The sequence below is a fragment of the Apium graveolens genome, unplaced genomic scaffold, assembly GCF_009905375.1.
Source record: "Apium graveolens cultivar Ventura unplaced genomic scaffold, ASM990537v1 ctg3173, whole genome shotgun sequence".
Lineage (NCBI taxonomy): Eukaryota > Viridiplantae > Streptophyta > Magnoliopsida > Apiales > Apiaceae > Apium > Apium graveolens.
In genome coordinates this window covers 8,600-80,688 of record NW_027417973.1, presented here as the reverse complement: position 1 = coordinate 80,688, position 72,089 = coordinate 8,600, and the positions used below count along the sequence as shown (strand labels likewise).

At 32.2% G+C, this 72,089-nt stretch overlaps 1 long non-coding RNA gene across 1 annotated transcript; it reads left to right on the top strand.

Annotated features, from left to right (window-relative positions):
* Positions 1–63,426: 63,426 nt before the first annotated feature.
* LOC141701002 (uncharacterized) lies at positions 63,427–65,261 on the top strand. Its single transcript, XR_012566628.1, has 3 exons — positions 63,427–63,738; positions 64,134–64,221; positions 65,036–65,261. It is a non-coding gene; the product is annotated as an uncharacterized LOC141701002 (long non-coding RNA).
* The last annotated feature ends 6,828 nt before the right edge of the window (positions 65,262–72,089 follow it).

Genomic DNA, 72,089 nt, shown 5'->3' with positions numbered 1-72,089 from the left:
CTATCGCTTGCTCACACAACAACTACCTGATATGGCATATAAAATCCCTCAACACGATAGGTACGCTCTTGCGAGCGGTGCGCCTATGCCTGGCCATCTTCTTGCTTATCTTCCATGGTTAGATCAAAGTAAATAAATGAGCAAAGACGCACAACAAGTAACTATATAGCACAACCACCTAAGATTTCTTTCCCTTTACTAGCCTGAATGCCTTTGCTATCCAAATTTACAATCCAAACAAAACCCTAATTAGGGACTTGATCAATTCCGGACGTTTAGGCTAACGTCTAGCTTCTACCCCGAACGCGATAAACACTTATCTTATGTACACACGCATAACACATAATACATAATAAGATATAACTTTATACTTTTTATATCTCGATACTACAAATTTAGCAAATAATCACCGATTCGAATAACTCAATAACATAAACAACCTATTCACTAACTCGTCGAGAGTCGGACATGACGTACTTGTAATTACTCTTACCCTTCTAATATAATCAACCATATCAGTCAATTATAATCAAATATTATAATCATTTTTTAACACTTGACTTTTAACACAAGCCAAGAATCTCCATTCATACGATTAACAACTATTGACTTAATATTACAAATCAAACTACAATACAAGACTCCAATCCTTAGTTCTTTTAAAACCGAATAAAAATTCTTGTGATCATCTTAATGATAAACATATACCACTTTGCATGCAATTCGAATTTAGCATATTCAATCCAAATAACACATAATCTTCTTAACAAACTATGATGCATATTTTTTTAATGATCCAAATTATGAGTTAATCCTTATCATCCTTAAAACCATTCCTTTTCACCATTTTCATAAAAAAATCGAACTAAAAGTTTCCCTAATTCGACCCAACTCACAATTCTAACATGCAAAAATCCTTAGTTTTTATAAAATCTCAATCCGATTATTCTTATATCACTTGAACATCAATTACCCCTGATAAGCAACTGTTTCCCCCTTTAATTAATAAAAAATTCAAACCAAAACAATATGAAAAAATCAAACATAATCAATATGCAACCACTTAACACTTACATGCATACTTCTAAACATCAATTACCTTTAAAAATCATTCCCTTGCATTTTTATCAAAAAATCGAACAAAAACACCGAATGAAACTTAGGAAATCAACATGCATCCATTTTTGATAACATGCATCAAGATTTAGTGACATGCATTAACACTTTATTCAACTAATCAAATAACAACTACCAATAGTCATTATATCCAAACTTTTAGGCATAAAACTTGATTTAAAAACCAAGAACTCAAGCAACCTAAACAAGTAACATGCACTCCATATCTTATCCTATTTACACAAAATCAATTCAAAAATTAAATTTTTTACAAACCCACCGGCTCCCATTTGGTCATGGCTGGTGGTGGTCGAACTCGAGGGTGCCCATTCACGGGTCTCCCTTCGAGTTTTCAACCTCTAATTCACATCATCGATATTGACTAATATATTGCACACCCTTATGAACATACACCAAGAAATTGTATTTTTCTTGGATATAATCAAAAAGAGGGTTTTGAAAAACTTACTCAAGAACTTACATGCAAAGGTTGTAGTGATAGAGTATTAGAAATGGTTAAGATTGGTGGTAAATTTTTTGAAAACTAAGTAGGTTTCACTACAACATAAAATGCCTACTATAAAATTAAAAAAAACATTACATTAGGGGGTAAATATGTTGCTCTTGCCACACTTTTAAGCTAAGGTAACATTTTTTTAAAGATAGGTTTTTCAATGTTGCCTTAGGGGTCTAAGGTAACATATGATCCCGCTACTGTAACATGTATATTTATGTTACCCTAGACCCCTTAGGTAACATAAAACATGTCTATTGTAACTTAAAAATATGTTACCTTAGAATGGCATAAAGTTTTTTAAAAAATGGGACCCAATGTGGGCCCCATACTGTGATGACGTGGCATGATGACATGGCATTGACGCGGCATTTGTGGGTCCAAAAATGTTGACATGACTTGCAGCCTCTATACTGATATGACATGTGGGCCCACCCTGATGACGTGGCATGTGGGTCCCACTTTTTTCTTAAATCAATTATGTACCTAGAGTAACATTTTAGTAGATTTTGTAAAATATGTACCTTGGCTATTGAAACATTTTCACAAGCTATTGTAAGACTTTATGAACTACTGTAATATTTTACAAGAACAAAATGAAAAACTATTATTTAAAAGTATCTATCATTTCTTAACTAAACATCACAAGTATAAAATGACAACCACAATATTCTTCACTAAACAAACTAATTCACGTTCTTTACGTTACATTGACATAATATTATAAACTAAATAATATTAGAACCTACTGCTTGAAACTATAAGTGTTGAGCACATTTTTAACAGTCCCCTGCCACATGCCCAACCCCGAGTTGATGCCTCGGATAAGATTCCTGATGCAAGAGCTAGAACATTTGAATGCAACCTGTCCACATACCTCCAATGACCATGGAGGATTTTCAGACAATAATAAATTCGCCAACTGGTTAACAATTGAAACGAACTATAATATATAAAGGTAGCAACTTTTAATAGTTTTGAAAAAGAATATTACAGGAAACATATAAACACAAGGGTACAAGTTCTGGACTTCAACAAAACCATTAAAGACTACTCTAAATCTTAATACGTGTTACATGTTACATAGATGATGATTGATGAGTGAGGGGAAAATGAATGAGTGATAGAGATCTTCCAAGCTCTGATCTAATATTTTGTCATGATGTATTTGTGTCTTGTATATTGTTATGCACAATTCTATCAACATTCAAAATACTTCTTCTGTATTTTAGTACATTAAACTAGGAGCAAGTCAAATAGAGTAGACTATACTTATTCATGTGCTTAACTTTATTTTAAGAAAATTATTAAATTATTTTGGATTACACAGTTACTTGTTCTTGACAAAATTTAGTAGTTCCTATAGATTACAGCTATCTTATAAGTTAATAGAAAATCTTATTATATCCGAATCCTAACCACAACCTGACTAAACCTTCCCCGCAAAACTTATCGGATCTGTTACATGAACAATGCTACCATATCAAACATATAGATTCCTCTCTAGTCTGTACTACAGACCAAGTACATGCCTCTTACTCCTATTTAGTCCAGTAAGATGGTACACATGGTTGTTTTCCCGACATCAAATAAAAAAATCACTATATTCATATTAACACATCCTCCATGAAAGCATAATGGTTAAATAAATTATAGTATTTACCAACACCTACTTAATCAATCTTTTAACAAAAAAGAATAACATCTATTGCATATGCATGAGCCCAGTGTTATACACTACGAAGTACATTTATATTTAATTTCAAGACCAATAAAGACAGTACTTAATTCAACTTACAAGTGGCAAAGTTTCTTGGGAATATGTCAAAGTCTTACTAATGTGGAGGTCCAATCACTGTGTCCATTTCCATGCGTTCGTGCGCCATATTTTTCACTAACATGTTCACTGAGAATTACAAAATCTAGGCTTAATGTTGAACAAATAGAGCTAGTTAATGGAGATCAGGAGATTAGTCTTTCTTCCTAACCTTCTTATATGAGACTAACAGAGGAAAACTATGTAGGAAGCCATATTGCTAGAAGATAGAAGGCCTCTATTTACCTGCTTTAATCATCAGAATGTCAAAAAAACACAGCAGTTTCTTTCTCAATTTTTTTAAAAAAATATCTAATGAACTTGCGCATCATAAAAGTTGAAATAAGAAGAAGAAAAAGGAATGTGAAATGCACACCTTAGAATATAAGGACATAGACATCATTACTAATAACAAAATTGCAGTCTAGGTGATGAAAAATATGTTGAGACTGCACGAGGCACTCAGAGCATATAATGAATACATTACCCCTATTGCACACATAGAAGCTATATAGAACATAGTTGACATGAATATGCCAAGAAAGCGGCTGCAAATATATATCTCTGAGCTTAAACATGAAGCTTGTAGAAAAAGAGTAAGAGAAAGAACATAGATGCAGAAAGTTATTTTTAGTAGTATTGTTTCGAGGCTTCCAACAATAATACCTTTGCTTTTATCCCTTCTCAGGCCTCCAATAAGAATTCCACTAAGTGATGAACTCGATCACACATATGAGTTGGAGAATAAGAAAAACCCTGTACCAAGCGAAAGGCACACACATATATAGATATATGGTCTGTTTTGAATAAAACCAAAAAAAACAAGAAGCATGAGAACCATTAAGGTTCAACACATATGTAATATTAACCAAGGTTCAATACGATACATGTGATGAGCCTTAATTATATTTGTTAGTTGGATCAACACCATCTTGTTCTACTGTATCACTCTCTGCATCAGCCGCAAAGATGTTGCCCGTAATCTCCTTCAATTTATAACCAAAACAAGGCTTCCTAAAGCAAGAAAGGTCAGGTGTTTAAGAAAACATAAACTGTTTAGTATAATCTACACTAAGTTCCATAGACATGGCAAACCTTCTAAAACTGTGCATTTAAGGCAAATATCTGATCATTGGAAATTACAGTAAGAGGAAAAAAACCACAAAGTCATTTATGCAGACATGCTTACGGAACTAGGAAGCAGGTTCACTAAGACCGATGTTATGTTGTGTCCTATCTTAATATCACTTAGAAAGGGGATAAAACATGTCTATTTTACTTTGAAGGACGCAGCTTATGTTATCAACTATGTATACATTCTGCATGACCAAAAAAGTCTAATGGCTAAACATGACCACATTGAAAATTTCCACATATATAGTAAAATTAGTTCACCAACTTGTCACCAACTAATCAAATCATGTAGATCATATCAGTCAGAAATCAAATTCAAAATTAACTAAAACAAATATAAATAAGAAAAACTACTTCACCAAGCTGTAACCCACTAACTAAACCAAATTAGGTTAGATCATTAAATCATAAATCAATCTCTGAAAGGATAACATTCCAAACCATCAAACACATTATATGAATATTAAAATGACTTTACCAACTAGCAATCTAAAAACCAAACTGAGCAGATCAAACTAATCACATACCACTTTTGGAAAAATGATAATCGAAAACATTTAAATAAACAAACACATAACATGAATAATAAAAATAGATCAACTCAATCACAGATCACATTCAAATTCAAAAAATTAAACATTTTTAATTTTTGAAAATATAATTAAATTTTTCCGTTTAAACAATAAAAAATCAGTAATCCACTCCAATTAAAGAAACAATACAATTGAGAGAGAGAGAGAGATCTTAAACCTCTTCATCAAGCTCTCAACTTCCTCATTAGTGACTTGTCCTCCTAGCATGACCTTACTTATTCCATCAGATGGTTGCAATTGGCAAATACATATAATGTTAAATCAGCTTAAAAAATAAATCAATAAACATTACATAATTACGATGATTTGAGAGACAGAGAGAGGAGACCTGGTGAAAAGTGATTTGAAACCCCAGACAATGAGAGACAACAAAAATATGTTTATCTTATATCATGGTATAGAAAATCGAATACACAACATGAGAACAAAGGTAAACAAAGGCATTCAACTTTAAACGAAACCGAATTATAAACATCATGAATCACATCCACAAACAGATAAAGTACTCAAATCAAAGATAGTAAGATGAAAGATTGAATTTGATTTAGTATATCAATCTGCTAATGCAGTACATAGATAGAGAGACATATAGAGAAAGAAAGAGACAGAGAGAGACAAATTCAGAGAAAGATAGAGAGACATAGACAGAGAGAGACCGAGTGAGAGGCAGGGAGAGAGAGACATGGAGGGAGGGAGAGAGAGAGAAACTAAACACACAACTGCGCGCACACACAAGCACACAAAATTCAAATAAAACAAAGCCTAACTTAAAAGTACCTTAAAATAATGCCTTCAACTGTAAACCCAAACACGAGCACCTGAAATCGAAGAGATGGAGAGCGATTAGATAAATAAATAATGTTTAAAATCTCTAATTGAAGCACAAAGCCTCGATCCTAAATTCAAATGCACCCTAATTAAAAAAATATATCCCATTTACTTACCAGAAAATGATAATGGTGGCGAGTGACAGATAAAATTGATCGAGATTGATAATGATAGAGAGAGTTCAGCGAGAGAGAGTTTAACGAGAGAGAGAGAGAGAATTTGAGTGTGTGAATTGTTAGAAAGCGAGAGAGAGTGTCTTAGTTTATGGAAAAATTTCGAATGGGCTGAAATATTGGGCGGCTAGAGCCCAATAATTTTATCGCTTCCCAGCCCAAAACAACTTCCCGCTTTGTCCAAATATTCCTATATTTTAATATTTATATTTTATTATTTCATAGGGATAAATAAATCCTGATTGTATAATTAAATATTGCATTAATTGTACAAGGTATGGGCTCCTAGGCCCAATAAGAAGATGTATGACATTCAGACCAGAAAGGTTAACATGTCGATCAGGCCTGATGGAACAAAGAAGGCCCAAAAACCCTGATTATTTATTAATTTCGTAATTAATAGATAAGGGAGAAAAACAACTATTAAGATAAGTCCTAGTCAGGATATAAATCCTTGTAGATTGGCCTCCAAGGAACCTCATAGGATAAGGAATCAGCTTCCTACTCCCTAGGACTCCTAAGTCTATCCTAATTCAGAGACTTGACCACCAAGTCTCCTATACCAAGTCCAATTCAAGGACTCCCAACATCTATATAAGGGGTCTCACCCCACAGATCAGAACTACATTTTTTGACTTGATCCTTGGCAATCAGCAAGGTACGTAGGCATCTTGTTAAGGCAGATTGAGTTACGAAACACAAGAGCAGTCAAAATCGAGCCTTGAAGCTCACGTTCCTTAGTATTAAATACAACAATTAAATATATTAGTTTTAATCTATAACATTTGGCGCCGTCTGTGGAAAAGCACAACAACAACCATGGCGAGAACACGGAGAACAACTAGAGTTCTGGAGGAAGGAACACCATCGGGAACAACCCAGATGATTTCGTCCACCGTGGAGATACCTCCCCACTCAACTTATGCATCTACTCAAGCTGAAACCCAGATAGGGGCAACTCAACCTCATCTACAAGGGATGACTCCCCCGACTATTCAATGTACGAATCCTCAAGTTCAACAAGTACATATACCTGTGAATTCTCGACTCGTCGGGTATGAATATTCAACTGTTGTTAAACAAAATAATAAGAAAATTGTACAATTTCATCCTTATAACCAAACATGGTCTCCAAAAGTACAAACCTCTTCTAGAATTTTAGTTTGATGATGCTTTTCTTTATATGTCAAAGGCAAGCATTACTGAGGATGTGAAGTTTGTTTTAATTTTTTTTATAAGAATTATACCCATTGCTTTAATTCCGTTTATAAAAATTATTCTCACATACGCAGGAGATGTCCGACTGATAAAGCATAATGCAAATGCCAACGTAAGTTCCAAATCATTATTTTGCTATATAACTGTAGATTTTGACATTAACTAATGGAAACGTTGTTTTTTAAATTTCTCTGTATTGATAATTAGGAACAGTTCTTATTCTTAATCTTTTCTTTATTCTGTTAACTAGTAATCCCATTTGGTCATCAAGGCCGGATACTATTAATTTTCAATTATTTACTTGATCCTGCTATATATGTGGACATTCTCCTCCTCCTAAATTCTAATATATGTACGGTTCCAATAATCATTTTTACTTAGCTTATTTCTATGTAATATTGTAGGAGTGAGAGATCATCGCATTGGAGAAATGGAGAGCAATAGCTTTGTACCAAAGAATTTGGCAAGTTGGCCATGTCGCTGCTCAATCGGAGAAGTCATTTTAAGGGAGTTTCTTACCAGAGGACTAGCTAGTTGTAGCCAACAACCCAAGTTTTTATTTTTTTGTCATTAAAATTTATATTCAAGTACTATATATAAGGTGATTTAATTTTATAAGCCGAGTTTGTCTGGGATGTATTAATATTTGTTTTATTGGATTCGATATCAAACAAAATTTGGAATGTGAATGTTTTTTTGGTATAATTTTGTGATCGTATATGAAAAAAATATGATACCAAAATTTGGACTAATAAAAGTGTTGCACATATGCTAATAAAACATAAAAATATTAAAATAGAAAATAATGTGTTACAGATAAATATTGCTAAAAATTAAAAAGCATTACAATAGGCAAAAAAATGTTGCAGCTAATGTTATAATAAATTACCGTGCAACACTTTTACCTCAATAAATGTTATAAAAAAATGTTGCAGTAGTCTATTGTAACATCATAAATGTGTTACTAAAACATAGAAAAGTGTTGCAATAAAATGATTTTTGTAATACTTTGAAAATGTTGCAATAACTCCAAAAAACGTTGCTATAGGGGTCTATTGCAACGGCAGCAAATGCAACGCTGAATTTTAGCAAAAACATTACAAAAACTTCTATTGTAACATATTTGGGGTCTTATACTACAGTTTCTTAGAGTTGCAATAGCCCATATATGGTATAGTGTTTGATATTGCTGTTCTAGTTCTAACACGTGCTTCAGGATCTCCAATTATTAAGTCAGGTGTATATGATTTGGTCCACTTCCTTGCAGATGGAAGTTGATTTCTAGAACTGGATCCTCCCCCATGATCTATGCTATCTCCATATGGGATACTTAGATGGTGTCAGTATGGGAACCCTAATAGTCTCATATCGACTGTGGGTTTGGGTGTTTTGAGTTTCTTGAGTTTTGGTGGGCTTAGTTGGGGTTTGTGTTTCTTGAGACATGATTGTTTGGATCTTTACTGTATGTGTGTTAATAGAAAAGCTCTGATACCAATTGTTAGGTCACACAACACTGTAGAAGGGGGTTGAATACAGTGTTTATACAATCAAATCAATTTAAAACAAGTATGTAACAAAGATCAAGTATATTTAATAAACTCTGTTACAATATGAGCTGTTGTTCTCTCTTAGTGATGAACAAATATCACTAAGAGCTACTAGGTTACAATGTATAATCTACTCGATAATGATAACACATTAAGTGTAAACCCTAAGTCTGTGTTTATATAGTACATAGTTACAAGATATATTCTAATTGATTTGGAATACAATTATGTCTCCTAAAATATATCAATCAGATATCTTCTACAAGTCTTCTAGTCCTCTAACTCTTTCCATGCATATCTTCTATTGTTTTAGTCATGATCTTCTCCTGTAAATCAGCTTCATTACTTAACTAAAATTCGTCCCGCACTTAAGTTCTGATATGACCTTAGGTTCTGATATTAAGTTCTGAGTACAGTAATTCCTGATTTCACTAAGTCCTAATATGTCCTGTTGTTAAGTTCTGAAAACTAAACACAAATCATATTAGACATGACATCTCAAATATATCTAACATCCCCCAAATGAAGAACAAAAGTAAATCACACAAAGCATGATGCATATAATATCAAATATCCAGCCACATAATTAACCATAATCATGCAATGTATATCCAACACATAAAATTATAAGAAGTCGTAAGATTAGACTTACATTTCCGTACAATGTTGTTGTGATAGGTGAATTCAAGGATTGAAAGACATACCTCCAACTTTGCCTTTTGAGGAATCCATACTTGTTTATTTACCAGTAGCAATAAGTGAATGTCAGTGCGTACCCATCCAATTATAGGTAAAATACTAATGAATCTACAACCAAGAAGTAAATGCCAAAGAACCTGCATCTCGAAGGTATATTCCAAACTATCCCATAGCCTGCGGGTGAATGCCAAGAAATCCACATCCAACGGGTAAATGCCAAGAAACCCACAACGAACACGTAAATTCCAAAGAACCCACAACCATCAGGTAAATGCCATTGATACCCCTTGTTCGTAACTCCAATATTATGGGCATATGCTCTATACATTTCCCAAGAGTAACTAGTCGGGCTATCCCAAAAGAGGGGTTTACGGATAATGGCTAAAACCTCATTTGGCTATGGCTCTCAATCCTTAAGGCAGCTGAAGCCAAATTCCCAAAGTTCTGAATGTCTCTTCCTCTAATATATAGCTGAAAGGGTCAAATAGTTAAAGGCGGATATGAACTATAAAAGTGATAGGGTTACCTCTATACTCTTTGATTATCTTCCTTATCATGTATTCAATTCCAATTCCAAGGTTCACACTGGAACCTGAACTTACGTCATCCTTATAAGTTCTTATTCCCTATGCAAGGTCCTTACACTCCAATTCCAACCATATTTATGCAAGACTTTACAAGATCTACACTAGCTCAGTTTCCCTGAGATCGACATGCACCTGTGGAAAGGGATCCTACCCTATCCAGAGATTCATATTTTTTTATGAATCTATCCAATGAGGTTCAAATACCTACATGCACCTAAATAAGGAATTATGCATCCATACAAACTCATCCATAATATATATATATGTTCTCTTGCATAAGTTAAACCTTACCACCCAAAGGGAATTACATAGGTTAAATAATTGGGATCCTTCCCAAATTTATGTATAATCCATACATTTCCAATATCCTTTTTAAGTATAATCCACACTTGTTCCCAACCTAGGTTATCCATATACCTAGCTTCCATAGTGTCTTGAAATAACCATATACTTTAAGGTTTTCCACCTAATCTTTTGGGCTCTCGTGGTTCGGATGATTGATGTAAATCTACTTTATCCCGAGTTTTACATATTTTCGGCTTTCCCAAACCTTATGTAAACCTTAACCAAGTTAAAAATCCATATAGCCCTAGTATCCCTAGGGTTTTCCAAATACATTCCAATATAATCCATATATTATCCATTCTAATTCATATATAAACCATATATTTTCCATACCATGGCGTGAAAGTCAATTCATGAAAGTCAAATCCAATCTGTGGCGTGTAATCCAATTCCAAGAAATCAATGAAAGCCAGTTTCATCCACAAAAGCATATCCAGAGAAATCCATGAAAGCTAAATCCAATCTGTACATAATCCCTGACCAAGATTCCTTGAAATATATAAAAATCAATTTCCATTAGGGGTTCTCACCCCATGCGATTAGTCCCTATTAGGGGTTTTATGAAAATTCCATTACCCCGATCCATTACCTGTTTGAAAATTCCAATTTGCTTGAAAATCCATCACTTTCAAGACACCATCTTGGGCAGCATACAACATACCATCCACTAACCTCCGGTTCCTTGTAGCCATTTAAATGCAAGAGGAACCTTATATATTCCATAAAAGGGCTTGACTAGCTTTCACTTTGAACCTCTAAGCTTATGTGAGCATGCTCATTGTAAGAAATAATAGGTAGTGTAGGAGCACTACACCATTGTCTAAAAGATGAATTTTTCGTTGTCTATCCGGGGGTGGTGTGTTTGGCACTCATACAATGGTTACGCACCATTGTAACAAATACATCACACAACTGAATATAAAGCCCTTGTCTCATTTTATTCACACAACGCATATGACCCTTTCTAATATTATACAAACAACAGTTTTCTAGCCGTTGTAACAATTTAGAGGCACAATAGTTAAAAATAGTGTTATGTAAATTGACTCCTACGACAGTTTATGTATTTATTTCATCTAGTTGCATAATGGTTTTTTCAAAGAAAACAAATGTATGAGATACTTTAGGCAACGGTTTTTTGTTTTTTGGGTATTGTGTTTTAGCTATGCTCACAACAGCTTTTGTAATGACCAAGATATTGTTAGAAGCTAATCTAGTCATGGTATGTAGTGATCCCGGAGTGTTGTTAGGATTTGTACATACAATGGTGTTAATATTTGATCTATTGTGCAAATCATTAAGGCACAATGTTTAAATTCTGTTAATCACTTGTATAAGTTTGGTTCATACAAGTGTATGCCTTTTAAAACATTATTGTCGAATATCTTTAGCACAATGGTTTACTTTTGTACGAAATATTGTCTAATATAGCTTAGAACAATGGTTTACTTATGTACTAACTGTTTTCTAGTATAACTTAGCATAATAAGTTCTTTTATTTTACTAAACAATTGTCTGTCAACATAGCAATGGTTCTATACCTATTCTATTTATTTCGCATAACAGTAAGAAAAATAACAATGGTTCTATACCTATTCATTATAAAAAAATAAAACTTATCTTGGATGACTTTATAAGAAAAATCCGGTAAAAGTACTATTTCCTATAATAAGACTCGTTCCTGATGAACAAAATTATTTTTTAAATGATTTTTTGAAAGATCCAACCATACAGATGTTAAAATATATTGATTTTAGTCATCTGAAAAAATTATAAAAAAAATAAAATTTATCTTGCATGTCTTTATAAGGAAAATCCGGTAAAGGTACTATTTCCTACAATGTCACTCGTTCCCGATGAGCAATTTTTTTTTCTAAATGATTTTTTGAAAGATCCAACCGCTCGGATGTTAAATTATATTAATTTTATTCATGTGAAAAAATTATAAAGGAATAAAACTTATCTTGGATGACTTTATAAGAAAAATATGGTAAAAGTACTATTTTTCTATGACGAGACTGGTTCATGATCAACAAAATTATTTTTTAAATGATTTTTTGAAAGATTCAACCATAGAGATGTTAAAGTATATATATTTTAGTCATGTAAAAAAATTACAAAAAAAATTAAACTTATCTTGAATGACTCTATAAGAAAAATTCGGTAAAGGTACTAATTACCTAAACGAGATTCTTTCCAGAATAACAAAATAAATTTTTAAAATTATTTTTAGACAATACAATCGTAGAGATGTTAAATTATATTGATTTTAGTCATGTGAAAAAATTATTAAAAAATCAAACTTATATTGCATGACTTTGTAAGTAAAATCCAGTACAAGTACTATTCCCTATGTTGAGATTCGTTCCCGTTCAAAAAAATATTTTTTAAATAATTTTTTGAATGATCCAAACTTAGCTTGAATGACTTTAAAAGAAAAATAGGTAAAACTACAGTACCCTAAACGAGATTCTTTCCCGGATAACAAAGCTATTTTTTTAATTAAAATATCCAACCGTACTGATGGTAAATATCTTGAGTTTAGAAATGTGAAAAAATTATAAAAAAAATTCAAATTTATATTGCATGACTTTATAAAAAAATCATGTAAAAGTATTACTCCCTACACGAGATTTATTCACAATCATCAATATTATTTTTTTAACTAATTTTTTTGACAATCTAACCTTACACATGTTAAAGTATAATGATTTTAGTCATGTTAAAAAAATATAAAAAAATTGTAAACTTACCTTGCATAATTTTATAAGGAAAATAAGATAATATGACTAATATTTAGTAAAATTATCAATAATATTTTTAAAAAATAATTATATATATTTTAGTAAATGTTATAATTTTATTTCACTAATATATATTTTAATTTAATAAAAATACTATTTTAAATATACATAATGATTTTAGCTAATATAAAAGTGCTTAGAGGTTCACTAAAATTTTGGCCGACCATATTTTAGCTGGAGATGCTCTTATATGGTAAATTTAATGAATTTTCTTTATAAAATCGTGTAAGATTACCTTGATTTTTTTATTTTTTATAGGATACTAAAATCACATGAACTCATCTTCTTTATTTTTTTTAATTCACAAATAATTTTTTTATTTACTTTTTCACATCATTGTTTTATTAATATTATTTTATTTTCCGATTAAAGAACAAAAATAATATGCACTGCTTTGTTCCCCGCATAATACTACTAAAAGAAACCCTCCCTTGATATTTTCAATTCCCGGCCTCCCCCAAATATTCCCCCCACCCCTTAAGATCTCTCTTACTCGCCTTTTTTGAGTGTCATTCAACCACTACGATTCAAGCATCTCTCCCTACTTCTTCCACCACTTCAAACTCTCACTCTGAATCACTTAAATCACATCTCTAAATCAAAATCCTTAAATCAAAACCCTAGACTTTGTGAATCAAACCCGTGAAATCAAATCCCTAAATAAAAACCCCTAGATTGAACCCTATCTTTGCAAGATGTCAGCCGCTCTTTACCCCTTTGTCGCCACTTTCGATTTGGTAATTTTCATCTATATTTCACATATTATGTATATATATGTTTGTGTAATAACATATAACTCTGTTTGGTTGTTTTTGTATTTGTTACTTTTCTAATTTTTAATTTTTAAACGATGATTGAAAAATTTAGACTCATTACATGTGCCCTGTGATTTGGATAAATTTGTAATTGTCATATGATTAATTTTTCCTTGTAATGGTACTATTGTCTTGTGCGTTGGTTAAGTACACTTGTCAGAAATTAATATTTTTGTTGGTAGTTGTCATTGTAAGTTCATCTTTGGTCTCTTTGTGTCTATGAATACCTCTTGTTTAAGTTGTTTCCCCTGCGCAAATGGTTACTTAATTTGATAAACTACTAACACTTGTTTAACTTGTTGCCTTTTTTGTTTTCCAGGAAATGGAAGCAACTGTTTTAAATGGCAATGGGATAGGGATGGGTCATATTATTGTCACAACTATTTTTTTAGGGTCAACCAAAGCAGGTATAATTTTTTATTCACAGTTTATATTTGGTGTATATGTTTATATGACAGTATAATACATTGTAATGTGTCATTTGGTATGAGTTTATACTTATACATGCTCTTGGAGTAGTAGCAAACTGACGAGGGTGTAAGCCGCCATAAATTTTAGCACCAGTAATTGTGCCGCTGCTATACATTCCAAACTCACTTGTGTCCACACTCCTACTACTTGTTTTCATCTCGTCACTACTAGTACTAGTAGGTACCTACTCAGATACTAATGATAATTGCTTAATTATCAACTATGGTCTTTCAGCTAATAAACTCACTTGCTTAATTTTTGTTATATTACATAGTAATGCATTATAATGTGTCATTACACGTGTCTATGGAGAGCCACGATGAGTTTATACAGTTAGTGGATCCCAATGTTCTACAAAATTGCTCACAAGAATCCTTATCAGTTGTGATTTCAATTACCTGCAAATGCCTTGGCTTACATTCATGGTCGTATTCGTGTATAGCCATATAAGTATTGTGAGCCATTAATATGAATCCTTTTATACACTTTATACTCTGATAATGATTGTATTTACTACTACCGTATTATTTTATTTGCTTCATAAAGTTTCAAATATATTATATACTTTTAAGAGTTTTTATGCTTATATTCCTCATGGATTGCTAGATAAAAACCATTTAAGCTCTAAGTAGGTACCCTCTGTTATGAAACTATCTTTGGCATTTTTCATTCAGTTATTGATTTTGTTTTTTTAGAAAAAAATATGGAGTCATTGAATATGTTGTTCTTTTTTTCCTTCTATTTTTTCAGCATATGCTAGGCTACCCAGTTATTTTCAAGTGGGACGACTAATGCAACATATAGGAGTTGTCGGAAAATAATTGGATCAAGAGCAGGGCTAGAGTAGTTGACATAGCATGAAGAAATTGCTTTAAGCAGTTGAAAATAAAAATGTTGTATGTTGCTATTCCTACAAATAAAACTGTTGTATGTTGCTATTTCTACAAATGTTACAAATGAATAAAGATTTGTCTATATAGAATACACAAAATATGAGTTTTACTAGAGCGTTGCAACATAAATTTCAAACAATACTTTCTCTTTTAGCACACCATTGACTCTATTAATATAAGACAACACATCATTTTACAGAAAATGTTGTGAGAATGGAGAAAGGACAACACTTTGTCTCACGGGAATTATTGACTAACACATCATATTACAATATTATTTTATAACTACACCGTTGTATGGAGTCATTTCAGACAATATATTTTGTTTTTAAAACTGTTGACTATAGGAAAGAAGGACAATATTTCGTCTAAGCGGACCCATTGTGTTAAACATATCAGACATGTGGTGTGCATCTAAGAAATACATGAATACCACAATCTCTCACAACACTATGTTATAACAGAACTGTTGTGTATACCAACCTTCTAACAACGTTTTCTTGTATCTGCGCTGTTGTCTTGCAGTGAGACAGACAACGATTGGGTACCGTTGCATCAGACGGTGCCTCAATACTCAACGGTATTGAGGGGTATCAGACAATGGTTAAGAACCGTTGTGTCACCCTATTTTCCTTGTAGTGTGCCAATGAGACAAAGTTCGCATCTTCTGTATGATTCAAAATCAAACTTATCCAAGTATTCATGTATATGTAACCCATAAATGTGTTTCTCATTATTATGGCTTAACGGCAATGCTAGAGGTAATGTTTGATTTGAGTCAACTTAGAACATGTAAATTGTTAACTAATTGTGCAACATTATAAGTCTTACCATTAAAATAGAATAAACAACTATTATTTATTTAATTAAAATGAAAACCTTTCTTGTCATGGCAAGAAATTGACTTAATGTATCCGCTAAAGGCAGGCACGTAATAACAATTTATCAAGTTCTCAATCTCGCCTTATGGGCAACATTAGGTATCGAGTTCTTTCAACTAGAGCAACAACTTTTTCTCCAATTCTAACCCTATACCTGAAGCTTGACCATTGGTAGTTTCCTTCTTTAGATCTTCCAGTAAGCTCGACAATTTAACTTCCATTCATCCAGTTATTTCCACAGAAATGACAATCTTCTTTAGCAACTTAGGCTTCAAAATCCCTTTGGAATTGTACTTTGGTTTGGCACCGAATAAGATCAAATCTTCACCTCACCTATCCACTTTCCTTTCCCATTTGCATTCCATTTGTACAACATCAATATGGACGTAACTCAGTGAGTGTTCTGTCTATCTCATTCCTTTTGTTCTTAACAAACTGAGAAAAGAAATTGTTCAAAGTTCGTTTGATCAAATCAAGCTGAGTCTCTAGACCATTCTTGAAACTGAAAATATCAAGGCACATATGCCTATCACCTTTAGAACATGTGGTCCAACCGGATATGATTCTCCCATTAATATAAAAGTATGGTGTCATATTATTGTCAAATCTTTCTGACGAGCCTATCCTTCAAACATTTTTTGAAGGTGCTCAATCATATCATAAGCATCATTATGCTCTTGTTGCTTCTAAAGCTCAGCACTCATAATTACAAGCATGAGATATGAAATATCAGTTGCATAGTTACTTTGCTTTCGGTAAGCATTTTGTTCTGCACATGTTTCATTCTCAGCTAGAAAAAATAAGGGAGGGGTTTGAGTGACATCCTTGAACCCGAGGACAACCCTCAAGTTCTCATGTCAATCGAGGAAATTATTTCATGTCAGCTTGTCCTTCTCAAGGAATATTACATAGAGAAGTTATTTGTGTTATTTGTCATTTGATATCTACAATATTAAAGTGCATAAAATGACTTAGTCTACAAAAGATCATTAAATTATGTTCAAGTGATTATTCATATATATATTCACAATATATATCTCCCACTATTTTTATCAAATCCATATCCCTAACTATTAATTCGGATAAAATATGTTCTATATCCTTTCTAGTGAGCCAAGATCCATATTTCACCACCCGTTAGGTCAGCTCTGGCTTTTCTCCTAAAACATGATTATTTAGGTAGACAATATTTGTCAATTATATCAACTATATAACTCTTGGATAGCTTGGTGGAACAACATTTGTTCATATTTATCTAATAAATCTCGCCAAACTTTATGCCTCTAAGTTCACAATCCTATTGTGATAACATAGTTAAGTCAAACCCAATAGTCAAAAAGTATCAATATACTTCAATACATCTCCCACGATAGATAGGAGTTCTTCGCTTTGGCGAACCCATTCTTGGTTGATCTAGGGGTTATCGCATTGGACTCATTAGAAGGCATCTGATCAACTTAATATTAACTTTAGGGTTTTGTTAATTTTAAAATAATCATGATCACATCATAAAGAGATTCCCAATTTTTCCTTGAATAAGATACTTCAGATCAGTATTCATCAATGGTTTGATTTTCAGGTAGTGAGGGAGTCACAACAGTCTCGCTTAAAACCCACAACCTTACAAGTTCAATAAACTTGCTTTTAACAAAATTGCCCTATGTCAGAAACAAAGAAAATTTCTATTTTATTCCTTGTTTCATAAACACGAGAATCTCATAATCGTTTTTTTCATTTTAAAATCTTGAATCGTGACATGGGTGTCATATCTAATACATACATCCTTAATCTAATTAAGCATGCATCTTTATAAACTACTCTACACATACATTCATCATACACGCATATATATGTAAAGTGCAATAAATAAACATGGTTGGTTATTGCTTCATCCTATGTGATCTTTATCTAATCATAAAAACCAAATATTGAAAAAAATCAAAAAATTCGAAATTAAATCTGATAACATTCAATCGCAAATTACAGGGCCTAAACGACGTCAAACGCCTTACAGATTTCAACAATTCTGAGGCTCGATTACATATTAAAGAGCATATTCGTTTGCCAAAATCTGACACCAGACACAGATTTCAGCAAATCCGCTGCATCCGATTCAGAAACGTATCAAATACGATTCTTATAATAAGAACAAACACAAAACATTTATATATTAGTATATATACAGATTATATAATCATCATATGATTATACCACTCTCATGAATATCATATATTCAAAACATATATATACATACACATATATAAATATAACAACATGTAAAACATACAAAATTGCATACATAACAGTCATGTATGCTTCCACTATTAATCTATACTCATAGTTTTGATCTAGAGAAATATGTATATATATTTCGTCATATTTATATAGATGATTTAGTATAACAATTGTTATCAGAGCAGACACAAAGATTAATTCTTTGAGTAGAATTAAAATTTCAGATCAATCAAATTTGTTTTTATATAATTTAATTCGACTGGTTTTACATAAGCGATCGTAAAGATACTATTTTGATATTACTCACATGTGTGATCTGTTGGGTTTCGAGGACATAAACGCAGCGGAAACAGTAATTAAAAATGTAAAAAAAATTAGAATTTTTGAAACCCACCGCAGGATCCATGCGAAAAACATATATTTAATTCATAGATCTGATTGTTTACCTTAAGAAGCTTTACCAATTGGTTGACTAATGGAGATCCAAAGCTTGTTCAATCACCACGCATCCCGCTCTCGCGATCTATGCTCTATCAGTATCCACACGAATGCTTGAACTCAAGGATTGGATGTGTACTAGCACAAACCCGTTTCTTCTTGCTCTCTCCATCTTCTCTCTTGGTGGCTAGGGTTTTAGTAAAAGTCTTGCACCCCCAAAAAATCAGCTACACAAGAGATATTATATAGAGAGTAGAAAAATGAATGATAACTCTTAACTAATTAAGAGTTATTATTAATTCAAAATTCCTATTTGTATTATAATTAAGTATCACTTAATTATTTAACAAATAAATTTCATAATTAATATTAGTAAATTTGAATATCAATATTTATCTAATTATTTAAGTCAAACTTAATTAATATTATAAATAATTCAAATTACTTTAATTTAATTTAAATCTAATTTAAATTAAATAATCCTTCAAGCATTCTTTGTTTGTGACCCTATAGGTTATTATTACATTGGCACCAAATTTTAAATCTAATTTAAAATCATAAACAATGAGCGACATCAAGTAATACATCATATCTACCCAAGTAATAATAATTGAATCGGTGATCGATTAAACATTTCGTGAATAATGTATAATGGAATGTAATCCTTTTATCCACATATTATAGATTAAACTAGATGCATGTAATGTGTCATCCTCAGAAGTATTTAATCCAGGTTTCCTTGATTAATGGGTAGACTATTATATCAAATCAACATTTGAGCGTGACCACGCATTTCGTAGTCTAGCTCACACAAGAGACCAATAATATCACTCCTAAAACAGGAGGGTTAAATCCCTTCTATATCATTCATATTTCTCATACGATTCATAATATATCCAATGTCCACTTTTATCATTACACGGTCAAGGATAACTTTTAATGGAATCAATGTATACTAATTCTCGTATAGAAATATAATGACTTCAGCTCTAAGGATCATTACATCATTATCACTGTGAAATTACTTATGATACAACAGACATGTAAAATCTCACATCGGGTCTGTCGAGCACCATGTACATATACATCTTCCTGTGTCTTTGATTTTAGTATGACTATACCTATGATCAATGAGATGTGATCATTAATCAACAAACACACTAGTCTTAATGCATTATTATTGTCCCTTAATAATAATACTCGACTAGAGACCTTTAAGAATATTGATACTATTCTCATAATCTCATTTCTAAGTCACGTACTTAGAGATATAAAATTGCATATCATATTCCAAGGACATTTATTAATCTAACATTTATATCGCAGTAAATTAAGAATTAATAAATTATAAAGGGAATAATCAATAGAACATAAACATTAATAATCCAAATGTCTTTAACTAAAACATCATAGTCTTGTCTCTAGGGCACAAACACTAACACGATCCTCGTTAGATCCCCTCAACAAACTTGGATCTCATGTATAAATTTTAATTATCATATTACTACTATTCTCGAGGCACATGATATGCAATATAGTTGCTTGATTTGACTTGTACCACCCATGAATTATGAATTTTTGTCACTTCATCAAGTTTTTATATTTTATTACCATTCAGTTTAATAACAATATGCACATGATCTAGTGCAGAAACTATTTATACTATATCTTAAAAGCCTCGTACATATCTCGATTATAATATTTTAAATGCATAATATTGTATATACTGTCGTCACATAAAACGAGTTCTTATGTCGATAACATGTTAATGTGATTGTTAATTTTATTATTATAAATTAAATTTACTAAAATTATGTTCTTTTAGTTTATATTATTTATATTTAATATATATTTAAAGGAAAACTTGTGTCTTTAATTAATAATAGTCCCTTATGAATGTTAATTTTAAATTTAGTTTAAGGGCTAATGAATATAGTGATTTCTTGATTATTAAAGTTTTAGAGGGAACATCAAAAATTGTTTACTTTAATTTTTTATAAGAATGGTAAATCACGTAATTGTATGTAAAAATTATTACATAAATTGGCCTAACGGAAGATTTATATATTTTCTTTGTAAACTAAATTTTAAAGTTCAATTTGTAGGATTTAATTTATTTTCTACCAAACGGTGATATAATTTAATATTTCACTTTTTATAATCTTATGATTAATGACGAATTAATTTAATATTAATAATCGGCCCAATAGAAGTTGATAATATTTTATTAATTTTAATAGAAGGAAATTTTTTGTGTATTAATAGTTGGCCTAATGTTTTTCGGTATATTCTCATTTCGATTGTGATTATCAAGTTACTTGGTTAGGCTTCCCCGAAATAGTGTTCTCATCTATGCAATTATAGTTACATGTATATATAAGATAGTTTCTAAATGTTATCCAAATTTATTTGTGGTGTTTCCATAATAATTTGATTGCTAAAATATTTGTAATTTATCGTTGATTTGCCTATTAATTATTTTAACTGTTTCACTACAAGAAAAACGATAATTTCATACCAGCGTTTTCGTAGGAAATGGCGCAAATCTGATAGGAAAAGGGGTCAATTCCTAGCAATGAGCTTGATAGAAATTGCTCAGGTCGGAATTGCTCCTTGATAGGAATTAGTTCTTGTATCTCAAATGACCCCCACTTGACAAGTGGCTACCCATATGGCATGCCGCATGGTCGGCCACATCACCTGCCACGTCAGCTGCCACATCACACAATTGGGGACACATTTGATGAGTTGTCTTGTGGGACCCAAGGATGTTTCCTACCACGTGGCAATTTACACAGTCAGGACCTTTTACCTACCAGAATTGGTAGGTTTTATGCTAGAAGCCATGAAAATGGACATTTCGTACTAGTCATTTCCTATTACCGTTTAGCTTGAATGCGGTAAATAATAGCTTGAATGTGGTAGGAAATAGCTTGAATGTGGTAGGAAATGTTGGACCTTTAAAAAAAATTATATTCTATTGAAATAAATGTAGAACAAATTGTACATAAATAATATCTACATTATAAGCATACAACAATAACTAAAATTGAAAAATTCCCCATAAAGCACAATCCGTGAACATGTCATTATCATAATATAAGAGTTAAAATTACATCTTCATAACAATTATTCAATAATAGAAATAATAATTACAATAATTAATAGATGTTTAAAAGGTTTAGACTAATCATCTTCAAGTTCTATTTTTCCTAATTTCCTTTCGCTATAAAATGACTTTTCACTTTTGAAGTTATATTTTATCGAAACATTTCGATATTTATTATTTTTTTAAAAATAATTATAATTTATCTAAATATAAGAGAAACACGAGAATGTAAATATAATCAACTAATGTTATTGAATTTCACTACCGAAATGAATACATTTTTATGTCTTTACAGTTTGTTCAACAAAATGTGACAAACGATCAGTAAAAAACACGAAATGCACATTTTACTTTGCTTTGGTCATTTCCAACCAATACTGGCAGGAATTGAACATTTTATTTTATAGATTTATTACAAAAACATATGAGCTTAGTTTTGAAAAATCCAATATTTTACATACATATCGAAAATCAATATGTCTAATCATTGGTAAGGTTGGATTACTGAATTTTTTTAAAAATATATAACCCCTATTCCATGAATCACATAATTCATATAACATATAACTCAGTTTATTACAACACTCGACTGAGTACATTTAAAATTAAAAAAAATTAAATACAACTCTTTGATAGTTACGCGACATAGAAATGTTTATAAAATCAAGCGACCTTTCGAAATGAAAGATTTTATTTCTCGAAAGTATTTTTAATAAAAGCAGAATATTTTTCTGAGTCTAGATGCTTTTGTTTCGTATTAAACGGATGAACGGTTTTTTTATTATGAATAAAATAAGAATTATTCAATTAATAACAATATTAATTGAATTTTACATACCTTTATAAGGTCCATGACCATGTATCCTTTCTTATTAAAAGGATATCCTAAAAAAACATATTTAAGTGCTCTTGAGGAAAATTTATCAAAAGGAGAATAAAGATTAGAGATGTAGAACATACATCCAAATGTTATTAGGGCAATATAATTTGGTAAATTGTGAAATAATAGTTTATATGGTGACTTGAAGTGAGAAGGCAACATATTAATAAGATATGTGGCTGTTAACACATAATTAACCCAGAAGGAGATAGGCAAATTGAACTGAAACCTTAAGGACCTAGCCACATTTAACAAGTGTTGATGTTTTCTCTCAACTCCTCCATTTTTTTGAGTATAAGAGCAACTAAACTGTTGAACAATTCCAATGGTTTGTAGATATGATGTTAAGTAAGAATTTGTGAATTCTTTCCCATTATCAGACCTACGAATTTGAACATAAGTTTTGAATTGAGCGGAAACATAAGCAATGAAATTTTTAATCAAACTAAACACTTGTATTTTTGTGGACATTAAGTAAACCAAAGTGCATTTGGGGAAGTCATCTATTATAGTAAGAAAAAGAGTACAATTATCAAGTGTAGAATTTTTGTAAGGTCCCCATACATCACATTGAACAATATCAAATGCACTAGTACTCTTAGAATCTCTAACAAGAATGGGTAGTCTAACTTGTTTGGAAAAATGATAAATATCACAATGAGTATTTACATTTGTAGGGGAACATATATACTCATAATATGACTCAAGACTGGATGAGAAGGATGCCCTAATCTCCAATTCTAGTTGATATCAGACTTGATAATACTATGGGAAGAATGAACAAATGTCATAGAAGCAGTTTGCAATTTATTTGTATGAAGTTTATATAGACCATCTATCAGATTACCAATCTCTTTCTCCATCATCAAACCAGGGTCCTGAAAGATACATTTAGAAGGAGAAAACACAATTTTGATAGCAAAGGTACTTGTTAGTTATGGACTGAACAATAAATTACATTGAAATTTAGGCACAACTAACACATCTTGAAGCAAGATATCTGAACTTAATTGAATTTGACCAATATGAGTAATTATAGAAATTTCTCTATTTGGCAAATGCAATTCATAATTAACAGGTTTGAAATTATGAACAAGATGTAAGTATGGTGTTATATGAATAGTGGCTCCAGAATCAAGTATCCAAACATTTTCAGGTTGTATAAATTGAACTGGTGATGCATACATGACATAATTAGTAGTATGGTGAGGAATACCTGCCACATGATTAGCAATAGTTTTCAACCAAGGAGTTATGGAAGTAGTTTTAATTTACCTTGTAACATCTGTATAATTTCATGACACTGAGCATCTGACAAATTATTAGTGCATACTTGATACCATATCACAAATGTGAAAGTAAAATTGTTTATTCAAGCTCAGAGAATAAAAGATACAAACTGATTATTTTTATGTATAGAGATTAGACTAGCTTCTAGAACCTTTCTGTAACAGAATTCAGTTACAGTAAATAACAGAGGAGTAGAGGAGAGATGAGTTGTATGTCACTTGTCTCTGGTCCTTGATCAGTATTTCAGGTGCTTGATCTTAGTTACTTGCTAGTTGCTAGTTGTTAGTACTTGTATCTACAACAATATTGAATAATTTATTTCTTTTGCATGGAATTTACTAAAATTATTATTAATGTACAATTTAAATACTTATTCAAATCCTAAAAAAGAAAAATACTTATTGAAACAAAATATGAATATTTGATTGTCACATGCACCAATGCAAAAATTGTCAATTATTAGTTACTATTTATGCATAGAATAACTTATTATTTTTCTTGTGAAGCAAATAACTTAATATTTGTTTTGCAGATATAAAAAGATTACTAAAATTTCTAATTGTGTAAAGGTTCATACTTATGACAGTATAAGAAAAACAGCTTCAAACAACACTAATTAGACAACAGTTGACAAAAGAACCGTTATCCTAAAATAACAGACAAGGGGTTTTTGTTTCCCACAAATAACCACTATCTCAGCCAGATTTCATACAACGGTTTTATGAACCGTTGTTAGAAAACATAAAATTTTGGATTTAGCACAACGGTTTCTGTAAACTATTGTTTTGTATGGTTCATATTACGGTGTGATGCTTTCAATCTCAGGGTTAGGAAATGAGGACCCACACACCAATATACTAATACCATAATAGAAGAAATATAATAAACCCTGATACTAACAGGATCCCAACAGGATAAAGTATGAGACAAGATTACAACTACCAACCAGAAGATAATATTATTACAACCCAAAATCAGAAAAAAATTCATATTATTCGATTTCGACTTAGAATTACAGATAACCCAAAAGTATCTGATTTAGCTAATTTACTTCTCCCCCATCACTTGCTCACACAACAACTACCTTATCTGGCATATGAAATCCCTCAACACGATAGGTACGCTCTTGCGAGCGGTGCGCCTATGCCTGACCATCTTCTTGCTTATCTTCCATGGTTAGATCAAAGCAAATAAATGAGCAAAGACGCACAACAAGTAACTATATAGCAGTTCTAAATATCAACATAAACAACAGTAACTGAGGCAATTCATTTATGAGCAAAACTAAACTAGGTGGTAGTATTCTTTTAACGACTAAGTAAAAGTTTTGAAAAAGGTTACGGGCTTTCAGGATTTAAAGTTTGGGAGAAAGCCAAAATTCATCACGATTAATAATAGGGTTCTCAAGAAGGTTCTCATTTCAAAGGAAGAGATCAATCAAGTTTCGAGAATCAATAACAAAGTATAGTGGCAGGGTTCTCGACCAAGTCTCATAACTTTAGAGAAGATACTACTCATTTTATTTCCTTTTAAATAATTAGGCAAATTACTTTAATAAAGATATACATTTCCTTGTTTATAAAATATTAAAGAACCCTTGATTGGAATATCCATCTTTTAAATATAATACGTGTGATCAGCCCGAACTGTAGTGGACTAGCCCCACTAGCCTCTTATATGACTGGACTAGTCCCTCTAGTCTCTTATGTCTCTATCCAATCTTCAAGGAATTCATTTGGAAAACCTTTGTGTTGGAATATGAGGAAGTTTATCTAAATCAGTTTTAACATTACCGATAAATGAAATCGTTTGGACTCGTTCAAGTCGAAAGTCATTCTTAAGTCCAATTTAAGAATTCAAGGAAAGAGAACAAATCAAAGTAAGCAGGGATCATAGGCCAAAGATATTGATCAAACGTTGAACAAGTGTATAAGTTCGTAATAAGGATAGTTCCAAAGAATGATACGTAACAAGACATAAAGGATATGAGGGATCTTGGTTAACAAGATATAACATGTAAAAATTTCATTAGGGTTAAGGTCAAATGATCATAAGTTAAAAAAATATAGAGATAGGGTATACGTACTTGAAATAAAGGGGTTACTATTATGGTTCATCACAAGGATTGATAACAGGTTTATCACAAGGGACAATAACAGGGGTTTCATAAGAATCAATAACAAGTTTCACAAGAATCCTTTACTCTATCATGACATCAACAATAATATTTCTGTAATCAATTTATAATATAAGGCAAAGTTTCTTGCCTAAAAAAGCTTTCCGGTTTAATGGAACCTGAGCTACAGCCACCTAAGATTTCTTTCCCTTTACTAGCCTGAATGCCTTTGCTATCCAAATTTACAATCCAAACAAAACCCTAATTAGGGACTTGATCAATTCTGGATGTTTAGGCTAACGTCTAACTTCTACCCCGAACGCGATAAACACTTATCTCATGTACACACGCATAACACATAATATATAATAAGATATAGCTTTATACTTTTTATATCTCGATACTACAAATTTAGCAAATAATCACCGATTCGAATAACTCAATAACATAAACAACCTATTCACTAACTCGTCGAGAGTCGGACATGACGTACTTGTAATTACTCTTACCCTTCTAATATAATCAACCATATCAATCAATCATAATCAAATATTATAATCATTTTTTAACACTTGACTTTTAACACAAGTCAAGAATCTCCATTCATACGATTAACAACTATTGACTTAACATTACAAATCAAACTACAATACAAGACTCCAATCCTTAGTTCTTTTAAAACCGAATAAAAATTCTTGTGATCATCTTAATGATAAACATATACCACTTCGCATACAATTCGAATTTAGCATATTCAATCCAAATAACACATAATCTTCTTAACAAACTATGATGCATATTTTTTTAATGATCCAAATTATGAGTTAATCCTTATCATCCTTAAAACCATTCCTTTTCACCATTTTCATAAAAAAATCGAACTAAAAGGTTCCCTAATTCGACCCAACTCACAATTCTAACATGCAAAAATCCTTAGTTTTTTTAAAATCTCAATCCGATTATTCTTATATCACTTGAACATCAATTACCCCTGATAAGCAACTCTTTCCCCCTTTAATTAATAAAAAATTCAAACCAAAACAATATGAAAAAATCAAACATAATCAATATGCAACCACTTAACACTTACATGCATACTTCTAAACATCAATTACCTTTAAAAATCATTCCCTTGCATTTTTATCAAAAAATCGAACAAAAACACCGAATGAAACTTAGGAAATCAACATGCATCCATTTTTGATAACATGCATCAAGATTTAGTGACATGCATTAACACTTTATTCAACTAATCAAATAACAACTACCAATAGTCATTATATCCAAACTTTTAGGCATAAAACTTGATTTAAAAACCAAGAACTCAAGCAACCTAAACAAGTAACATGCACTCCATATCTCATCCTATTTACACAAAATCAATTCAAAAATTAAATTTTTTACAAACCCACCGGCTCCCATTTGGTCATGGCTGGTGGTGGTCGAACTCGAGGGTGCCCATTCACGGGTCTCCCTTCGAGTTTTCAACCTCTAATTCACATCATCGATATTGACTAATATATTGCACACCCTTATGAACATACACCAAGAAATTGTATTTTTCTTGGATATAATCAAAAAGAGGGTTTTGAAAAACTTACTCAAGAACTTACATGCAAAGGTTGTAGTGATAGAGTATTAGAAATGATTAAGATTGGTGGTAAATTTTTTGAAAACTAAGTAGGTTTCACTACACCATAAAATGCCTACTATAAAATTAAAAAAACATTACATTAGGGGGTAAATATGTTGCTCTTGCCACACTTTTAAGCTAAGGTAACATTTTTTTAAAGATAGGTTTTTCAATGTTGCCTTAGGGGTCTAAGGTAACATACGATCCCGCTACTGTAACATGTATATTTATGTTACCCTAGACCCCTTAGGTAACATAAAACATGTCTATTGTAACTTAAAAATATGTTACCTTAGAATGGCATAAAGTTTTTTAAAAAATGGGACCCAATGTGGGCCCCATACTGTGATGACATGGCATTATGACATGGCATTGACGTGGCATTTATGGGTCCAAAAATGTTGACATGACTTGCAGCCTCTATACTGATATGACATGTGGGCCCACCCTGATGACGTGGCATGTGGGTCTCACTTTCTTCTTGAATCAATTATGTACCTAGAGTAACATTTTAGTAGATTTTGTAACATATGTACCTTGGCTATTGAAACATTTTCAGAAGCTATTGTAAGACTTTATGAACTACTGTAATATTTTACAAGAACAAAATGAAAAACTATTATTTAAAAGTATCTATCATTTCTTAACTAAACATCACAAGTATAAAATGACAACCACAATATTCTTAACTAAACAAACTAATTCACGTTCTTTACGTTACATTGGCATAATATTATAAACTAAATAATATTAGAACCTACTGCTTGAAACTATAAGTGTTGAGCACATTTTTAACAGTCCCCTGCCACATGCCCAACCCCGAGTTGATGCCTCGGATAAGATTCCTGATGCAAGAGCTAGAACATTTGAATGCAACCTGTCCACATACCTCCAATGACCATGGAGGATTTTCAGACAATAATAAATTCGCCAACTAGTTAACAATTGAAAAGAACTATAATACATAAAGGTAGCAACTTTTAATAGTTTTGAAAAAGAATATTACAGGAAACATATAAACACAAGGGTACAAGTTCTGGACTTCAACAAAACCATTAAAGACTACTCTAAATCTTAATACGTGTTACATGTTACATAGATGATGATTGATGAGCGAGGGGAAAATGAATAAGTGATAGAGATCTTCCAAGCTCTGATCTACAATTTTGTCATGATGTATTTGTGTCTTGTATATTGTTATGCACAATTCTATCAACATTCAAAATGATTCCCCTGTATTTTAGTACATTAAACTAGGAGCAAGTCAAATAGAGTAGACTATACTTATTCATGTGCTTAACTTTATTTTAAGAAAATTATTAGATTATTTTGGATTACACAGTTACTTGTTCTTGACAAAATTTAGTAGTTCCTACGGATTACAGCTATCTTATAAGTTAATAGAAAATCTTATTATATCCGAATCCTAACCACAACCTGACTAAACCTTCCCCGCAAAACTAATCGGATCTGTTACATGAACAATGCTACCATATCAAACATATAGATTCCTCTCTAGTCTGTACTACAGACCAAGTACATACCTCTTACTCCTATTTAGTCCAGTAAGATGGTACAAATGGTTGTTTTCCCGACATTAAATAAAAAAATCACTATATTCATATTAACACATCCTCCATGAAAGCATACTGGTTAAATAAATTATAGTATTTACCAGCACCTACTTAATCAATCTTTTAACAAAAAAGAATAACATCTATTGCATATGCATGAGCCCAGTGTTATACACTACGAAGTACATTTATATTTAATTTCAAGACCAATAAAGACAGTACTTAATTCAACTTACAAGTGGCAAAGTTTCTTGGGAATATGTCAAAGTCTTACTAATGTGGAGGTCCAATCACTGTGTCCATTTCCATGCGTTCGTGCGCCATATTTTTCACTAACATGTTCACTGAGAATTACAAAATCTAGGCTTAATGTTGAACAAATAGAGCTAGTTAATGGAGATCAGGAGATTAGTCTTTCTTCCTAACCTTCTTATATGAGACTAACAGAGGAAAACTATGTAGGAAGCCATAATGATAGAAGATAGAAGGCCTCTATTTACCTGCTTTAATCATCAGAATGTCAAAAAAACATAGCAGTTTCTTTCTCAATTTTTTTAAAAAAAATATCTAATGAACTTGCGCATCATAAAAGTTGAAATAAGAAGAAGAAAAAGGAATGTGAAATGCACACCTTAGAATATAAGGACATAGACATCATTACTAATAACAAAATTGCAGTCTAGGTGATGAAAAATATGTTGAGACTGCAGGAGGCACTCAGAGCATATAATGAATACATTACCCCTATTGCACACATAGAAGCTATATAGAACATAGTTGACATGAATATGCCAAGAAAGCGGCTGCAAATATATATCTCTGAGCTTAAACATGAAGCTTGTAGAAAAAGAGTAAGAGAAAGAACATAGATGCAGAAAGTTATTTTTAGTAGTATTGTTTCGAGGCTTCCAACAATAATACCTTTGCTTTTATCCCTTCTCAGGCCTCCAATAAGAATTCCACTAAGTGATGAACTCGATCACACATATGAGTTGGAGAATAAGAAAAGCCCTGTACCAAGCGAAAGGCACACACATATATAGATATATGGTCTGTTTTGAATAAAACCAAAAAAAACAAGAAGCATGAGAACCATTAAGGTTCAACACATATGTAATATTAACCAAGGTTCAATACGATACATGTGATGAGCCTTAATTATATTTGTTAGTTGGATCAACACCATCTTGTTCTACTGTATCACTCTCTGCATCAGCCGCAAAGATGTTGCCCGTAATCTCCTTCAATTTATAACCAAAACAAGGCTTCCTAAAGCAAGAAAGGTCAGGTGTTTAAGCAAACATAAACTGTTTAGTATAATCTACACTAAGTTCCATAGACATGGCAAACCTTCTAAAACTGTGCATTTAAGGCAAATATTTGATCATTGGAAATTACAGTAAGAGGAAAAAAACCACAAAGTCATTTATGCAGACATGCTTACGGAACTAGGAAGCAGGTTCACTAAGACCGATGTTATGTTGTGTCCTATCTTAATATCACTTAGAAAGGGGATAAAACATGTCTATTTTACTTTGAAGGATGCAGCTTATGTTATCAACTATGTATACATTCTGCATGACCAAAAAAGTCTAATGGCTAAACATGACCACATTGAAAATTTCCACATATATAGTAAAATTAGTTCACCAACTTGTCACCAACTAATCAAATCATGTAGATCATATCAGTCAGAAATCAAATTCAAAATTAACTAAAACAAATATAAATAAGAAAAACTACTTCACCAAACTGTAACCCACTAACTAAACCAAATTAGGTTAGATCATTAAATCATAAATCAATCTCTGAAAGGATAACATTCCAAACCATCAAACACATTATATTAATATTAAAATGACTTTACCAACTAGCAATCTAAAAACCAAACTGAGCAGATCAAACTAATCACATACCACTTTTGGAAAAATGATAATCGAAAACATTTAAATAAACAAACACATAACATGAATAATAAAAATAGATCAACTCAATCACAGATCACATTCAAATTCAAAAAATTAAACATTTTTAATTTTTGAAAATATAATTAAATTTTTCCGTTTAAACAATAAAAAATCAGTAATCCACTCCAATTAAAGAAATAATACAATTGAGAGAGAGAGAGAGAGATCTTAAACCTCTTCATCAAGCTCTCAACTTCCTCATTAGTGACTTGCCCTCCTAGCATGACCTTACTTATTCCATCAGATGGTTGCAATTCGCAAATACATATAATGTTAAATCAGCTTAAAAAATAAATCAATAAACATTACATAATTACGATGATTTGAGAGACAGAGAGAGGAGACCTGGTGAAAAGTGATTTGAAGTCACTTCCAAAACTTAAAGGCATTGTGATCAAAGAAAGGACACATACTGAAGCAACATTGGCTAGATCACAACCACAGATAGATCCAAGATCCAAGGGTAAAGAAAAGGTTGGTGAACCTATCAAGGGTTATGTACCTCCTGAGGAAGAAGAAATTGCTGATGAAAAAGATGATCTTGCTCTGACTTCAAGAAAAGTTCTTAAAACAACCTCTGACATGGCTCAAGTTGTTCAGAGTCAAGAAATTGTAAGTTCTGATATTCAGAAGAAGCAAGTAACCTCTGACAGAGCTCAAGTTAACTTGATATCAGAAAAAAGATCAAAGACACTCCTACCAGTATTCACTAAAGCAAAACAGACTCAATCTTTGAAGACTACTGCAAGTGGTTTTGAAGCAAGAGTAGTTACTAGAAAGGAAGCTAGAGATAAAACTGGATTGGGAAGTGCTGATGAAAGAAGAGTACACAACACTACCAATGATCCAACTTCCTTGAGTGAACCAGGTATTGGAGCAACTCCTGAGAGATTGAATCAACTGGAATCTGTACAAATGGTTTACCATACCTACTTGAAAGAATACATCATGTTGTATTTCATGACAGATGGTAGGGTTTATCATATAAGACAAAATGTCATTCCTTTGAAGTATTTTGAAGAATTGGAGCATGTACTTTTCTTACTTCAAGTGGATGACAGAATAACATAGACTGCTGTAAACTACTTAAAAGAACAGATTCAGAGACAGAAAAGGCTTTATTCTGTTAAGTCTGACAGCATATATGTTCCAAAGTACAGAGATCACAATGGTGATATTGTTGATATGAAGCCTAATACTGCACAAATCAGAACGTATCTTGGTATTAAGGGACTTGAATTCAATCTTGAGTCTGACAAAGCTTATGTCATAAGACTAGATCAGGAGTTGAGAAAAGCAAAGATTAATGATCTCAGAGCTGTAATCTTTCATACTAGTAAAGATACTGTAGAGCTTAAAGATGTTAAAAGGAGAATGATTGATGAACTAAGAAATGCTGAGAAATGTTTGTTGAAGAACTATCTCAAAACAACTCCTGACATCAGAGAGATCAGAAAATAAAGAAGCCAAGTCGAAGATCTACAACTGCTTAAATTCTGATATTTATACAGATTGAAGTTATTATCAGAAGTTGAAATTGGTAAAAACTTTAAGGACTGTAAGTTGTAGTTATCTAGTCTATTTCTCATGCATTTGTACTTAATGTTTTTGACATCATCAAATATCTGTTAAACTTGTATATTTTGTTAATTTACAAGTTGGGGGAGATTGTTAGATATATTTGATAATGTCATGGCTAATATGTTTTATGTTTAGCTTTCAGAATCTTACGTGAACAGGATAAATCAACATTCACAAGATTAGTGAGTGAGCTAGGTATGCTTAATTATTCATAAATTTATGTCCTCTATATAATCTGCCTTGAAGCCTGAAATGAATTTGCTGCAAGAACAAAGTTGGCTTTAAGTAAGACTTATTCTATCAACGGATATTCCCTATCCGTTAAAAGCCAAAATTGTTCAATCAACGGATGTTCATTATCCGTTTAAAGACAAATACATTTCTGGTAATTTTATCCCTCAACGGATAAAATAGTGTTGATCATCAACGGATAACTATTTACCTTATCCGTTGAAGTGTCACATCAGTTACTTTAAGTGAGTCACGATTCTTTTCCTTAACCGTTGATACAGATATACACTGTTGTATGTATTTGTATTAAAGGCAGTTTTCAAAATTTCTACAGTTTTCTTTATTCTTAAACGGCTGTAATTTGTTTAAAAGTATCATTTAATCATTTTATTTACGTTTTAATTCAAGAAAGTATAAAAGCCCATTGAATTCTTATTTTCACTTTACGCTTCTTGCAATTTTTTTTCTCCTTCTCTCCCAAAATTCTCAAGTTTTTCTCTGCAACCTCGACTCACAACAATGGCACCAGTAGTCAAAATTATGTCTCAATCTGGATTTGTTTATGAAAAGAATAATTTCGTAGCCTTGGTTGAAAAGAATGAAGCCCATTATGATTATCACAAGATGATGGACTTCATCAAAAACTGCAAACTAAGCTATGCAATGCTGGAAGCCCCAACCATCTACTGTGAGGTGATTGAGGAGATTTGGATAATTGCAGAGTTCAACTCCACAGATATGACTATTGCCTTCTCTCTCAAAGGTAAGGATTATTGCATTAACTGTGATGATATACAGTCTTGCTTTAAGTTGCCTGAGAATAATGCCATGACACCACACACTGATAAAGATGTATCTGCTATGTTAGATTCCATAGGCTATGCTTTTGATTCTGCTAGTTTAGGTAGTATTAGAAGGAAGGGCCTTAGGAAAGAATGAAGTTTTCTTGGAGATGCCTTTATCAAGGTTTTCTTTGGGAAGATTAGCAATTTTGATGCCATAACTTCATCTCTTGTTAATATGCTCTATATGCTAGTTTCTGATAGGTACTTTAATTTTAGCAACCATGTCATGCTAGAATTAGGTTCCAGATTAGGTAACAAAGCTAATAGACCACATAACATCTACTATGCTAGATTCTTTATGTTATTGGCAAACTATGTTGCTGAAGGATTGGTTATATCTAATGAGAACAATAAACTCAAATGCTGGGCACAAGAGAAAAGGGTCCTTGCAGACCTTTTGAGAATGAACCTCAACAGCCAGGTGCCATTGGTATATTTGCCAATCATGAATGCACCACATGTAAGTGAGGTAAACACTTCTATAACTTCTACTGTTTCCAACCCCATTGTTTCTTTGCCTTCCAGTATGGTAATGAAATCTGTGTCTTTATCCAAACAGGTTCCTACCAAAGCCACCAAAACTAAAATTTCAAAACACAAGCCAAAGAAAACCACCTCTGTTGTCTCTCAAAAGACAACAGTTGTAATTTTTACCATAAACCCTGAAGGGAGTGAACAGGGTGTGAGTGGTGAGGGGAGGGGTGAACATCAAGAAACCCCCCCAGGATAAGGTGGGAGAGGTGAGTGGTACCCCAGCCAGCCAAGCCACAGTCTCTCAAAAGACTGTGGTGGTTCAAAAGGAGTAAAACACATCCATAGTTACATCCTCCCAAAAGGGTGCAACTATTGAAAATAGTCCCCAACCAAGGACACAAAACAAAAGAGGGAGGGACACTGAAGCCACACATTCACCAATCAAAGCCTTTTCAAGGAAGAAGAAGGCCAAGACCCTAGTTTCCACACAAGGGGCACACATCCGTTGATGGTTTCTACACATATAACAGAAACAATTCCAACTATAGAGGACATGGTTACTGTATAATCACTTTTAGGTTTGAGGGAAGGGAGTGATAATTTGAGTGAGAGGCTGGGTTGCTCCCAGGCAAAAGGAGAGGTTCAGAGTCATCATATGCATGCTATTTCTTCCAGCATGGCAAAAGTGAGTGAGGGGAGTGCCATCTTAGAAGGTGAGGGTGAGGGTGTGAGGGTGTGTGTGAGCCAGGGGGAGCCCCTGATGCAAGAAAATAGAGAAAATGAGAGAAATGCAGGTACAGAAGCTATAAGGGTGGATCCAGCCATTGCTAGTGTGTCAATGATAATGGATGATAAAGAAAAGGAAAGACAATTTCAGCAACATTACAAAGCTATAATTGATAACATTTCCTTGGATGCTGACACTTTTACTCACCCTATTCCAGCCTATCAATTATTGGATGCTCAGGGCAATATGGAGGCATAACAGACTTTAAACATTGTACACACTTCAGAATCTCTTCTCAGAGACAAAGCTGCTGTTAACAGGCTCCCTTCTCAAGCTGGTGAGCCATCTGAAGAATTTGGAGTAAATTCTAATGATGATGATTCTGATTCTTTGGATGAGAGCATGAACTTAGGGGGAGAAGCAGGCCCAAGTTCTGTTCCAGATCTCCCTGATTGGGCATGGGCAAAGGCATCTACACCAGGAGAGTTTGGTGTTACTTTGGTCAGGCAAGTAATGACTATTCAGAAGGCCCTTCAGGAGACTACATATGCTGGTACCAAGGCAATTCTTTAAGCTCATCTGGACTCTCTGCATCTCTTGCAGTTGCAGCATTTCAAACAGAATCTAAGTGTGGATGAACTCAAGCAGGACATTGCTGATCTGAAATCCTACAATGTTAAGAAGATGGATTCAGTCATGCCTTATGGTACTATGCAAGATTTCTTGGGGAGACTGAGGAAAGCATCTGATGCTGACAAGAGGCTGGCCAGGTTGGAAGACAGAGTACAGATCATTGAAGACTCTATGGTCACCATTCTTCAGAATCAACAAACTCAGACAAATCTACTAATGCAGCTGGCAAAAGCACAAGGCTTGACCCCTACCCTTGATGATAACAAAAAGGGGGAGAATAAAGGGGAAGGGGAAGGAGAGCCATCAACAACAGTTCAAATATCTCAAGTGCTAGTTCCTGCCATCACCACTTCTCCAACTATTCAAATTAAAGGAAAGCTTGATGGAATTGATCTAATCCAGATAACAGCAGCTGAATTGCAAGTCAAAAGCAAAGGAGGAAAATTGATGAAAAGATGCAACAAATTTTTGGTTCTATAACTTCTAAATCACAATCTGTGAAGCATAGCACAAAGGTGGAACCAATTATTATGGAGCTCAAGCCAGTAAGGAGGAATAAGGTTGGAGAAACTTCTTCCAAGAATCTGAAACCTATGGTTTTCAAGCCCAACAACAGATCCAACAAGGACTCTACAAAGAACCCTCTAAGCCTTGCTCAGTTGAAAGAAGTGGACTTTCCTCTTCCAAAGTCTGATGAAGACAAGGTTTTGGGTGGAAGTATCATAAAGCACAAAGAGACCATGAATGTGGTTGAAAGGAGGAACATGGCTATTATCTTTAGAGAGGGAAAGAGCATTTTTGTGATGCAAGGACATCCCAAATTCCCAATAGCCAAGAGGGAAGAAACCAGAAGGTTGAAGGAAAAAGCCAAAAAGCTAAAGGCTGACAAAAGAGCACAAGCAAAGCTTGAAAAATAGCTAAAGTCAAGTCAAGCTGAAGAAAAAAAAGAAATTGAAGACAAAAGTGAAGATGAAGGTATGGGGGACATGGTTGATAATGATATGGAAGAAAAAAGTAGGGGGAGATTGTTAAGAATATGTGTATTAGTTTGATGATAAGTTATACAAAACACTTAAGTAGAAATCTAGTGTTTGTAGCCTCAACGGATAAGACCATCTTGGCTATCCGTTGAAGGAGTAGCTTTACTTACCAATAAGTTTAGTATTGTAGCACATTTCATTCTCTGGATTCAAGTTGTAATTCTTAGATGTTGTAGGAAATTATTAGTCATGTTGACTACTAGTGGATATGCAAATAGGAGGGCTAATTGTAAATATTTCATGCCTTGTAATTTTGTATAAGTGAAGAAGTATCAACTGATATTGAAGAACTTCAATGGATAAAAAATAAATCTTCAACGAATGTCTCTAAAGCTTCAACGGATAATATCCATCAACGGATAAGTGCTTCAATGGATAAAGACTTCAACTGCTAATGCATCAACGGATAAAGCTTCAACGGATAAAGCCTCAACGGATAAGGCATCAACGGATGAAAGCTTCAACAGATGCTTAGTTCATTAGCAGTTGATAGCGACAATTCATAAGCTGACAGAGGCACATGGGTTGACAGGGACAAACTGGAATGTGGAAGCCTCTAGGAGGAATCAAGAAAATGCAGCATTTCCATTCTGGTGCAAACAAGGAAGTATTCAAAGATTAACAGCTAAACCTAAATTGCATTGGATAGAGAAATGAAGAAGAAACATGTGAAGAGCCTTTTTAATTGTATTTTACAGTTTTGTCTTCACTTGTAAACTTGGTGATATATAAACCAAGTAGCAGCTAGTAATTAGATGTGAATTTTCCAGAGCTGTTTAGAAAAATCCAGAGAGAAAATCATCTAGTTTGTACTAGGAAGCAGTTGTAATTTAATTCTTTGAATCACAGATTTTCTGAAATAACACATCTCTGGTGGAATAACAAATCCACCAGAAAAGTTTTTAAGTTCTTTGTGTTCTCTACATTTATGTTTAAATATATATCTGTCTGTATTAGCTTCAAGCCATTCACACACATCTGCTCACTAAAACTCTTAGCCTTAGAAACTACTCAAAACTTGAAAAAGTTTTGAGATTTACATTCAACCCCCCTTTTGTAAATCTCATTGTTAGTCCATTGGGAATAACATAAACTCATCTCTCTCACCTCTCTCTGCCGCTCATCTCTCTCCTCCTTCCCCTTTTCTAATCTCTCTCAACCATCTCCTTCGTTCATTTGTCTCACCTATTTACGACTCAGCTTCCTCAGTTAACTCAGTCACTCATCTTTCACATCTCTATTAAACCCTTAATATTTGATTAGAGCAAAAACTCAAATCCATAAATTGGTTTGAGTGATTTCAATTAAAGGTACACTAACCATCTTTTTTCATATGAGATTATAAATGTGAAACTTTTCGATTAGATGTTGGATTATAGGTGTTCATAATTTTTGTTCGATTAAAGATCTAGTGTCATTAATATGAATCCTTTTATACACTTTATACTCTGATAATGATTGTATTTACTACTACTGTATTATTTTATTTGCTTCATAAAGTTTCAAATATATTATATACTTTTAAGAGTTTTTATGCTTATATTGCTCATGGATTGCTAGATAAAAACCATTTAAGCTCTAAGTAGGTACCCTCTGTTATGAAACTATCTTTAGCATTTTTCATTCAGTTATTAATTTTGTTTTTTAAGAAAAAAATATGGAGTCATTGAATATGTTGTTCTTTTTTTCCTTCTATTTTTTCAGCATATGCTAGGCTACCCAGTTATTTTCAAGTGGGACGACTAATGCAACATATAGGAGTTGTCGGAAAATAATTGGATCAAGAGCAGGGCTAGAGTAGTTGCCGTAGCATGAAGAAATTGCTTTAAGAAGTTGAAAATAAAAATGTTGTATGTTGCTATTCCTACAAATAAAACTGTTGTATGTTGCTATTTCTACAAATGTTACAAATGAATAAAGATTTGTCTATATGGAATACACAAAATATGAGTTTTACTAGAGCGTTGCAACATAAATTTCAAACAATACTTTCTCTTTTAGCACACCATTGACTCTATTAATATAAGACAACACATCATTTTACAGAAAATGTTGTGAGAATAGAGAAAGGACAACACTTTGTCTCACGGGAATTATTGACTAACACATCATATTACAATATTATTTTATAACTACGCCGTTGTATAGAGTCATTTCAGACAATATATTTTGTTTTTAAAACTGTTGACTATAGGAAAGAAGGACAATATTTCGTCTAAGCGGACCCATTGTGTTAAACATATCAGACATGTGCTGTGCATCTAAGAAATGCATGAATACCATAATCTCTCACAACACTATGTTATAACAGAACTGTTGTGTATACCAACCTTCTAACAACGTTTTCTTGTATCTGCGCTGTTATCTTGTAGTGAGACAGACAACGATTGGGTACCGTTGCATCAGACGGCGCCTCAATACTTAACGGTATTGAGGGGTATCAGACAATGGTTAAGAACCGTTGTGTCACCCTATTTTCCTTGTAGTGTGCCAATGAGACAAAGTTCGCATCTTCTGTATGATTCAAAATCAAACTTATCCAAGTATTCATGTATATGTAACCCATAAATGTGTTTCTCATTATTATGGCTTAACGGCAATGCTAGAGGTAATGTTTGATTTGAGTCAACTTAGAACATGTAAATTGTTAACTAATTGTGCAACATTATAAGTCTTACCATTAAAATAGAATAAACAACTATTATTTATTTAATTAAAATGAAAACCTTTCTTGTCATGGCAAGAAATTGACTTAATGTATCCGCTAAAGGCAGGAACGTAATAACAATTTATCAAGTTCTCAATCTCGCCTTATGGGTAACATTAGGTATCGAGTTCTTTCAAGTAGAGCAACAACTTTTGCTCCAATTCTAATCCTATACCTGAAGCTTGACCATTGGTAGTCTCCTTCTTTAGATCTTCCAGTAAGCTCGATAATTTAACTTCCATTCATCCAGTTATTTCCACAGAAATGACAATCATCTTCTTTAGCAACTTAGGCTTCAAAATCCCTTTGGAATTGTACTTTGGTTTGGCACCGAATAAGATCAAATCTTCACCTCACCTGTCCACTTTCCTTTCCCATTTGCATTCCATTTGTACAGCATCAATATGGACGTAACTCAGTGAGTGTTCTGTCTATCTCATTCCTTTTGTTCTTAACAAACTGAGAAAAGAAATTGTTCAAAGTTCGTTTGATCAAATCAAGCCGAGTCTCTAGACCATTCTTAAAACCTAAAATATCAAGGCACATATGCCTATCACCTTTAGAACATGTGGTCCAACCGGATATGATTCTCCCATTAATATAAAAGTATGGTGCCTTATTATTGTCAAATCTTTCTGACGAGCCTATCCTTCAAACATCTTTTGAAGGTGCTCAATCATATCATAAGCATCATTATGCTCTTGTTGCTTCTAAAGCTCAGCACTCATAATTACAAGCATGAGATATGAAATATCAGTTGCATAGTTACTTTGCTTTCGGTAAGCATTTTGTTCTGCACATGTTTCATTCTCAGCTAGAAGAAATAAGAGAGGGGTTTGAGTGACATCCTTGAACCCGAGGACAACCCTCAAGTTCCCATGTCAATCGAGGAAATTATTTCATGTCAGCTTGTCCTTCTCAAGGAATATTACATAGAGAAGTTATTTGTGTTATTTGTCATTTGATATCTATAATATAAAAATGCATAAAATGACTTAGTCTACAAAAGATCATTAAATTATGTTCAAGTGATTATTCATATATATATTCACAATATATATCTCCCACTATTTTTATCAAATCCATATCCCTAACTATTAATTTGGATAAAATATGTTCTATATCCTTTCTAGTGAGCCAAGATCCATATTTCACCACGCGTTAGGTCAGCTTTGGCTTTTCTCCTAAAACATGATTATTTAGGTAGACAATATTTATCAATTATATCAACTATATAACTCTTGGATAGCTTGGTGAAACAACATTTGTTCATATTTATCTAATAAATCTCGCCAAACTTTATGCCTCTAAGTTCACAATCCTATTGTGATAACATAGTTAAGTCAAACCCAATAGTCAAAAAGTATCAATATACTTCAATACTTCAATAATCATGATCACATCATAAAGAGATTCCCAATTTTTCCTTGAATAAGATACTTCAGATCAATATTTGTCAATGGTTTGATTTTCAGGTAGTGAGGGAGTCACAACAGTCTCGCTTAAAACCCACAACCTTACAAGTTCAATAAACTTGCTTTCAACAAAATTGCCCTATGTCAGAAACAAAGAAAATTTCTATTTTATTTCTTGTTTCATAAACACGAGAATCTCATAATCGTTTTTTCATTTTAAAATCTTGAATCGTGACATGGTGTCATATCTAATACATACATCCTTAATCTAATTAAGCATGCATCTTTATAAACTACTCTACACATACATTCATCATATGCGCATATATATGTAAAGTGCAATAAATAAACATGGTTGGTTATTCCTTCATCCTATATGATCTTTATCTAATCATAAAAACCAAATATTGAAAAAAATCAAAAAATTTGAAATTAAATCTGATAACATTCAATCGCAGATTACAGGGCCTAAACGACGTCAAACGCCTTACAGATTTCAATAATTTTGAGGCTCGATTACATATTAAAGAGCATATTCGTTCGCCAAAATCTGACACCAGACACAGATTTTAGCAAATCCGCTGTATCCGATTCAGAAACGTATCAAATATGATTCTTATAATAAGAACAAACACAAAACATTTATATATTAGTATATATACAGATTATATAATCATCATATGATTATACCACTCTCATGAATATCATATATTCAAAACATATATATACATACACATATATAAATATAACAACATATAAAACATACAAAATTGCATACATAACAGTCATGTATGCTTCCACTATTAATCTATACTCATAGTTTTGATCTAGAGAAATATGTATATATATTTCGTCATATTTATATAGATGATTTAGTATAACAATTGTTATCAGAGCAGACACAAAGATTAATTCTTTGAGTAGAATCAAAATTTTAGATCAATCAAATTTGTTTTTATATAATTTAATTTGACTGGTTTTACATAAGCGATCGTAAAGATACTGTTTTGATATTACTCACATGTGTGATCTGTTGGGTTTCGAGCACATAAACGCAGCGGAAACAGTAATTAAAAATGTAAAAAAAATTAGAATTTTTGAAACCCACCGCAGGATCCATGCGAAAAATATATATTTAATTCATAGATCTGATTGTTTACCTTAAGAAGCTTTACCAATTGGTTGACTAATGGAGATCCAAAGCTTGTTCAATCACCACGCATCCCGCTCTCGCGATCTATGCTCTATCAGTATCCACACGAATGCTTGAACTCAAGGATTGGATGTGTACTAGCACAAACCCGTTTCTTCTTGCTCTCTCTATCTTCTCTCTTGGTGGCTAGGGTTTTAGTAAAAGTCTTGCACCCCCAAAAAATCAGCTACACAAGAGATATTATATAGAGAGTAGAAAAATGAATGATAACTCTTAACTAATTAAGAGTTATTATTAATTCGAAATTCCTATTTGTATTATAATTAAGTATCACTTAATTATTTAACAAATAAATTTCATAATTAATATTAGTAAATTTGAATATCAATATTTATCTAATTATTTAAGTCAAACTTAATTAATATTATAAATAATTCAAAATACCTTAATTTAATTTAAATCTAATTTAAATTAAATAATCCTTCAAGCATTCTTTGTTTGTGATCCTATAGGTTATTATTACATTGGCACCAAATTTTAAATCTAATTTAAAATCGTAAACAATGAGCGACATCAAGTAATACATCATATCTACCCAAGTAATAATAATTGAATCGGTGATCGATTAAACATTTCGTGAATAATGTATAATGGAATGTAATCCTTTTATCCACATATTATAGATTAAACTAGATGCATGTAATGTGTCATCCTCATAAATATTTAATCCAGGTTTCCTTGATTAATGGGTAGACTATTATATCAAATCAACATTTGAGCGTGACCACGCATTTCGTAGTCTAGCTCACACAAGAGGCCAATAATATCACTCCTAAAACAGGAGGGTTAAATCCCTTCTATATCATTCATATTTCTCATACGATTCATAATATATCCAATGTCCACTTTTATCATTACACGGTCAAAGATAACTTTTAATGGAATCAATGTATACTAATTCTCGTATAGAAATATAATGACTTCAGCTCTAAGGATCATTACATCATTATCACTGTGAAATTACTTATGATACAACAGACATGTAAAATCTCACATCGGGTCTGTCGAGCACCATGTATATATACATCTTCCTGTGTCTTTGATTTTAGTATGACTATACCTATGATCAATGAGATGTGATCATTAGTCAACAAACACACTAGTCTTAATGCATTATTATTGTCCCTTAATAATAATACTCGACTAGAGACCTTTAAGAATATTGATACTATTCTCATAATCTCATTTCTAAGTCACGTACTTAGAGATATAAAATTGCATATCATATTCCAAGGACATTTATTAATCTAACATTTATATCGCAGTAAATTAAGAATTAATAAATTATAAAGGGAATAATCAATAGAACAAAAACATTAATAATCCAAATGTCTTTAACTAAAACATCATAGTCTTGTCTCTAGGGCACAAACACTAACACGATCCTCGTTAGATCCCCTCAACAAACTTGGATCTCATGTATAAATTTTAATTATCATATTACTACTATTCTGGAGGCACATGATATGCAATATAGTTGCTTGATTTGACTTGTACCACCCATGAATTATGAATTGTTGTCACTTCATCAAGTTTTTATATTTTATTACCATTTAGTTTAATAACAATATGCACATGATCTAGTGCAGAAACTATTTATACTATATCTTAAAAGCCTCGTACATATCTCGATTATAATATTTTAAATGTATAATATTGTATGTACCGTCGTCACATAAAACGAGTTCTTATGTCTATAACATGTTAATGTGATTGTTAATTTTATTATTATAAATTAAATTTACTAAAATTATGTTCTTTTAGTTTATATTATTTATATTTAATATATATTTAAAGGAAAACTTGTGTCTTTAATTAATAATAGTCCCTTATGAATGTTAATTTTAAATTTAGTTTAAGGGCTAATGAATATAGTGATTTCTTGATTATTAAAGTTTTAGAGGGAACATCAAAATTTGTTTACTTTAATTTTTTATAAGAATGGTAAATCACGTAATTGTATGTAAAAATTATTACATAAATTGTCCTAACGGAAGATTTATATATTTTCTTTGTAAACTAAATTTTAAAGTTCAATTTGTAGGATTTAATTTATTTTCTACCGAACGGTGATATAATTTAATATTTCACTTTTTATAATCTTATGATTAATGATGAATTAATTTAATATTAATAATCGGCCCAATAGAAGTTGATAATATTTTATTAATTTTAATGGAAGGAAATTTTTTATGTATTAATAGTTGGCCTAATGTTTTTCGGTATATTCTCATTTCGATTGTGATTATCAAGTTACTTGGTTAGGCTTCCCCGAAATAGTCTTCTCATCTATGCAATTATACTTACATGTATATATATAAGATAGTTTCTAAATGTTATCCAAATTTATTTGTGGTGTTTCCATAACAATTTGATTGCTAAAATATTTGTAATTTATCGTTGATTTGCCTATTAATTATTTTAACTGTTTCACTACAAGAAAAATGATAATTTCCTACCAGCGTTTTGGTAGGAAATGGCGCAAATCTGATAGGAAAAGGGGTCAATTCCTAGCAACGAGCTTGATAGAAATTGCTCAGGTCGGAATTGCTCCTTGATAGGAATTAGTTCTTGTATCTCAAATGGCCCCCACTTGACAAGTGGCTACCCATATGGCATGCCGCATGGTCGGCCACATCACCTGCCACGTCAGCTGCCACATCACACAATTGGGGACACATTTGATGAGTTGTCTTGTGGGACCCAGGGATGTTTCCTACCACGTGGCAATTTACACAGTCAGGACCTTTTACCTACCAGAATTGGTAGGTTTTATGCTAGAAGCCATGAAAATGGACATTTCGTACTAGTCATTTCCTACTACCGTTTAGCTTGAATGCGGTAGATAATAGCTTGAATATGGTAGGAAATAGCTTGAATGTGGTAGGAAATGTTGGACCTTTAAAAAAAAATTATATTCTATTGAAATAAATGTAGAACAAATTGTACATAAATAATATCTACATTATAAGCATACAACAATAACTAAAATTGAAAAATTCCCCATAAAGCACAATCCGTGAACATGTCATTATTATAATATAAGAGTTAAAATTACATCTTCATAACAATTATTCAATATTAGAAATAATAATTACAATAATTAATAGATGTTTAAAAGGTTTAGACTAATCATCTTCAAGTTCTATTTTTCCTAATTTCCTTTCGCTATAAAATGACTTTTCACTTTTGAAGTTATATTTTATCGAAACATTTCGATATTTATTATTTTTTTAAAAATAATTATAATTTATCTAAATATAAGAGAAATACGAGAATGTAAATATAATCAACTAATGTTATTGAATTTCACTACTGAAATGAATACATCTTTATGTCTTTACAGTTTGTTCAACAAAATGTGACAAACGATCAGTAAAAAACACGAAATGCACATTTTACTTTGCTTTGGTCATTTCCAACCAATACTGGCAGGAATTGAACATTTTATTTTATAGATTTATTACAAAAACATATGAGCTTAGTTTTGAAAAATCCAATATTTTACATACATATCGAAAATCAATATGTCTAATCATCGGTAAGGTTGGATTACCGAATTTTTTTAAAAATATATAACCCCTATTCCATGAATCACATAATTCATATAACATATAACTCAGTTTATTACAACACTCGACTGAGTACATTTAAAATTAAAAAAAAATTAAATACAACTCTTTGATAGTTACGCGACATAGAAATGTTTATAAAATCAAGCGACCTTTCAAAATGAAAGATTTTATTTCTCGAAAGTATTTTTAATAAAAGCAGAATATTTTTATGAGTCTAGATGCTTTTGTTTCGTATTAAACGGATGAACGGTTTTTTATTATGAATAAAATAAAATAATTCAATTAATAACAATATTAATTGAATTTTACATACCTTTATAAGGTCCATGACCATGTATCCTTTCTTATTAAAAGGATATCCTAAAAAAACATATTTAAGTGCTCTTGAGGAAAATTTATCAAAAGGAGAATAAAGATTAGAGATGTAGAACATACATCCAAATGTTATTAGGGCAATATAATTTGGTAAATTGTGAAATAATAGTTTATATGGTGACTTGAAGTGAGAAGGCAACATATTAATAAGATATGTGGCTGTTAACACATAATCAACCCAGAAGGAGATAGGCAAATTGAACTGAAACCTTAAGGACCTACCACATTTAACAAGTGTTGATGTTTTCTCTCAACTCCTCCATTTTTTTGAGTATAAGAGCAACTAAACTGTTGAACAATTCCAATGGTTTGTAGATATGATGTTAAGTAAGAATTTGTGAATTCTGTCCCATTATCAGACCTACGAATTTGAACATAAGTTTTGAATTGGCGGAAACATAAGCAATGAAATTTTTAATCAAACTAAACACTTGTATTTTTGTGGACATTAAGTAAACCCAAGTGCATTTGGTGAAGTCATCTATTATAGTAAGAAAAAGAGTACAATTGTCAAGTGTAGAATTTTTGTAAGGTCCCCATACATCACATTGAACAATATCAAATGCACTAGTACTCTTAGAATCTCTAACAAGAATGGGTAGTCTAACTTGTTTGGAAAAATGACAAATATCACAATGAGTATTTACATTTGTAGGGGAACATATATACTCATAATATGACTCAAGACTGGATGAGAAGGATGCCCTAATCTCCAATTCTAGTTGATATCAGACTTGATAATACTATGGGAAGAATGAACAAATGTCATAGAAGCAGTTTGCAATTTATTTGTATGAAGTTTATATAGACCATCTATCAGATTACCAATCTCTTTCTCCATCATCAAACCAGGGTCCTGAAAGATACATTTAAAAGGAGAAAACACAATTTTGATAGCAAAGGTACTTGTTAGTTATGGACTGAACAATAAATTACATTGAAATTTAGGCACAACTAACACATCTTGAAGCAAGATATCTGAACTTAATTAAATTTGACCAATATGAGTAATTATAGAAATTTCTCTATTTGGCAAATGCAATTCATAATTAACAGGTTTGAAATTATGATCAAGATGTAAGTATGGTGTTATATGAATAGTGGCTCCAGAATCAAGTATCCAAACATTTTCAGGTTGTGTAAATTGAACTGGTGATGCATACATGACATAATTAGTAGTATGGTGAGGAATACCTGCCACATGATTAGCAATAGTTTTCAACCAAGGAGTTATGGAAGTAGTTTTAATTTACCTTGCAACATCTGTATAATTTGATGACACCGAGCATCTGACAAATTATTAGTGCATACTTGATTACCACCAGAAATACTACCATCATCAGGCTGTGAAGAGTCTGATTTTGTAACAGAATTTATCATATTATCACCAATCTTCTCGTTGTTTCCAGGTCTAGGTTTTGGTTTGGGTTGACCATATAACATGTGCCAGTCAGGGTAGCCGTGGAGACCAAAGCACTTCTCTCACATGTCCAGTGAGATGACAGTAATCACAAACAACATCATTGAGTTTCTTATCATCCTTCTTATTTGAAACAATTTTGTTCTTAGATTGAAATTACGATCCAAATCGTGCATTGGTAGAAACTGACTCAAGAGATATGTCATAAAAGTAACAGAACTATGTTGATTTTTATCTTACAAGAGCATGGCATAAGCTTGACTGATATCAGGCAAATGACATATTAACATAATTTAACCTCGAGTGGTTGTAAAAATACAAAATTGACTAAGCTTCATATGTTGTTCATACCGAATTAATCTCATATTTATACCACATGTGCAGGTAGTAAGATTACAAGGGCATCTAGGAATTGGAACCAAAATTTTCAATTCATTCATTAAACCTCGAACATTTGTGAAATAGGAGGTAACAGATTTGTTACCTTGAGTCAATGATGCTAGTTCTTTCCCGTTGTTGAATAGACGTGGCACATTTTTCTGTGAATATCTTGCACTTAGATCTTGCACTGAGATATTATAGATGATTATTATCAATAAATAGATCTGCAGGTGTAGAGGACGATGTCACCATTAATGCTGATGGAGCTCATAAAGCGGAAGCATATGAATGCATTTACTTAGATAGGCACAAAGATTATGATGTCTCTGATACCATATCACAAATGTGAAAGTAAAATTGTTTATTCAAGCTCAGAGAATAAAAGATACAAACTGATTATTTTTGTGTATAGAGATTAGACTAGCTTCTAGAACCTTTCTGTAACAGAATTCAGTTAAAGTAAATAACAGAGGAGTAGAGGAGAGATGAGTTGTATGTCACTTGTCTCTGGTCCTTGATCAGTATTTCAGGTGCTTGATCTTAGTTACTTGCTAGTTGCTTGTTGTTAGTACTTGTATCTACAACAATATTGAATAATTTATTTCTTTTGCATGGAATTTACTAAAATTATTATTAATGTACAATTTAAATACTTATTCAAATCCTAAAAAAGAAAAATACTTATTGAAACAAAATATGAATATTTAATTGTCACATGCACCAATGCAAAAATTGTCAGTTATTAGTTACTATATATGCATAGAATAACTTATTATTTTTCTTGTGAAGCAAATAACTTATTATTTGTTTTGCAGATATAAAAAGATTACTAAAATTTCTAATTGTGTAAAGGTTCATACTTATGACAGTATAAGAAAAACAGCTTCAAACAACACTAATTAGACAACAATTGACAAAAGAACCGTTATCCTAAAATAACAGACAACGGGTTTTTGTTTCCCACAAATAACCACTATCTCAGCCAGATTTCATACAACGGTTTTATGAACCGTTGTTAAAAAACATAAAATTTTGGATTTAGCACAACGGTTTCTGTAAACTATTGTTTTGTGTGGTTCATATTACGGTGTGATGCTTTCAATCTCAGGGTTAGGAAATGAGGACCCACACACCAATATACTAATACCATAATAGAAGAAATATAATAAACCCTGATACTAACAGGATCCCAACAGGATAAAGTATGAGACAAGATTACAACTACCAACCAGAAGATAATATTATTACAACCCAAAATCAGAAAAAAATTCATATTATTCGATTTCGACTTAGAACGACAGATAACCCAAAAGTATCTGATTTAGCTAATTTACTTCTCCCCCATCGCTTGCTCACACAACAACTACCTGATCTGGCATATGAAATCCCTCAACACGATAGGTACGCTCTTGCGAGCGATGCGCCTATGCCTGGCCATCTCTTGCTTATCTTCCATGGTTAGATCAAAGTAAATAAATGAGCAAAGACGCACAACAAGTAACTATATAGCACAGCCACCTAAGATTTCTTTCCCTTTACTAGCCTGAATGCCTTTGCTATCCAAATTTACAATCCAAACAAAACCCTAATTAGGGACTTGATCAATTCCGGACGTTTAGGCTAACGTCTAACTTCTACCCCGAACGCGATAAACACTTATCTCATGTACACACGCATAACACATAATACATAATAAGATATAGCTTTATACTTTTTATATCTCGATACTACAAATTTAGCAAATAATCACCGATTCGAATAACTCAATAACATAAACAACCTATTCACTAACTCGTCGAGAGTCGGACATGACGTACTTGTAATTACTCTTACCCTTCTAATATAATCAGCCATATCAGTCAATCATAATCTAATATTATAATCATTTTTTAACACTTGACTTTTAACACAAGCCAAGAATCTCCATTCATACGATTAACAACTATTGACTTAACATTACAAATCAAACTACAATACAAGACTCCAATCCTTAGTTCTTTTAAAACCGAATAAAAATTCTTGTGATCATCTTAATGATAAACATATACCACTTCGCATGCAATTCGAATTTAGCATATTCAATCCAAATAACACATAATCTTCTTAACAAACTATGATGCATATTTTTTTAATGATCCAAATTATGAGTTAATCCTTATCATCCTTAAAACCATTCCTTTTCACCATTTTCATAAAAAAATCGAACTAAAATGTTCCCTAATTCGACCCAACTCACAATTCTAACATGCAAAAATCCTTAGTTTTTATAAAATCTCAATCCGATTATTCTTATATCACTTGAACATCAATTACCCCTGATAAGCAACTCTTTCCCCCTTTAATTAATAAAAAATTCAAACCAAAACAATATGAAAAAATCAAACATAATCAATATGCATCCACTTAACACTTACATGCATACTTCTAAACATCAATTACCTTTAAAAATCATTCCCTTGCATTTTTATCAAAAAATCGAACAAAAACACCGAATGAAACTTAGGAAATCAACATGCATCCATTTTTGATAACATGCATCAAGATTTAGTGACATGCATTAACACTTTATTCAACTAATCAAATAACAACTACCAATAGTCATTATATCCAAACTTTTAGGCATAAAACTTGATTTAAAAACCAAGAACTCAAGCAACCTAAACAAGTAACATGCACTCCATATCTCATCCTATTTACACAAAATCAATTCAAAAATTAAATTTTTTACAAACCCACCGGCTCCCATTTGGTCATGGCTGGTGGTGGTCGAACTCGAGGGTGCCCATTCACGGGTCTCCCTTCGAGTTTTCAACCTCTAATTCACATCATCGATATTGACTAATATATTGCACACCCTTATGAACATACACCAAGAAATTGTATTTTTCTTGGATATAATCAAAAAGAGGGTTTTGAAAAACTTACTCAAGAACTTACATGCAAAGGTTGTAGTGATAGAGTATTAGAAATGGTTAAGATTGGTGGTAAATTTTTTGAAAACTAAGTACGTTTCATTACACCATAAAATGCCTACTATAAAATTAAAAAAACATTACATTAGGGGGTAAATATGTTGCTCTTGCCACACTTTTAAGCTAAGGTAACATTTTTTTAAAGATAGGTTTTTCAATGTTGCCTTAGGGGTCTAAGGTAACATATGATCCCGCTACTGTAACATGTATATTTATGTTACCCTAGACCCCTTAGGTAACATAAAACATGTCTATTGTAACTTAAAAATATGTTACCTTAGAATGGCATAAAGTTTTTTAAAAAATGGGACCCAATATGGGCCCCATACTGTGATGACGTGGCATGATGACATGGCATTGACGTGGCATTTGTGGGTCCAAAAATGTTGACATGACTTGCAGTCTCTATACTGATATGACATGTGGGCCCACCCTGATGACGTGGCATATGGGTCCCACTTTTTTCTTGAATCAATTATGTACCTAGAGTAACATTTTAGTAGATTTTGTAACATATGTACCTTGGCTATTGAAACATTTTCACAAGCTATTGTAAGACTTTATGAACTACTGTAATATTTTACAAGAACAAAATGAAAAATTATTATTTAAAAGTATCTATCATTTCTTAACTAAACATCACAAGTATAAAATGACAACCACAATATTCTTAACTAAACAAACTAATTCACGTTCTTTACGTTACATTGGCATAATATTATAAACTAAATAATATTAGAACCTACTGCTTGAAACTATAAGTGTTGAGCATATTTTTAACAGTCCCCTGCCACATGCCCAACCCCGAGTTGATGCCTCGGATAAGATTCCTGATGCAAGAGCTAGAACATTTGAATGCAACCTGTCCACATACCTCCAATGACATGGAGGATTTTCAGACAATAATAAATTCGCCAACTGGTTAACAATTGAAAAGAACTATAATATATAAAGGTAGCAACTTTTAATAGTTTTGAAAAAGAATGTTACAGGAAACATATAAACACAAGGGTATAAGTTCTGGACTTCAACAAAACCATTAAAGACTACTCTAAATCTTAATACGTGTTACATGTTACATAGATGATGATTGATGAGCGAGGGGAAAATGAATGAGTGATAGAGATCTTCCAAGCTCTGATCTACAATTTTGTCATGATGTATTTGTGTCTTGTATATTGTTATGCACAATTCTATCAACATTCAAAATACTTCCCCTGTATTTTAGTACATTAAACTAGGAGCAAGTCAAATAGAGTAGACTATACTTATTCATGTGCTTAACTTTATTTTAAGAAAATTATTAGATTATTTTGGATTACACAGTTACTTGTTCTTGACAAAATTTAGTAGTTCCTATGGATTACAGCTATCTTATAAGTTAATAGAAAATCTTATTATATCCGAATCCTAACCACAACCTGACTAAACCTTCCCCGCAAAACTAATCGGATCTGTTACATGAACAATGCTACCATATCAAACATATAGATTCCTCTCTAGTCTGTACTACAGACCAAGTACATGCCTCTTACTCCTATTTAGTCCAGTAAGATGGTACAAATGGTTGTTTTCCCGACATCAAATAAAAAAATCACTATATTCATATTAACACATCCTCCATGAAAGCATAATGGTTAAATAAATTATAGTATTTACCAGCACCTACTTAATCAATCTTTTAACAAAAAAGAATAACATCTATTGCATATGCATGAGCCCAGTGTTATACACTACGAAGTACATTTATATTTAATTTCAAGACCAATAAAGACAGTACTTAATTCAACTTACAAGTGGCAAAGTTTCTTGGGAATATGTCAAAGTCTTACTAATGTGGAGGTCCAATCACTGTGTCCATTTCCATGCGTTCGTGCACCATATTTTTCACTAATAGGTTCACTGAGAATTACAAAATCTAGGCTTAATGTTGAACAAATAGAGCTAGTTAATGGAGATCAGGAGATTAGTCTTTCTTCCTAACCTTCTTATATGAGACTAACAGAGGAAAACTATGTAGGAAGCCATAATGCTAGAAGATAGAAGGCCTCTATTTACCTGCTTTAATCATCAGAATGTCAAAAAAACACAGCAGTATCTTTCTCAATTTTTTTAAAAAAAATATCTAATGAACTTGCGCATCATAAAAGTTGAAATAAGAAGAAGAAAAAGGAATGTGAAATGCACACCTTAGAATATAAGGACATAGACATCATTACTAATAACAAAATTGCAGTCTAGGTGATGAAAAATATGTTAAGACTGCACGAGGCACTCAGAGCATATAATGAATACATTACCCCTGTTGCACACATAGAAGCTATATAGAACATAGTTGACATGAATATGCCAAGAAAGCGGCTGCAAATATATATCTCTGAGCTTAAACATGAAGCTTGTAGAAAAAGAGTAAGAGAAATAACATAGATGCAGAAAGTTATTTTTAGTAGTATTATTTCGAGGCTTCCAACAATAATACCTTTGCTTTTATCCCTTCTCAGGCCTCCAATAAGAATTCCACTAAGTGATGAACTCGATCACACATATGAGTTGGAGAATAAGAAAAACCCTGTACCAAGCGGAAGGCACACACATATATAGATATATGGTCTGTTTTGAATAAAACCAAAAAAAACAAGAAGCATGAGAACCATTAAGGTTCAACACATATGTAATATTAACCAAGGTTCAATACGATACATGTGATGAGCCTTAATTATATTTGTTAGTTGGATCAACACCATCTTGTTCTACTGTATCACTCTCTGCATCAGCCGCAAAGATGTTGCCCGTAATCTCCTTCAATTTATAACCAAAACAAGGCTTCCTAAAGCAAGAAAGGTCAGGTGTTTAAGCAAACATAAACTGTTTAGTATAATCTACACTAAGTTCCATAGACATGGCAAACCTTCTAAAACTGTGCATTTAAGGCAAATATCTGATCATTGGAAATTACAGTAAGAGGAAAAAAACCACAAAGTCATTTATGCAGACATGCTTACGGAACTAGGAAGCAGGTTCACTAAGACCGATGTTATGTTGTGTCCTATCTTAATATCACTTAGAAAGGAGATAAAACATGTCTATTTTACTTTGAAGGACGCAGCTTATGTTATCAACTATGTATACATTCTGCATGACCAAAAAAGTCTAATGGCTAAACATGACCACATTGAAAATTTCCACATATATAGTAAAATTAGTTCACCAACTTGTCACCAACTAATCAAATCATGTAGATCATATCAGTCAGAAATCAAATTCAAAATTAACTAAAACAAATATAAATAAGAAAAACTACTTCACCAAGCTGTAACCCACTAACTAAACCAAATTAGGTTAGATCATTAAATCATAAATCAATCTCTGAAAGGATAATATTCCAAACCATCAAACACATTATATGAATATTAAAATGACTTTACCAACTAGCAATCTAAAAACCAAACTGAGCAGATCAAACTAATCATATACCACTTTTGGAAAAATGATAATCGAAAACATTTAAATAAAAAACACATAACATGAATAATAAAAATAGATCAACTCAATCACAGATCACATTCAAATTCAAAAAATTAAACATTTTTAATTTTTGAAAAATATAATTAAATTTTTCCTTTTAAACAATAAAAAATCAGTAATCCACTCCAATTAAAGAAATAATACAATTGAGAGAGAGAGAGAGAGATCTTAAACCTCTTCATCAAGCTCTCAACTTCCTCATTAGTGACTTGTCCTCCTAGCATGACCTTACTTATTCCATCAGATGGTTGCAATTGGCAAATACATATAATGTTAAATCAGCTTAAAAAATAAATCAATAAACATTACATAATTACGATGATTTGAGAGACAGAGAGAGGAGACCTGGTGAAAAGTGATTTGAAACCCCAGACAATGAGAGACAACAAAAATATGTTTATTTATATCATGGTATAGAAAATCGAATACACAACATGAGAACAAAGGTAAACAAAGGCATTCAACTTTAAACGAAACCGAATTATAAACAACATGAATCACATCCACAAACAGATAAAGTACTCAAATCAAAGATAGTAAGATGAAAGATTGAATTTGATTTGGTATATCAATCTGCTGATGCAGTATATAGATAGAGAGACATAGAGAGAAAGAAAGAGACAGAGAGAGACAGATTCAGAGAAAGATAGAGAGACATAGACAGAGAGAGACCGAGTGAGAGGCAGGGAGAGAGAGACATGGAGGGAGGGAGAGAGAGAGAAACTAAACACACAACTGCGCACACACACAAGCACACAAAATTCAAATAAAACAAAGCCTAACTTAAAAGTACCTTAAAATAATGCCTTCAACTGCAAACCCAAACACGAGCACCTGAAATCGAAGAGATGGAGAGTGATTAGATAAATAAATAATGTTTAAAATCTCTAATTGAAGCACAAAGCCTCGATCCCAAATTCAAATGCACCCTAATTAAAAAAATATATCCCATTTACTTACCAGAAAATGATAATGGTGGCGAGTGACAAATAAAATTGATCGAGATTGATAATGATAGAGAGAGTTCAGCGAGAGAGAGTTTAACGAGAGAGAGAGAGAGAATTTGAGTGTGTGAATTGTGAGAAAGCGAGAGAGAGTGTCTTAGTTTATGGAAAAATTTCGAATGGGCTGAAATATTGGGCGGCTAGAGCCCAATAATTTTATCGCTTCCTAGCCCAAAACAACTTCCCGCTTTGTCCAAATATTCCTATATTTTAATATTTATATTTTATTATTTTATAGGGATAAATAAATCCTGATTGTATAATTAAATATTGCATTAATTGTACAAGGTATGGGCTCCTAGGCCCAATAAGAAGATGTATGACATTCAGACAAGAAAGGTTAAAATGTCGATCAGGCCTGATGGAACAAAGAAGGCCCAAAAACCCTGATTATTTATTAATTTCGTAATTAATAAATAAGGGAGAAAAACAGCTATTAAGATAAGTCCTAGTGAGGATATAAATCCTTGTAGATTGGCCTCCAAGGAACCTCATAGGATAAGGAATCAGCTTCCTACTCCCTAGGACTCCTAAGTCTATCCTAATTCAGAGACTTGACCACCAAGTCTCCTATACCAAGTCCAATTCAAGGACTCCCAACATCTATATAAGGGGTCTCACCCCACAGATCAGAATTACATTTTTTGACTTGATCCTTGGCAATCAGCAAGGTACGTAGGCATCTTGTTAAGGCAGATTGAGTCACGAAACACAAGAGCAGTCAAAATCGAGACTTGAAGCTCACGTTCCTTAGTATTAAATACAATAATTAAATATATTAGTTTTAATCTATAACATTTGGCACCGTCTGTGGAAAAGCACAACAACAACCATGGCGAGAACATGGAGAACAACTAGAGTTCTGGAGGAAGGAACACCATCGGGAACAACCCAGATGATTTCGTCCACCGTGGAGATACCTCCCCACTCAACTTATGCATCTACTCAAGCTGAAACCCAGATAGGGGCAACTCAACCTCATCCACAAGGGATGACTCCCCCGACTATTCAATGTACGAATCCTCAAGTTCAACAAGTACATATACCTGTGAATTCTCGACACGTCGGGTATGAATATTCAACTGTTGTTAAACAAAATAATAAGAAAATTGTACAATTTCATCCTTATAACCAGACATGGTCTCCAAAAGTACAAACCTCTTCTAGAATTTTAGTTTGATGATGCTTTTCTTTATATGTCAAAGGCAAGCATTACTGAGGATGTGAAGTTTGTTTTAATTTTTTTTATAAGAATTATACCCATTGCTTTAATTTCGTTTATAAAAATTATTCTCACATACGCAGGAGATGTCCGACTGATAAAGCACAATGCAAATGCCAACGTAAGTTCCAAATCATTATTTTGCTATATAATTGTAGATTTTGACATTAACTAATGAAAACGTTGTTTTTTAAATTGCTCTGTATTGATAATTAGGAACAGTTCTTATTCTTAATCTTTTCTTTATTCTGTTAACTAGTAATCCCATTTGGTCATCAAGGCCGGATACTATTAATTTTCAATTATTTACTTGATCCTGCTATATATGTGGACATTCTCTTCCTCCTAAATTCTAATATATGTATGGTTCCAATAATCATTTTTACTTAGCTTATTTCTATGTAATATTATAGAAGTGAGAGATCATCGCATTGGAGAAATGGAGAGCAATAGCTTTGTACCAAAGAATTTGGCAAGTTGGCCATGTCGCTGCTCAATCGGAGAAGTCATTTTAAGGGAGTTTCTTACCAGAGGACTAGCTAGTTGTAGCCAACAACCCAAGTTTTTATTTTTTTGTCATTAAAATTTATATTCAAGTACTATAGATAAGGTGATTTGATTTTATAAGCCGAGTTTGTCTGGGATGTATTAATATTTGTTTTATTGGATTCGATATCAAACAAATTTTGGAATGTGAATGTTTTTTTGGTATAATTTTGTGATCGTATATGAAAAAAATATGATACCAAAATTTGGACTAATAAAAGTGTTGCACATATGCTAATAAAACATAAAAATATTAAAATAGAAAATAATGTGTTATAGATAAATATTGCTAAAACTTAAAAAGCATTACAATAGGCAAAAAAATGTTGCAGCTAATGTTATAATAAATTACCGTGCAACACTTTTACCTCAATAAATGTTATAAAAAAATGTTGCAGTAGTCTATTGTAACATCATAAATGTGTTACTAAAACAGAGAAAAGTGTTGCAATAAAATGATTTTTGTAATACTTTGAAAATGTTGCAATAACTCCAAAAAACGTTGCTATAGGGGTCTATTGCAACGGCAGCAAATGCAACGCTGAATTTTAGCAAAAACGTTACAAAAACTTCTATTGTAATATATTTGGGGTCTTATGCTACAGTTTCTTGGAGTTGCAATAGCCCATATATGGTATAGTGTTTGATGTTGCTGTTCTAGTTCTAACACGTGCTTCAGGATCTCCAATTATTAAGTCAGGTGTATATGATTTGGTCCACTTCCTTGCAGATGGAAGTTGATTTCTAGAACTGGATCCTCCCCCATGATCTATGCTATCTTCATATGGGATACTTAGATGGTGTCAGTATGGGAACCCTAATAGTCTCATATCGACTATGGGTTTGGGTGTTTTGAGTTTCTTGAGTTTTGGTGGGCTTAGTTGGGGTTTGTGTTTCTTGAGACATGATTGTTTGGATCTTTACTGTATGTGTGTTAACAGAAAAGCTCTGATACCAATTGTTAGGTCACACAACACTGTAGAAGGGGGTTGAATACAGTGTTTATACAATCAAATCAATTTAAAACAAGTATGTACCAAAGATCAAGTATATTTAATAAACTCTGTTACAATATGAGCTGTTGTTCTCTCTCAGTGATGAACAAATATCACTAAGAGCTACTAGGTTACAATGTATAATCTACTCGATAATGATAACACATTAAGTGTAAACCCTAAGTCTGTGTTTATATAGTACATAGTTATAAGATATATTCTAATTGATTTGGAATACAATTATGTCTCCTAAAATATATCAATCAGATATCTTCTATAAGTCTTCTAGTCCTCTAACTCTTTCCATGCATATCTTCTATTGTTTTAGTCATGATCTTCTCCTGTAAATCAGCTTCATTACTTAACTAAAATTCTTCCCGCACTTAATTTCTGATATGACCTTAGGTTCTGATATTAAGTTCTGAGTACAGTAATTCCTGATTTTACTAAGTCCTAATATGTCCTGTTGTTAAGTTCTGAAAACTAAACACAAATCATATTAGACATGACATCTCAAATATATCTAAGATCCCCCTAAATGAAGAACAAAAGTAAATCACACAAAGCATGATGCATATAATATCAAATATCCAGCCACATAATTAACCATAATCATGCAATGTATATCCAACACATAAAATTATAAGAAGTCGTAAGATTAGACTTACATTTCCGTATAATGTTGTTGTGATAGGTGAATTCAAGGATTGAAAGACATACCTCCAACTTTGCCTTTTGAGGAATCCATACTTGTTTATTTACCAGTAGCAATAAGTGAATGTCAGTGCGTACCCATCCAATTATAGGTAAAATACTAATGAATCTACAACCAAGAAGTAAATGCCAAAGAACCTGCATCTCGAAGGTATATTCCAAACTGTCCCATAGTCTGCGGGTGAATGCCAAGAAATCCACATCCAACGGGTAAATGCCAAGAAACCCACAACGAACACGTAAATTCCAAAGAACCCACAACCATCAGGTAAATGCCATTGATACCCCTTGTTCGTAACTCGAATATTATGGGCATATGCTCTATACATTTCCCAAGAGTAACTAGTCGGGCTATCCCAAAAGAGGGGTTTACGGATAATGGCTAAAACCTCATTTGGCTATGGCTCTCAATCCTTAAGGCAGCTGAAGCCAAATTCCCAAAGTTCTGAATGTCTCTTCCTCTAATATATAGCTGAAAGGGTCAAATAGTTAAAGGAGGATGTGAACTATAAAAGTGATAGGGTTACCTCTATACTCTTTGATTTTCTTCCTTATCATGTATTCAATTCCAATTCCAAGGTTCATACTGGAACCTGAACTTACGTCATCCTTATAAGTTCTTATTCCCTATACAAGGTCCTTACACTCCAATTCCAACCATATTTATGCAAGACTTTACAAGATCTACACTAGCTCAGTTTCCCTGAGATCGACATGCACCTGTGGAAAGGGATCCTACCCTAACCAGAGATTCATATTTTTTTATGAATCTATTCAATGAGGTTCAAATACCTACATGCACCTAAATAAGGAATTATGCATCCATACAAACTCATCCATAATATATATATATATGTTCTCTTGCATAAGTTAAACCTTACCACCCAAAGGGAATTACATAGGTTAAATAATTGGGATCCTTCCCAAATTTATGTATAATCCATACATTTCCAATATCCTTTTTAAGTATAATCCACACTTGTTCCCAACCTAGGTTATCCATATACCTAGCTTCCATAGTGTCTTGAAATAACCATATACTTTAAGGTTTTCCACCTAATCTTTTGGGCTCTCGTGGTTCGGATGATTGATGTAAATCTACTTTATCCTGGGTTTTACAATTTTCGGCTTTCCCAAACCTTATGTAAACCTTAACCAAGTTAAAAATCCATATAGCCCTAGTATCCCTAGGGTTTTCCAAATACATTCCAATATAATCCATATATTATCCATTCTAATTCATATATAAACCATATATTTTCCATACCATGGCGTGAAAGTCAATTCATGAAAGTCAAATCCAATATGTGGCGTGTAAGCCAATTCCAAGAAATTAATGAAAGCCAGTTTCATCCACAAAAGCATATCCAGAGAAATCCATGAAAGCTAAATCCAATCTGTACATAATCCCTGACCAAGATTCCTTGAAATATATAAAAATCAGTTTCCATTAGGGGTTCTCACCCCATGCGATTAGTCCCTATTAGGGGTTTTATGAAAATTCCATTACCCCGATCCATTAACTGTTTGAAAATTCCAATTTGCTTGAAAATCCATCACTTTCAAGACACCATCTTGGGCAGCATACAACATACCATCCACTAACCTCCGGTTCCTTGTAGCCATTTAAATGCAAGAGGAACCTTATATATTCCATAAAAGGGCTTGACTAGCTTTCACTTTGAACCTCTAAGCTTATGTGAGCATGCTCATTGTAAGAAATAATAGGTAGTGTAGGAGCACTACACCATTGTCTAAAAGATGAATTTTTCGTTGTCTATCCGGGGGCGGTGTGTTTGGCACTCATACAATGGTTACGCACCATTGTAACAAATACATCACACAACTGAATATAAAGCCTTTGTCTCATTTTATTCACACAACGCATATGACCCTTTCTAATATTATACAAACAACAGTTTTCTAGCCGTTGTAACAATTTAGAGGCACAATAGTTAAAAATAGTGTTATGTGAATTGACTCCTACGACAGTTTATGTATTTATTTCATCTAGTTGTACAATGGTTTTTTCAAAGAAAACAAATGTATGAGATACTTTAGGCAACGGTTTTTTGTTTTTTGGGTATTGTGTTTTAGCTATGCTCACAACAGCTTTTGTAATGACCAAGATATTGTTAGAAGCTAATCTAGTCATGGTATGTAGTGATCCCAGAGTGTTGTTAGGATTTGTACATACAATGGTGTTAATATTTGATGTATTGTCGAATATCTTTAGCACAATGGTTTACTTTTGTACCAAATATTGTCTAATATAGCTTAGAACAATGGTTTACTTATGTACTAACTGTTTTCTAGTATAACTTAGCATAATAAGTTCTTTTATTTTACTAAACAATTGTCTGTCAACATAGCAATGGTTCTATACCTATTCTATTTATTTCGGATAACAGTAAGAAAAATAACAATGGTTCTATACCTATTCATTATAAAAAAATAAAACTTATCTTGGATGACTTTATAAGAAAAATCCGGTAAAAGTACTATTTCCTATAATAAGACTCGTTCCTGATGAACAAAATTATTTTTTAAATGATTTTTTGAAAGATCCCACCATACAGATGTTAAAATATATTGATTTTAATCATCTGAAAAAATTATAAAAAAAATAAAATTTATCTTGCATGTCTTTATAAGGAAAATCCGATAAAGGTACTATTTCCTACAATGTGACTCGTTCCTGATGAGCAATTTTTTTTTCTAAATGATTTTTTGAAAGATCCAACCGTACGGATGTTAAATTATATTAATTTTATTCATGTGAAAAAATTATAAAAGAATAAAACTTATCTTGGATGACTTTATAAGAAAAATCTGGTAAAAGTACTATTTTTCTATGACGAGACTGGTTCATGATCAACAAAATTATTTTTTATATGATTTTTTGAAAGATTCAACCATAGAGATGTTAAAGTATATATATTTTAGTCATGTAAAATAATTACAAAAAAAATTAAACTTATCTTGAATGACTCTATATGAAAAATTCGGTAAAGGTACTAATTACTTAAATGAGATTCTTTCCAGAATAACAAAATAAATTTTTAAAATTATTTTTAGACAATACAATCGTAGAGATGTTAAATTATATTGATTTTAGTCATGTGAAAAAATTATTAAAAAATCAAACTTATATTGCATGACTTTGTAAATAAAATCCAGTACAAGTACTATTCCCTATGTTGATATTCGTTCCCGATTAAAAAAATATTTTTTAAATAATTTTTTGAATGATCGAAACTTAGCTTGAATGACTTTAAAAGAAAAATAGGTAAAACTACCAGTACCCTAAACGAGATTCTTTCCCGCATAACAAAGCTATTTTTTTAATTAAAATATCCAACCGTACTGATGGTAAATATCTTGAGTTTAGAAATGTGAAAAAATTATAAAAAAAATTCAAATTTAAATTGCATGACTTTATAAAAAAATCATGTAAAAGTATTACTCCCTACACGAGATTTATTCACAATCATCAATATTATTTTTTTAACTATTTTTTTTTGACAATCTAACCTTACACATGTTAAAGTATAATGATTTTAGTCATGTTAAAAAAATATAAAAAAATTGTAAACTTACCTTGCATAATTTTATAAGGAAAATAAGATAATATGACTAATATTTAGTAAAATTATCAATAATATTTTTTAAAAATAATTATATATATTTTAGTAAATGTTATAATTTTATTTCACTAATATATATTTTAATTTAATAAAAATACTATTTTAAATATACATAATGATTTTAGCTAATATAAAAGTGCTTAGAGGTTCACTAAAATTTTTGCCGGCCATATTTTAGCTGGAGATGGTCTTATATGGTAAATTTAATGAATTTTCTTTATAAAATCGTGAAAGATTACCTTGATTTTTTTATTTTTTATAGAAGACTAAAATCACATGATCTCATCTTCTTTATTTTTTTAATTCACAAACAATTTTTTTATTTACTTTTTCACATCATTGTTTTATTAATATTTTTTTATTTTCCGATTAAAGAACAAAAATAATATGCACTGCTTTGTTCCCCGCATAATACTACTAAAAGAAACCCTCCCTTGATATTTTCAATTCCCCGCCTCCCCCAAATATTCCCCCCACCCCTTAACAATTCCCCGCCTCCCCCAAATATTCCCCCCACCCCTTAAGATCTATCTTACTCGCCTTTTTTGAGTGTCATTCAACCACTACGATTCAAGCATCTCTCCCTACTTCTTCCACCACTTCAAACTCTCACTCTGAATCACTTAAATCACATCTCTAAATCAAAATCCTTAAATCAAAACCCTAGACTTTGTGAATCAAACCGGTGAAATCAGATCCCTAAATAAAAACCCCTAAATTGAACCCTATCTTTGCAAGATGCATCTGATTGTTGGAACCATATAAACTATTCATAAACTTGTCAGCCGCTCTTTACTCCTTTGTCGCCACTTTCGATTTGGTAATTTTCATCTATATTTCACATATTATGTATATATGTTTGTATAATAACATATAACTCTGTTTGGTTGTTTTTGTATTTGTTACTTTTCTAATTTTTAATTTTTAAACGATGATTGAAAAATTTAGACTCATTACATGTGCCCTGTGATTTGGATAAATTTGTAATTGTCATATGATTAATTTTTCCTTGTAATGGTACTATTGTCTTGTGCGTTGGTTAAGTACACTTGTCAGAAATTAATATTTTTGTTGGTAGTTGTCATTGTAAGTTCATCTTTGGTCTCTTTGTGTCTATGAATACCTCTTGTTTAAGTTGTTTCCCCTGCGCAAATGGTTACTTAATTTGATAAACTACTAACACTTGTTTAACTTGTTGCCTTTTCTATTTTCCAGGAAATGGAAGCAACTGTTTTAAATGGCAATGTGATAGGGATGGGTCATATTATTGTCACAACTATTTTTTTAGGGTCAACCAAAGCAGGTATAATTTTTTATTCACAGTTTATATTTGGTGTATATGTTTATATGACAGTATAATACATTGTAATGTGTCATTTGGTATGAGTTTATACTTATACATGCTCTTGGAGTAGTAGCAAACTGACGAGGGTGTAAGCCGCCATAAATTTTAGCACCAGTAATTGTGCCGCTGCTATACATTCCAAACTCACTTGTGTCCACACTCCTACTACTTGTTTTCATCTCGTCACTACTAGTACTAGTAGGTACCTACTCAGATACTAATGATAATTGCTTAATTATCAACTATGGTCTTTCAGCTAATAAACTCACTTGCTTAATTTTTGTTATATTACATAGTAATGCATTATAATGTGTCATTACACGTGTCTATGGAGAGCCATGATGAGTTTATACAGGTAGTGGATCCCAATGTTCTACAAAATAGCTCACAAGAATCCTTATCAGTTGTGATTTCAATTACCTGCAAATGCCTTGGCTTACATTCATGGTCGTATTCGTGTATAGCCATATAAGCATTCTGAGCCATTAATATGAATCCTTTTATACACTTTATACTCTGATAATGATTGTATTTACTACTACCGTATTATTTTATTTACTTCATAAAGTTTCAAATATATTATATACTTTTAAGAGTTTTTATGCTTATATTGCTCATGGATTGCTAGATAAAAACCATTTAAGCTCTAAGTAGGTACCCTCTGTTATGAAACTATCTTTGGCATTTTTCATTCAGTTATTGATTTTGTTTTTTAAGAAAAAAATATAGAGTCATTGAATATGTTGTTCTTTTTTTCCTTCTATTTTTTCAGCATATGCTAGGCTACCCAGTTATTTTCAAGTGGGACGACTAATGCAACATATAGGAGTTGTCGGAAAATAATTGGATCAAGAGCAGGGCTAGAGTAGTTGACGTAGCATGAAGAAATTGCTTTAAGCAGTTGAAAATAAAAATGTTGTATGTTGCTATTCCTACAAATAAAACTGTTGTATGTTGCTATTTCTACAAATGTTACAAATGAATAAAGATTTGTCTATATAGAATACACAAAATATGAGTTTTACTAGAGCGTTGCAACATAAATTTCAAACAATACTTTCTCTTTTAGCACACCATTGACTCTATTAATATAAGACAACACATCATTTTACAGAAAATGTTGTGAGAATGGAGAAAGGACAACACTTTGTCTCACGGAAATTATTGACTAACACATCATATTACAATATTATTTTATAACTACGCCGTTGTATGGAGTCATTTCAGACAATATATTTTGTTTTTAAAACTGTTGACTATAGGAAAGAAGGACAATATTTCGTCTAAGCGGACCCATTGTGTTAAACATATCAGACATGTGGTGTGCATCTAAGAAATGCATGAATACCACAATCTCTCACAACACTATGTTATAACAGAACTGTTGTGTATACCAACCTTCTAACAACGTTTTCTTATATCTGCGCTGTTGTCTTACAGTTAGACAGACAACGATTGGGTACCGTTGCATCAGACGGCGCCTCAATACTCAACGGTATTGAGGGGTATCAGACAATGGTTAAGAACCGTTGTGTCACCCTATTTTCCTTGTAGTGTGCCAATGAGACAAAGTTCGCATCTTCTGTATGATTCAAAATCAAACTTATCCAAGTATTCATGTATATGTAACCCATAAATGTGTTTCTCATTATTATGGCTTAACGGCAATGCTAGAGGTAATGTTTGATTTGAGTCAACTTAGAACATGTAAATTGTTAACTAATTGTGCAACATTATAAGTCTTACCATTAAAATAGAATAAACAACTATTATTTATTTAATTAAAATGAAAACCTTTCTTGTCATGGTAAGAAATTGACTTAATGTATCCGCTAAAGGCAGGCACGTAATAACAATTTATCAAGTTCTCAATCTCGCCTTATGGGCAACATTAGGTATCGAGTTCTTTCAACTAGAGTAACAACTTTTTCTCCAATTCTAACCCTATACCTGAAGCTTGACCATTGGTAGTTTCCTTCTTTAGATCTTCCAGTAAGCTCGACAATTTAACTTCCATTCATCCAGTTATTTCCACAGAAATGACAATCATCTTCTTTAGCAACTTAGGCTTCAAAATCCCTTTGGAATTGTACTTTGGTTTGGCACCGAATAAGATCAAATCTTCACCTCACCTGTCCACTTTCCTATCCCATTTGCATTCCATTTGTACAACATCAATATGGACGTAACTCAGTGAGTGTTCTGTCTATCTCATTCCTTTTGTTCTTAACAAACTGAGAAAATAAATTGTTTAAAGTTATTTTGATCAAATCAAGCTGAGTCTCTAGACCATTCTTGAAACCTAAAATATCAAGGCACATATGCCTATCACCTTTAGAACATGTGGTCCAACCGGATATGATTCTCCCATTAATATAAAAGTATGGTGCCTTATTATTGTCAAATCTTTCTGACGAGCCTATCCTTCAAACATCTTTTGAAGGTGCTCAATCATATCATAAGCATCATTATGCTCTTGTTGCTTCTAAAGCTCAGCACTCATAATTACAAGCATGAGATATGAAATATCAGTTGCATAGTTACTTTGCTTTCGGTAAGCATTTTGTTCTGCACATGTTTCATTCTCAGCTGGAAGAAATAAGGGAGGGGTTTGAGTGACATCCTTGAACCCGAGGACAACCCTCAAGTTCCCATGTCAATCGAGGAAATTATTTCATCTCAGCTTGTCCTTCTCAAGGAATATTACATAGAGAAGTTATTTGTGTTATTTGTCATTTGATATCTACAATATTAAAGTGCATAAAATGACTTAGTCTACAAAAGATCATTAAATTATGTTCAAGTGATTATTCATATATATATTCACAATATATATCTCCCACTATTTTTATCAAATCCATATCCCTAACTATTAATTCGGATAAAATATGTTCTATATCCTTTCTAGTGAGCCAAGATCCATATTTCACCACGCGTTAGGTAAGCTTTGGCTTTTCTCCTAAAACATAATTATTTAGGTAGACAATATTTGTCAATTATATCAACTATATAACTCTTGGATAGCTTGGTGGAACAACATTTGTTCATATTTATCTAATAAATCTCGCCAAACTTTATGCCTCTAAGTTCACAATCCTATTGTGATAACATAGTTAAGTCAAACCCAATAGTCAAAAAGTATCAATATACTTCAACACATCTCCCACGATAGATAGGAGTACTTTGCTTTGGCGAACCCATTCTTGGTTGATCTAGGGGTTAACGCATTGGACTCATTGGAAGGCATCTGATCAACTTAATATTAACTTTAGGGTTTTGTTAATTTTAAAATAATCATGATCACATCATAAAGAGATTCCCAATTTTTCCTTTAGGGAAATGAAAGCGACCTTTATAAATTAATTGAATTTTACATACCTTTATAAGGTCCATGACCATGTATCATTTCTTATTAAAAGGATATCCTAAAAAAACATATTTAAGTGCTCTTGAGGAAAATTTATCAAAAGGAGAATAAAGATTAGAGATGTAGAACATACATCCAAATGTTATTAGGGCAATATAATTTGGTAAATTGTGAAATAATAGTTTATATGGTGACTTGAAGTGAGAAGGCAACATATTAATAAGATATGTGGCTGTTAACACATAATCAACCCAGAAGGAGATAGGCAAATTGAACTGAAACCTTAAGGACCTAGCCACATTTAACAAGTGTTGATGTTTTCTCTCAACTCCTCCATTTTTTGAGTATAAGAGCAACTAAACTGTTGAACAATTCCAATGGTTTGTAGATATGATGTTAAGTAAGAATTTGTTAATTTTGTCCCATTATCAGACCTACGAATTTGAACATAAGTTTTGAATTGAGCGGAAACATAAGCAATGAAATTTTTAATCAAACTAAACACTTGTATTTTTGTGGACATTAAGTAAACCCAAGTGCATTTGGTGAAGTCATCTATTATAGTAAGAAAAAGAGTACAATTGTCAAGTGTAGAATTTTTGTAAGGTCCCCATACATCACATTGAACAATATCAAATGCACTAGTACTCTTAGAATCTCTAACAAGAATGGGTAGTCTAACTTGTTTGGAAAAATGACAAATATCATAATGAGTATTTACATTTGTAGGGGAACATATATACTCATAATATGACTCAAGACTGGATGAGAAGGATGCCCTAATCTCCAATTCTAGTTGATATCAGACTTGATAATACTATGGGAAGAATGAACAAATGTCATAGAAGCAGTTTGCAATTTATTTGTATGAAGTTTATATAGACTATCTATCAGATTACCAATCTCTTTCTCCATCATCAAACCAGGGTCCTGAAAGATACATTTAGAAGGAGAAAACACAATTTTGATAGCAAAGGTACTTGTTAGTTATGGACTGAACAATAAATTACATTGAAATTTAGGCACAACTAACACATCTTGAAGCAAGATATCTGAACTTAATTGAATTTGACCAATATGAGTAATTATAGAAATTTCTCTATTTGGAAAATGCAATTCATAATTAACAGGTTTGAAATTATGAACAAGATGTAAGTATGGTGTTATATGAATAGTGGCTCCAGAATCAAGTATCCAAACATTTTTAGGTTGTGTAAATTGAACTGGTGATGCATACATGACATAATTAGTAGTATGGTGAGGAATACCTGCCACATGATTAGCAATAGTTTTCAACCAAGAAGTTATGAAAGTAGTTTTAATTTACCTTGCAACATCTGTATAATTTGATGACACCGAGCATCTGACAAATTATTAGTGCATACTTGATTACCACCAGAAATACTACCATCATCAGGCTGTGAAGAGTCTGATTTTGTAACAGAATTTATCATATTATCACCAATCTTCTCGTTGTTTCCAGGTCTAGGTTTTGGTTTCGGTTGACCATATAACATGTGCCAGTCAGGGTAGCCGTGGAGAGCAAAGCACTTCTCTCACATGTCCAGTGAGATGACAGTAATCACAAACAACATCATTGAGTTTCTTATCATCCTTCTTATTTGAAACAATTTTGTTCTTAGATTGAAATTACGATCCAAATCGTGCATTGGTAGAAACTGACTCTAGAGATATGTCATAAAAGTAACAGAACTATGTTGATTTTCATCTTACAAGAGCATGGCATAAGCTTGACTGATATCAGGCAAATGACATATTAACATAATTTAACCTCGAGTGTTTGTAAAAATACAAAATTGACTAAGCTTCATATGTTGTTCATACCGAATTAATCTAATATTTATACCACATGTGCAGGTAGTAAGATTACAAGGGCATCTAGGAATTGGAACCAAAATTTTCAATTCATTCATTAAACCTCGAACATTTGTGAAATAGGAGGTAACAGATTTGTTACCTTGAGTCAATGAGGCTAGTTCTTTCCCGTTGTTGAATAGACGTGGCACATTTTTCTGTGAATATCTTGCACTTAGATCTTGCACTGAGATATTATAGATGATTATTATCAATAAATAGATCTGCAGGTGTAGAGGACGATGTCACCATTAATGCTGATGGAGCTCATAAAGCGGAAGCATATGAATGCATTTACTTAGATAGGCACAAAGATTATGATGTCTCTGATACCATATCACAAATGTGAAAGTAAAATTGTTTATTCAAGCTCAGAGAATAAAAGATACAAACTGATTATTTTTATGTATAGAGATTAGACTAGCTTCTAGAACCTTTCTGTAACAGAATTCAGTTACAGTAAATAACAGAGGAGTAGAGGAGATATGAGTTGTATGTCACTTGTCTCTGGTCCTTGATCAGTATTTCAGGTGCTTGATCTTAGTTACTTGCTAGTTGCTTGTTGTTAGTACTTGTATCTACAACAATATTGAATAATTTATTTCTTTTGCATGGAATTTACTAAAATTATTATTAATGTACAATTTAAATACTTATTCAAATCCTAAAAAAGAAAAATACTTATTGAAACAAAATATGAATATTTGATTGTCACATGCACCAATGCAAAAATTGTCAATTATTAGTTACTATTTATGCATAGAATAACTTATTATTTTTTTGTGAAGCAAATAACTTATTATTTGTTTTGCAGATATAAAAAGATTACTAAAATTTCTAATTGTGTAAAGGTTCATACTTATGACAGTATAAGAAAAACAGCTTCAAACAACACTAATTAGACAACAATTGACAAAAGAACCGTTATCCTAAAATAACAGACAACGGGTTTTTGTTTCCCACAAATAACCACTATCTCAGCCAGATTTCATACAACGGTTTTATGAACCGTTGTTAAAAAACATAAAATTTTGGATTTAGCACAACAGTTTCTGTAAACTATTGTTTTGTGTGGTTCATATTACGGTGTGATGCTTTCAATCTCAGGGTTAGGAAATGAGGACCCACACACCAATATACTAATACCATAATAGAAGAAATATAATAAACCCTGATACTAACAGGATCCCAACAGGATAAAGTATGAGACAAGATTACAACTACCAACCAGAAGATAATATTATTACAACCCAAAATCAGAAAAAAATTCATATTATTCGATTTCGACTTAGAACGACAGATAACCCAAAAGTATCTGATTTAGCTAATTTACTTCTCCCCTATCGCTTGCTCACACAACAACTACCTGATATGGCATATAAAATCCCTCAACACGATAGGTACGCTCTTGCGAGCGGTGCGCCTATGCCTGGCCATCTTCTTGCTTATCTTCCATGGTTAGATCAAAGTAAATAAATGAGCAAAGACGCACAACAAGTAACTATATAGCACAACCACCTAAGATTTCTTTCCCTTTACTAGCCTGAATGCCTTTGCTATCCAAATTTACAATCCAAACAAAACCCTAATTAGGGACTTGATCAATTCCGGACGTTTAGGCTAACGTCTAGCTTCTACCCCGAACGCGATAAACACTTATCTTATGTACACACGCATAACACATAATACATAATAAGATATAACTTTATACTTTTTATATCTCGATACTACAAATTTAGCAAATAATCACCGATTCGAATAACTCAATAACATAAACAACCTATTCACTAACTCGTCGAGAGTCGGACATGACGTACTTGTAATTACTCTTACCCTTCTAATATAATCAACCATATCAGTCAATTATAATCAAATATTATAATCATTTTTTAACACTTGACTTTTAACACAAGCCAAGAATCTCCATTCATACGATTAACAACTATTGACTTAATATTACAAATCAAACTACAATACAAGACTCCAATCCTTAGTTCTTTTAAAACCGAATAAAAATTCTTGTGATCATCTTAATGATAAACATATACCACTTTGCATGCAATTCGAATTTAGCATATTCAATCCAAATAACACATAATCTTCTTAACAAACTATGATGCATATTTTTTTAATGATCCAAATTATGAGTTAATCCTTATCATCCTTAAAACCATTCCTTTTCACCATTTTCATAAAAAAATCGAACTAAAAGTTTCCCTAATTCGACCCAACTCACAATTCTAACATGCAAAAATCCTTAGTTTTTATAAAATCTCAATCCGATTATTCTTATATCACTTGAACATCAATTACCCCTGATAAGCAACTGTTTCCCCCTTTAATTAATAAAAAATTCAAACCAAAACAATATGAAAAATCAAACATAATCAATATGCAACCACTTAACACTTACATGCATACTTCTAAACATCAATTACCTTTAAAAATCATTCCCTTGCATTTTTATCAAAAAATCGAACAAAAACACCGAATGAAACTTAGGAAATCAACATGCATCCATTTTTGATAACATGCATCAAGATTTAGTGACATGCATTAACACTTTATTCAACTAATCAAATAA